Source organism: Acomys minous (assembly GCF_964271855.1).
Source record: "Acomys minous genome assembly, chromosome: 14".
NCBI lineage: Eukaryota > Metazoa > Chordata > Mammalia > Rodentia > Muridae > Acomys > Acomys minous.
In genome coordinates, this window is record NC_140496.1 from 15,948,239 (window position 1) to 16,020,327 (window position 72,089).

At 42.5% G+C, this 72,089-nt stretch overlaps 1 long non-coding RNA gene across 1 annotated transcript; it reads right to left on the reverse strand.

Moving 5' to 3' along the window:
* Positions 1-4,712: 4,712 nt before the first annotated feature.
* Positions 4,713-13,925, reverse strand: LOC311582844. The gene is made up of 3 exons (XR_014774270.1): positions 13,787-13,925; positions 11,191-11,285; positions 4,713-4,743 (listed from the first exon to the last, which is right to left on the reverse strand). It is a non-coding gene; the product is annotated as an uncharacterized lncRNA (long non-coding RNA).
* Positions 13,926-72,089: the final 58,164 nt, after the last annotated feature.

Genomic DNA, 72,089 nt, shown 5'->3' on the forward strand with positions numbered 1-72,089 from the left:
ACATGACCGGCGTTAATTACAAACTGAAGAATAATGGGGCAACGCTCCAATTCCGTGCCCAGGCAAAGGGTCACGCTGACTAAACCTGCACCCTGGAAAATTCTCTGCCTTAAGCTTAACTTTCCCTATCTACAAAGTGAATTCAAATCCCCTTTATTACACAGGGCACAGATTTCCCACTAAAACCCAATGAAGAAGCTGGAATGCACGCTCTCACCAAGTGATCCATGAAACTCATTACTATTATATAATATGCAAATGGATCTTATATAAATGAATGTACAAAAATAAATGACAATGAAAAGGCAACAGTCCAACTAATAAATATGGATGAAATATAGATCATTTCATTTTGGGTAATTACTATAAATTTTTCCTTTTTTTGGTATTTTCCAATTATTATTATGTAGATTATTATACCACCTTCATAATTTAAGAAAAGATTGTGTTAGAACTGTGACATTTGCCTTTTGAATCCTCACTGGAATTATTTCTATGCACAATAAATCTACTTCCTCTGAAACTTTTGTTCAATCTGGAACTTCCTTCCCTCTCCTCTCAAATGTGTATTGTCAAGAAGAACAAACACTCTCCCTATGTTCTGTGTAGACATAAGCATTAGCTCCCTTATAAAAATTATCTTTTATTGAGGAACTTGAAGGTCTGGAATAGATGGCCTTCTGTTCCGTGAACACGCACGACACCTAAGCTTCTGGAAAAAGCCTGTTTTCAAGTCATCTGGAAGTTGATAGAAGGACACGGTGGACTGCAGCTGAGGACCAGGCTCCTAAGCGAGACACTTGGCTCCTCTTGAAACCACAGATTTATGGGGCCCCCCAGACAGATTCCTGACACACGTGTGATGGATGATATTGCCCTAGATCTGGGGAGTTTGACTTTATTCAAATGTGTCCCTGCACTGCTGACAACGCCCAAATCTTGACTTGTTCCAAATGAAGGCCTGAGAAGCAATTTTCAGGTGAACTGAAGAAGAAAATCATTTGTTTGCACCCAGGGAGGCAGCGAATTTATGAAAACAATACGGGTGAGGTGATGGACGTGTACCATGATTGGGTCCATCTGCTGTGTGAACTCACACTCGGCGGGGACTGCAAGGACAAACCGGGAACAGAAAAGGAAAATCCTCGTTCTTACCCACGAACTCAAACTGCTGAAAAGAATTTGGCATTTGGAGTAAAGTTAAGGGTGTGTGTGTGTGTGTGTGTGTGTGTGTGTGCGCGCCCATGTGTTGTATGTTTTCATGTGTGTCCTCTCAAAAGAAATGGGGGAAGTAGTTTTTGTGTTGCATAAGTGTCGCTTAGCATGTATGAGTGCAGCACCACACACATCTCACTCAATAAAAATAAGCTCTGCATGATGACTATGAAAATACCCAAGAAATGTCACCAAATGGATGAATTGCTGGGGTTTTGTTTCTGCGAAGCCATTTCTTTTCAAATATGCTCTAAAATACAGGCAGTCTGCCTCTTGTTCTTATGCATGGACATTCAAAGTAGCGTGAGAAAACAGTCAAGCCATGCTATTTTTTTCCAACACTTGTGACAAATGAAAGCAGATGGACAGAGTCTCGTTTTTCAGCAAGAACTTTCTCTAGTCTCTGTACACACATTCCAGCCAGCAGAGCTAAAGTGCTGGAGAGTGTTACACCCCACACCAGTCTCCAGGAAGTCACAGGTCAGAGGGGTTGAGCTGCTGCATAAGGAAAAGTGTGCTGCCGTCATCTGGTCCAGCATTCTAATGGAGAATTAGTGGAAATTTTAAAAACAATCACTCTTGGGATGGGATATGTGCATCATAAAAGAAAAAAAAGGGAGGGGGGGAGTAACTACCCCTGGGAAGGAAGATTGCTGGGCAAAAGGGACCAATGGGGTGGGGACAGGAAGTGAGGGAGGGCGGGAAACAAAGCACAGGGATAACGTACATATGAAAGTGTCACAATGAAACCTGTCTCTTTGAACAACAAATTGATAAAACTTAGATGATAAATTAATAAAAGAAAAAGCAGTTATAATTAAAAGCAAAATATATGAAAGACAGTACTGAACTCATGGCCCATCTGAACTTGTGAGTCTAAAGTCCAGGTACACAAAAGCCCACTGACAAGCTTGACACACGGTAGAAAAGCAGACACGGTCAGCAGAGGGAAGCAGCGCAGACAGTCCTCACGGCCATCGCCTGGAAAGAAGGTAGCGTGCTATTATGTAATCATGATCATCCTGTAAAACATTATGCACATGAGGTAGGAAAGGTGGCTCAGCAGTGAAGAGAACTCAAAAGGGCCAGAGTTCTTCTCCCAGCATCTAACTTGGTGGCTCTCAACTATCTGTCACTCCAGTCCCAGAGGACCTTTTGGCCGCCACAGGCACCAGGCACACACACACACGGTACACAGACGTACATTCCGACAAAACACTCATACACGTGAAATAAAAATAAATCTTAAAAAGAAAAAAAAACACTATAAATGTGGGGAGGAAAACAGGCTCATGTGACTGGTATTAAAAGACGTACAAAATTTAAAATAAGCAATGTATTAAAATATCAACATTAGTAGGATTATACAGTATAAAAGTTCACTGTTCTGCCGTGATATAAATATGTCACATAACAGATCTCTAGAACTTAGCCACCTTGCATGACAAACTTTATGCTCTTTAGAAACTGCTTCCTGCCTCCCCCTCCTGCCAGCCTCTGGCAACCACAGCTTATCCTGTTCTCTGCCACTGAAGGTCTGGCTAGTTTCCAACAATTGGGGAATCATGGGTATTTATTTGCTCTTACAGCTAGCTCGTTTCACTAAGCACATTGTCCCTGGGCTGTCCAAAGTGGTCAAATGCTAACAAAGATTTATTTAAATTATTGGTGCACTGTTTTTTAATTATTGTTTTAAATTATTGTTACACTGTTATTGTTTTATTTCCTGATTTTATTCTTTCTTTGGTTTTAAAAAGCTCTCAGTTGACCCAGGGAGGCTTCAAACTCACTAACTAACCATGCTACCTGCTTTTATGTGGTACTGGGAATCAAACGCAGGGCTTCACGGATGCCAGACATTTTACCAACCGAGCTACACCCCCCCCCCCCCCACCCAGCTCCGGTTTGTTTTTTCCAGACAAGGTTTCATACAGCCCAAGAAAGTCTTGAACTCACTAAAGAGCCTAGGATGACCTTGGTCTCTTGGTGTCCCTGCTTCTGCTTCTCAAGTGCTGGGACTACAAGCATGCACAACCACACCTAGATGGCATTACTTGATTTTTTTTTAAGGATGAACAATATTCCACTGCTTATAATATCCCACTTTCTTAATCTACTCATCTACACAAGAGACATTTGCAGTGTTTCTACATCTTGGCTACAGTGAATGCTACAATAAACACGGCAGGGAGGCCTGTAGATGTCCCTTTTGATAACCTTTTAAAAACTTCTTCACTGTAAAATTATATGTATCTGTGTGTATGCACACGTGAATGCAGGTGCTCACGGAGACCAGAAGAGGGCATGAGATCCTATGATTGAAATTATGAGCAGTTATAAACTGCCCAAAATTAGGTGCTGGGAAACAAAGGAGAGAGCAGAGCTATCTCTCTGGCCCCTCCCACCCTTCGAGATCTTGATTTTAGTCCTTTTGGGACCTTAATGGATCATAATTCATTTCCAATTTTAATTTTACATAAGAGGGGAAATGAACAAAAATAATTCATCATATAGAACGAAGGTGTTCAAAGGTGGCTAAAATGTGGGTTCTCATAACGGCATAAGTGAGAAGTGCGCACTACACAGATAGTCATGTAATGTAAGAGATGCAACAGTAGAGACAGTAAAAGCAAAAATGTCAAAGAAAGCACCATGAGAGACTGACATGCACTATGTGAAGACATGCTTTTGTTTTCCTTAATGAATAAAAAAGATTAAAAGCCTTTGTAATGATAGCCTGTAATTAAAAAATCACTTCCTGTCAAATAATACTAGGCAAAAAAGGTCTCGCGAAGTGTTGGTTGTGACTATGCCTCGTTTTCTGTCTTTATCGGGCTGTCCACGGAGGAAAAAAAAAATCACAATTTAGGAAACCATTTTGTAATGTACCTGAATGACACTGACAAGTGTATAGATATGCTTTATAAAATTTAGAAAACCAGGAAATCTTTTTCTATACATTTTTTTTCACCCACAGCCAACTACCAAACTGTCCCAGACAAAACATTTTGGACTTCATCAGTGAGCCTCTTCAATCTTCAAAGAAAACATCCTCACATAAATCACCGACCCATCAGGTAGAGGAGACAGACAAAGGATGTAAGTGTGGACAAAAAGAACCAGTCAAGTGTCTGACCTGACATCTTTTACTGCATCATTCTTCCTTGGTCCTTAAAAAAATAAAAACTTGCAAAACAATGAAAGCACGGGCTACCTCTCTGAACTGTTATGTAGTGCCAAGTCTGCCTGTCACCAGGAGACAAAGAGAGGTGGACACAAAGGCTCTGCCAAGCGATGATGGGACATAAATTAAAGCACAGTCTATGAGGAGGGACGCTGAAGTGTGTACTAGCAATTTCGGAGAAACAATGCTTCGATTGTTCTTCTGTTTGAGACTAATCTTATTGAAGGTGAAGTTTTCCTTGTATCCGACAGCTCTTCACAAAAATGAAACATTTTTCTCTTCAAGTACATCCAAAGTAAGATGCTGAAGTTTAGGTGAGGGCTCCAAAAGTAACTATAATAGACCTCAAAGAGAAAGGTTCTATTACATAGCTTTCCTTCGTTCAAACTCTTTATTATCCCAAACATGTCTTGAATAATTTTTTTCCATGAGTCCGGCCAACAGCTTTAGCAATAACCGAACTTCTATTTGACCAAATAAGCTCAGCTCAAGCAGTCTTGTGAAATCCAAGGGAAAAAATTAATTATAATAAAGTTGCTACATTCTTGTTCCTGGGATCATGTTTTTTATTATAATGACCGGTTTAGCAACATGAATGTCACGGAAGTAACTAACCACTTTCTAATCAGACGTCAGGCCTATTCTACAAGTTGAAACTCATGACCATTATGGGCACCATTATGGTGGCTTGAATCTCAGACAGGCAGAGCACAGGCCCTAAAAGTAAAGACACTACCACTGGTGGGTATCACTCTGTGCTGTACATAGGTAACCTCTAACAGCGTGTCCTTACACCCGTAGATTACTATAGCCTCATCCTCTTGCTGTCCCATTGCTTACTGTCACATCCGTTACTGAGTGCAATTGCTGTCACTGTGCTCTTCCTTTTGGCTTTTAAACATTCTTGTCCTTAAAAGTATTTTCATTAAATAGGAAAATAAATTAAAGCCAACAAAATGAACTAAAACCACAGACACCTTAATCAATTCAGTGTTTGCCTTTCTTTTATTTATAAAAATAAGCATTTCTAAAGCTGTGATGGATCATTAAGTTAGTGGGACAGTCTTACTGTTACCAGGGCCTGGCCCCATTACGATACCAGTCACTCTAAGAGACCAGAGGAGATCTCACAGCCTGGGCGATCAGGCCACGCCCCTCTGCAGCTCACTCTCTCTGGGACATAAAGTTAAATGAGAATCTGAGTGGTTTTAAGCCGTTGTAGCCCCTAATTTCTAATCACACCTAATACCTCACTCCTCTGTGCTTCTTGTCACAAGGGCTATCACAGACTAACTCACTAGCTCCTGTGGAACTCTCAGGATATAAAAGTCAAATATTTTCCTTCATTCAGGAGATGTCTCTAAAGACTTTCCTCTGGGCTTTCTCCTGTAAAGTGTCCAGTGAGGTCCTCTCTTTGACCTTAATCATTCCATCTTCACAAACTCCTCTGGAGGACTTAAAGGGAAGTCCTTTAAGTCCTTTAAGGCCTTAAGTCCCCTTTAAGGCCCTATCCTGTTGTCTGTGACAGGATAGACTTCAGGAAGTGAAATGGAAACCATAAGAGAACCCGCTTACTGAACCACTCTCCAGCTCACGCATACAATCTTATTATCATTAATAAAAGAACTTGAGCCCAGCCAGGATGGTGCACGCCTTTCATCCCAGTACTTTGGAGACAGAGGCAGGCAGATCTCTGAGTTCAAGGCCAGCCTGGTCTACAAAGAGAGTCCAGGAAGTCAGGGCTATGTTACATAGAGAAACCCTGTCTCGAAAAAACAAAAAACAACAACAAAAAAAATCACATCGGCTGAGTTACTAATTTGGATCTATCACCAAATGCCCATGAATAGTTTTGTACATGTCCCTTAAAGGATATAGACATAAATTTCTCAGTCAGTGAGATGACTCAGCAGATAAAGGCAGTTGTCACCAAGTCTGATAACCTGGATCTAATTACTGCAACACACACACTAGAAGGAGAAAACCAACTCCTACAAATTGTCCCCTGACACACACACACAAACAAACATACACACACACAATTTTAAAATAAATCTTTAAAATATTCTCCTAATCTTGATTTTGAGAAATCTGATTACTTGTAACTCAATGTAGTTCTTTGAATGTCTTAGATACAAACTCTTATCATTTTCATTAGATTTCATAAGCATCCAGCTTGGTTCAGCCATTAAAGGTGAGGCTCACAAGCAAAAATAAATATCCAGCCATAATTACTTCATCACAGTAATACAAGGGACAGATTAATACCTTTCTTGTTGTCCTTAGAAATATGCAGGCATAAAATTTACACATCAGGCCATTTACAGTGCCTAGCATGAATAATACAGTGTAACGGTTATAATAATAAATGCATATTGTCTTAATTATGATCAATAATCAGAATTATCAAGTTATTAGGAAACCTTTAGGCTTTTATTAAAAATCCTAGGCAGTAATCACATGACTTTACTATATTAAGAAAAGTGAACCTTTATCCCATCTCAAAGGAATCACATTAGAAATCTCAAAATGAATCTTTGAAAAACAGTCTAGTCATTCTTAAAAATTATGAATTGATTTAGAGCTCCTGGTAGGCTTGAGGAAGCACAAAGTGAGACTCACCTTTAAATGCTTGTATCTGGGGTTTCGGGTGGGACTCAAAGTTTGCCTTCCTAACTATTTCCCAGGTAATCTGTTCCTGCTTCCCAAGGTCACACGCAAGAACACCGTATTAAATGGATGAACAGACCCACCTGAGGGTCAACCCGTTTCCAGCATCTGAGTGATTATTTTTCCCCACTCTGAATCAGTTTAACGCAAGTGATAATTTCCCACATGAGAAGCTTGCAAACACGTAATTGAATATTTCCTGTAAAATGTTTCTTAGTACTGATCCAGCATCCAGAAATCTACATTCTCCTTCGTGGCTGCTCGGGGATCTGCTGTGCTTAAATACAGTAGTGGTCCACAATCCTCCTTCAGCATTCGGCAGAGTCCCAGAAGGAGAATTTTATTGTAGCATTCGGCCTTTCAGAGCTGCTCGCATCGTTGCATTTTATGCTAGTCCCTATTCCCATGAACCCTGAGTCTCATTAAAGCAGGAAAACACTGCAATTGAAACCACCCAAACAAAGAAGCCAAGGGTATCCACAAGATGCTAATAGCTGTCTCCTTCTTCCCCCTGATGTTTAGTGTGTCAAACTTCCAACAGGGAATGGATGCAAACAAAAATCTTATTAAGGTCAACAATAAGTGGGAAGGAAAACCAAGTAGGACATAGGACATGGTACCTTGAGTTAGGCTAGCATCCTGTGCAGTAGAACAGAAAGAAACTGGTCCCTCCTGAGACGCATCTGATAGGACATATGCTGTGCAAGAAAATGTAGCAGACCAGATCAGGAGGCGACGAGAAGCATCAACAGGATGGCTTTCAGATCTCTAGCGCATTGAAATAATAAATCGGGGCAAACTAAGCAAGGTCTAGAGATTTGCTGTATCCCACCAGCCCTGTAACCAACAATGTCGTAGTACACACTTTCACACAATTTCTTAGAGAGTACGGGCTAGAGAGAGAGCTCGGTTTAACGTGCTTGCAATGGGAGCCTTAGGACATGAGTCTGGTTCCCAAGACCCAGTTAAAAGCCGAGCATGTTTGGGTGCACTTTAGTTCCAGTACTGAGGAGGCAGAGACGGGTATTACCCTAGGCTGATTGGCCAGTCACCCTCATCCAATCAGTCCCAGGTCCTACAGAAAGACAGGACAAAACAAAGCAAGGTGGATGGTTCCTGAGGAGCAACACTGGAGGCTGCCCTCTGCCCTCTGCCCTCTGCCCTCTGCCCTCTGCCCTCTGCCCTCTGCCCTCTGCCCTCTGCCCTCTGCCCTCTGCCCTCTGCCCTCTGCAGGATGATATACACAAAGGGCAGATCTCTGGTTCAGTGCTCTGACCAAAATAAAATAAAACTTAAAAATGCAAATGGAAAAAAGATAGACATCATATGAAATAGTGTCAACTTTTAGATCTGGGTCTCAGCAGGTGAAACACAACTGTCTCACTTGTCCCGTGTCCCCTACTTTAAGCCACAGAGGGCAAGACAACCAAGGCAGGTAAAGACAAGCCGGGAGCTGTGTGCATTGGACAGGGCAGTTTGAGAGGAGCCTGTGAGGTTGGCATGTCTGACTAAACGTTTGTGTTTAACGTGGCTCCTCTCAAGCATACAAAACATCATTATTATAGTCAGGTTGCTTTGCTACTCAACATATTCTAGGGTTTACAGATGCTTAAATATTATATTATCAATTGCCTCAGTTTCTCCAACTTCAATGAAACTTCTTTCCAGACACTTGACCAGTCCAACAACCTCTCATATGATTTTTTTAATGCACTTTATGCGGCTCCTTGAAAAAAACTACAGTGCTACTATTGCAAATCATGCATGTGCCTATATAACTGATATTCAAATTAGATATTAGAAAATGTTTTTAAAATAAATAGGTACAACAAAAACATCTTAATTGCCATTAGAAGACAACTTTAAAATAATTTATTTATGTAGAGAAGTTCTTGTTTTTTTTTCCCAGGGTCTAGGGATGTGACTCAACTGAACAAGCATGAGGAACTGAATTTGGATCCCTGGTACCCACTAAAAAGTCTAGGAATTAGACACATACACACACACAGAGAAAGAGAGAGAGAGAGAGAGAGAGAGAGAGAGAGAGAGAGAGAGAGAGAAGTGCTTGTTTTTCCACTCAAAGGCTCACAACTTATTTGTAAATGGATGGTAATTTCTTTAAACATTTTTAAATGTTTGTACTGTATTTGAAGAATACCTAAAATGTTAATAGCAGTTCAAAAAGAACATTTAGATTTAACCTGATGGTGCACTAGGTCTTGAGTCCTCAGATGGTGTAACTCTTTGGTCATCTGTATGTTCCTCCCGGTTATGCAGACTTTAACTGTAGCTGTAGCACACACTAGTCAACCTATGTTCATCAACAGATGGCCATTGTCCAGTATTGACCTGTGTCTTCTAGTCAGAATGTTCAAGAGCAAACTCTATACAGAATGTCATCTCAACTATAAACACTTTGTCTTCTGTGCATCATCTCAGAAGTCTGTGTTCACTAACCACATTCTTTCAAAGTCAATAATTTCTTCATAACATGAAAATATTTCATGTGCATTTCTTTGAATCAGAACTCTTCCTCCAAAGCCCATGCAACGCATTAAGACTCATTTATTTTTGTAATGGTTGTCCCCAATCTATTTACTCTATTAATATATACAAACAAGTACCACACATTGTGCACTTTAAATTAATTATTCCTACAGGTACATGTAAATTTTTCTTTATTCCCTGCATATGCCACAAACTGGCATGTTTCGAGGACTTTACATAAGTCTCAAATTGTTTTAAAGTTTATTGTTATTATATGCATAAATGTGTGTGTGTGTGTGTGATGTATGTGTGGGACACGCATGTGCCATGGTGCAGGTGAGGAGACCAGAGAACAACTTTGTGGAACAAGTTTCTCCTTCTATCTTTACATGAGTTCCGGGGATCGAACCCAGGCCATCGGAGTCTCACAGCAAGAACTTTTACCTGCTGAGCCAGCTTGCAGCCCCAGGCTATTCATAAATACAGCTTTCTGCATGCCCAGCTACTAGACATTATAGAGAGCCAGCATCACACTGCCTCATACTTAACGATGTGGCATCGCCAGCGGGTTCCGATGATGTTGGCCTGTCCCTCATCACTCTTTCCTCTGCTTGAAGATTCACTGGTGATGGCTACCTAGAACCACCATTTCACTTGGAGCTGCCAATGTGGTTGAGGAGTCTGTCTTCTTATCCTACATACTTGCTCATTGATCCACATGAAAAACTTCCCTTCCCAGTTCTTCCAACTAGCTATTATGTTCCATGTTGAGATCTTTTCGAGTCTTCTAATGAGAGATACTTTCCTACCTTCCGGAGTCTAAAATACACTTGCGCCTGTGTTTATATGTAAATCCATGCTCTAGGTGAGCGCCTGGGGAATGTTAAATAATGCTCATAACGAGTCTGATTGTCCTGATGCATAAATTATCCCCAGGCTCACATCCCTTGCTGTAGAAGCGTCATCCATTGCCTTAGCCACATTAACGTTTATAAGCCATCAGGGTCCCATTAAGTTACAGTTCTCCCATGTTCCCATCTGAGTTGCTTATCCCCAGGGAGCAGTTTGTGAGCTGAGAGAACTTGGGTGACAACGGAGAAAACGCATCACTTTTACTTACAAGTTAACTCAGAAATAAAAAGTTTGACAGGAATCACCATAAAAACTACTTATTCTAAAAGTTCATTAACTTTGACTGATGGAGTCAGGGGGGGGAGGGGGTGTTCATGTATGCAGGGGTACCTGCAGGTGTGTGGACACGTGTGTGTACATGGATGTGGAAGCCAGAGGTCGAAGTTCCTCAGGAGTTGTCCATCCTGTCTTCTGAGACAGGGTCTCTCACTGGCCTGGAGGTCACTGAGTCACCTGACTGATTCCAGCTCCCTGGGATTACAAGCACAGGCTACATAAATTCTGAGGTTCTGATGGGGTCCTTGTGGTTACATGGCAAGACTTGCCAGTTGATCCATCTCCCTAACCAATTACTGTACTTTTAATAGGCTAGTTACCTTTTTAATGGTCTTTTATTTTTTCAGTATAATGAAACACAAAGCTCTGGGACCTAGGCTTGCTGTCAGTGGAGACACTGACTAGTCAGTATTGTGACGACAACCAGAAAAAACTCATGAGCTTACCTTGATTCCTGGGGCTGCCTTGAGGAAGTCAGAAAGACACAATAGACAAAAGAAAGCATCTTCAGCAAATGGCGTTGGTCACATTGGATGTCTGCCTGTAGAAGAATGCAAATAGATCAGTATTTATCACTCTGTACAAAACTTAAGTCCAAGTGGATCAAAGACTCCAACATAAAACCAGACACACTGAACCTGATATAAGAGAAAGTGGGAAATAGCCTAGAATACAGTGACACAGGAGACAACTTTCTGAACAGAAAAACTGATAGTACAGGCACTTAGACCAACAATTAATAAGTGGGATCTCAAGAGATGTAAAAGCTTCTATAAGGTGAAGGATACCTTCAATCAGAAGGTGTCAATCAGAAGCAGCCTAAGGAATAGCAAAATATTTTTTTTTACCAAGTCCACATCTGATGGAAGTTTAATATCCAAAATATATAAAGAACTCAAGAAACTAAATATCAAACAACCAAATAATCAAAAAAATAATAATTCAATTAAAAATGGGTGCAGATCTAAACAGAGAATTTCCAATAGAGGGATCTCAAATGGCTGAGAAACACTTAAAGACATGTTCAACATCCTTACCCATTGGGGAAATGCAAATCAAAACTACTTTTAGGTTCCATCTGAAACACCTGTCAGAATGACTAAGATCAATAACACAAGTGACAGCTTGGGATGGCAAGGATGTGGAGCAAGGGGAACACTCCTTTGTTGCTGGTATGAGTGCAAACTTGCACAGCCACTATAGATATCAATATGGCGGTTCTTCAGAAAATCGGGAATCAATCCACCTCAAGACCCAGCTATACCACTCTTTGGCATATATACAAAGGATATCCTGCCACAAGGACACTTGCTCAACTATGTTTATTCATAATAGCCAGAAACTGGAAACAAGCTAGATGCACCTCAACTGAAGAATGGATAGAGAAAATGTGGTACATTTACACAATGGAATAATACTCAACTGCTTAAAAACAAAAAACAAAAACCCATCATGAAATTTCCAGGCATAAGGATGGAACTCGAAAAAAAAATCATCCTAAGTAACAGAGACCCAGGGAGACAAATATGGCACGTAGACACTTATAAGTGGATATTAACTGTTAAGTAAATGATAATCAAGCTACAACCCTCAGACCCAGAGAGATTAGGCAAAGAGGAGGGCTATAGGAGGAAAGCATGACTCTCCCTGAGAAAGGGAAATAGAATAAATCCTCTGGGTAGACTGGGAATAGAAAGGGACCAGAGTAGGAGTGATCAGGTGTCTCGAAGGGATGGAGGGAGAAAGTGGGAGGAGCAACAGCTGGAACTCGGGAGTGGGGGGGAGGGGCAGCATTTGGAGGGCAGTGTGGAAATCTTTGCATTCCATCAAACGTGAGACATAGAGAAAGATAGTGTATTACTTCTACTAAAATAACTGTTTGAAACAGATGTGACTTTCAGAGAAAAGACATGCACATGTTTGAACAATGATAGTAGCAAAGATCTGAGGGCATAAGACTAAGTAAAAGCCATTTACCGAGCAGAACACACCATGAGCGGCCATGAATCTTTACCTATGGCAAATTCTTGGTAGTTCTTCAAAATACATCTCCAGACATTGTCCCTCTTTTTGAAAAGTACACCTTCCAAATTCAGAACTTTTTTTTTTTAAACCTCCTACCTCCTCAAAGGGCAATTCTGCCTATCTTCTTTCATTTGTTAACCAAGCTTCTCAAAAGAATAATTGGGACCCTGCTTTGAAATGGCAGAGAGAAAAGGAGAGGAGAGGAGACAAAGAAAGATAAAAATCAAAGAGTATGAGCTGGGGTCTTAGGCTTAGCAAAACTAAGGCTCAGAGAAACAAATCATTAATTTTTTTTAAATTAATTCTTCTTAAATCAAAGGCACAAGGAAGTGGTGAGAGCATAGGAGAACGGGGCGCGGGAGGGGGCAGGGGGTGGCGAGGGAAAGACCCGAGGCCTGAAAAGCATCATAGAAAGAGATGTTGTTGGCTTTGCAAACCCCTGAGTGGTTGTGAAGAGGGAGATTCCCAAATGCGGAAGAGATACTGTTTGAATTCTATCCCCAGGAGTACCTGAACCCCCAAGATATTCTCCCTCATATGAACAGGGTAAGCCAGTGCTTACTTCCTCACTCCACAGCAGTCTGAGATAGGTATGTTCTCAGGGGAAAAAAAAAAAAAAGGAAAGCTGTGAGTTCCCACGGAATGGTAGGCCCTTCTGACGTGGACCACCACAGCAGTCCTCTGCCCTTGCTGAGCATCACAGCTGTGGTGGTTTCCGTGGGAATCATCTCTCAGAGGCCGATACAGTGAGCACGTGGTCCCCAGCTGGTGCTGCTGTTTGGTAATATTGTGCAGGTGGGGGAAGTGGATCACTAGGGGCGGCGGGCTTTAAAGTCGGATAGCCCTCTTGACGCTTGTTTTTAAAACTTGTTTAGTTGAGGTATTGATGCCTTTACCTCCGTTCCATGAACCCTTTAACCCTGGGTAAGAGAGAAAGAAGGTTAGGGAGAGAGGGGAGGCAGAACCCTTTACTTCTCCTGGCTGCTTAGGATCAATTGGATTATTTGGGGGAAGTACCAATCTCTGTCGACAGCAAACGCAGAAGCCGTCTCCTCAGAGCCTACGTGTTGAACCATTTCTCTCCGAGCCACCACACCTTCTGTCTGTGGTCTCTCCATACTGCTACATGCCACAAGCCACATGCCACCACCGCACGCTACACGGTCTGTCTCCAGGCTCTTGTATTTATGTCCCTTAGAGTCCTAAACCACGCCCCTCCCCGTGCAGCACGAACTAGCAAAGACCACGCCCCGCACAAGGCAATTTACAGCTGTGGGCAAACGAAAGCCCAAAGTAAAAAAAAAAAAAAAAAACACCACACGTTGGGATCAAAACAAAAACATATTTCCATAACAGAACCGAGTTTACAAAGAAACCAACGCTTCCATTACATAGCCGATCCCAACTACCTGTCCTCTCAGAGTTTCCAATGTAGCCAGACCCTTCACACTCCGGCCAGCGTATCCTCCCTGCCTTGGTGAGCTGAAACCCCTTAAACCAGGAATCAAAATAAACACTGTCCTTTAAGTTGCTTCGGTCACATGTTTGGTCACAGCAATAAGAGCACAAACGCTAGCTGACTCCAGTAGGGGACATGTGGCTAGTCCTACACCCAGGCAGATAAGAAAAAGTCCTTGACATGGAGTAAATAAAAGGTGAGCTAATTGTACCTATTTGAAAACCAACTGACCAGTTGGCTGCCTCTGTGTCCTTTTAAAATTTTAAACTGGTTTGGGGGCTTTACAAATAAAATAGAATTCTTTCCATCACAAGATTTTTAGTTCCAAATCGGAAGCCGTACTTTTCCTGCACCGTCTTTTTTATCCTATTATTAATTCTTCTACCTCAACCCGCTCTTTTTTTTTCCCCCAGACTGGCATAAAGGTTTCTTTGACAATTGTATCAAAAGGTATAAATAAAAAACTAACTTAAAAAACTAAATAGCAATGAGCTGTATCTACTACTAGGTAGCTACCATGTGCCAAGGTTCTTACTTTCAAAAAGAATGTTCTTTAGTCCTGTCACCAGAAGTCCCGAAGGCGGCACACTGAAGCCGACAGACAGCATGGGTCCTCACGCATGCAGCAAGCTCACGTTTCAGGAACTGTAGACGCTAACGGTGCTGCCCCATTAGCATGCAGTCAGAAGCCCATCTTCACTTTGCATGATGCAAAGAAACGTTAAAGCGAGTCAGCTCAAGCCCGGTACAGACACCGAGCACCTCCCATAATGAAGTAAAATTAGATATTAAACCAATATTTGAAAGCCGTCACTGCTAGTCAAAAATCCTCGAAATTCCAGCTCAAATATGAATTAGAAGAAAACAGCAGTTGTGCAAAGACTGCCTTCTAGTAACAACAGTCTGGCCTCAGGATACAAGCACTAGAAATCTCAGGGTCACCATCTACCCAAAATCTTAGTCTAAGTTCCAGACGATGGAACTGCGTGTTAGAAACCGTAGTTTCTTCTCTTTGGAAAGGCGGCGCCTTCCAGTGATCTGCAGCCTTGGATTCTTCTGGTGAGCTGGACTTTCTTACTGTGACTCAGATAACACAAGGGAGCTGACGCTGCACAACACTGTGGGTAATTAAAATCCTCATTATCGCCTTCCCAGAACACATACAGGGAAAGTCACGTGCAGACTCCGTCCTGCGCGTGAGTTGCCGGGTTTGCATTTTTCGGTTATTCTTTCTCTTAGGGAAGGAGGGGGTCCACTTGAAATTAAGGGACTTCTTGCCTTTCTGTAATTTTGTTTACAGAACTGATGGACTTTTAAAAATGTGTTGATTTTTATTTCGTGTATATGGTATATACAGGCATCACAGGCATGCAACCCCAGAGTAGGCCAGAAGAGGGCGTTGGATCCCCCGGCACTGGAGTTAGCAAGTGTCTGTGAGCCACCATGTGGGTGCTCAGAATTGAACCTAGGTCCTCTGGAAGAGCAGTCAATAACCTTAACCACTGAACCATTCCTCCAGCCCTACAAAGTCGATATTTTAATGAGAAATGAGATATTGTCGTTTTGGAAAGACTGTGCAGAATATTACGTTCTACAGCCCTCCACTTACACAGTTACCCTGACAGGCGTCTCAGCTCTCCACCTTGAACAACAGGGCTGGATCCCAGCTTCCAAGCAATGATCCTCTCCGCATTTGCCGCATCCAACCCCGAATTTCCTGCGTTCTAAAATTCCCCCCAAACCTCTTCGGGGGCCCACCAGAGTGGGTGTTTATGGATGAATGTACTTTTCCCACTGAGAGAACCTAAATTGTATCTGAATAATTCTAGGTTATTGTCACCTTGTCTTCCTGTCTTCTCAGGCTGGGAACAGTCCCCTCTATCTATCCGGTTACCTTGAATATATTTATAGAGTGAGGCTGGTTCCCAGGAGCCTCCTTCTTTGTAGCCTATGATTGCTTTGCTGGAGGGAAGCGAATGGGGAGGGATCGTGCATTCTTTCCCCCTTTAAAAAAAAAATAAAGCAACTCAGATTTAAGGTGTCACACTGTTTTATTGGGAAGTATAAAAAAGAACTGTTTTTACGGTGTCATTACAGTGGCAAAGAGGAAGGGCTCTGAAGAATACTCCTCCTGCCTTAGGAGACCAAATAGCTTAAGACAGGAGCTATCAAGCGATCTTATGCTAAACTGTTTATCAGGCAACAGAGAATACAGTTGTTTTCTCTAAAGAAGGGCCTGGCCCTGCATTTCCTGAATATTGAAATCACCACTGTGGAAATTAATACTGAAGGGAAGATTCATTTGATAATCCAGTTGAGGACACACGCTCCAGACTAAAGGAATTTTAATTTCAACCATCTGATAGACACACACAAACACGCACACACAAAATGTTACTGAAAGACTTTATCTCCATCTGTGGGGTTTAGCTGCATAAAATTAATAAACCATGTTTTGTTTATGTCTGTTTTTCTTAATAATTACTGTCTTGGACTAACCATTCCAAACTCTAAACAGATAAAAACTGTTGATTCTCGCTACTTCCTTTTCTAGATAGAAGACCTCTCCTTCACTAACACTATGTCACAGCTTGGCTTGTGTATACCATATACATAATAATTGTATAAAACAACAGGTTGTATTATAAGAGTTTCATGCACATATAAAATGTACTTTGTGGCCAGAATGTGATGGTGCACACCTTTAATCCTAATACTAAGGGAGCAGAGACAAGATCTCAGTCCCTGGTCTACATACTAAGTTCCAGGCTAGCCAAGACTGCATAACAACTCTGTCTCAGAAAAGAAAAAGAAAAAGGATTTTGATCATATTTAAACCCCACTACCCTCCCTTTCATCTCTCCCACTAACTCCCTCACAGAAGGAAATTTTAGCAATATTTATAGTCAAGGTGTCTTCACTGCCATCAACTCTTCAAGTGGTCGCTACTGCATTTAGAACCAAGTTCAGGAGTCTGGAGAGATGGCTCCAAGGTCAATAGCACTTGCTGATAGTCCAGTCACTGTTTTAGAGGCGGTAGGACCTGGGAGGACGGAGGAGATCAAGGAGGCCAACTAAGGTCTCAATGCAACAGCCGAGTTTATTCAGAGCTTAGACAACTTAAACTCTGCGACTCAAAACAGGTCACATGAGCAAAGTTCTCATGCATTCAAACTGTATGCAATCACAAGGACAAGCCACACATGGGGCGGGTGGCAGGGAGAAGCCAACCGTGTTTTTCCGCGGAAGAATATAGAGGATAGTGTAAGCATTTAATTGAAAAACAACCCGCAAGCAATAATGAGTAATCTGAAGTAAACTCACTCCTCTCTGCTACACCTAGGAGGAGCAGAAAAATGCTTGTCATGAACAATTCCATATTTGGGGAAACTGAGGTCACAGGACTCTCGTCTTGATTTCTTAGAAGCACTCAGAGTTCTCCTCACATGACTTCATTCCTGGACCATGTTCCTACACAAGATCTATTCCCCAGCGGCCACGCTGGGCAGCTCACAACTGCCTGTAACTCCAGCTCTGGGGGATCCAACGCCCTCTGCTGGTCTCCATGAGTACCTGCACACAGTTAGTATACACAGGGGTACACATAAATAAAAATAAAACAAAACGTAGCTTGAAAACGTTCTTTTCCCCCCTTGGATGACATGAGCCCATATCAAGTTCCCCACCCACCCTCCCTAGGGCATCTGCACACCCTGTCCCCTTTGTCTGAAATGCTTCTCTCCCCACTCTTCCCTGAGACTGGCATTTTTCTTTATCTCAGTTCTCCAGCTAAAGCCTTGATGAATTTATTCATAGCTTTTAAACTTCGCAATCATTTTATGTTACATTTACTTTCTATGTCAGTCTATGACCCAGAATTTAAGAGGCATTCAACATGCCCCCTCATTTCAGTATGACTCAGGACAATGCCTGTTTCTAAAATATGCTGGATGAATAAATAAGTGAGTGAGCAAATCTGCGGGTGTGGGGTGGGGTGGAGGCTTTTGAAGGTGTGCCTTATTCTTCTTCCCAGTGTGCAAAGTCTGTGCCTGTGTGTACAAGTCTGTTCAAATTAACTTTCAGTCCCTATCTGCAGGAATCAATGAGCATATATTCATTTTCACAAAATAAAAATGCAACTTTGCTCACTCCTTCTCCAGCCCTTTCCCCTTGTTTCCTCCCTTTGAGCATCATGAAAACTCTAAACCTTGTGCAGGGAAATGACTTCTTCATGAGCATATGGCTGGCATGTTCACATACACACTTCTCTCCCATAGAGAAGCCTTTTCATAGAGCATCCCATAATAGCAGGTTTTATCTAATGCCCGATTTGGACCATGATTCTGACAATGGGAGCTAGATAAGAATGGGAAGGGGTTGACCATATCAATCTTCTGTGTGGGCCTCACAAAGGGAGGTGATTCCTTAGTGCCTGGACAGAGAGCCAAGAATTATCCTAAGGCTTGTCAGATCTGTAATCAGAAAATTTATCCAGAAGGCAGCCATCCATTCTCCTAAACTTCAAGTGGCATTGTACCTCTGCAAGCCACCTCACGGGGAGCATTTTTGCTCAGAAGGAGTCATCCTACCTTCTCTCCCTAGCTCTGGACTAGACACTCCAATAGCATTTACTTGATGAATAAATGCTTAATTCCACCACTGATTTTTTTAAATAAATTGCACAATACTTAAATTAAAATACATAGTGATATATGGGAGGATCCTTAATATACTTACCATAAAGAAATAAGAGTTTGAGGTGATATGCTAATTACCCCAAGTTAGTGATTACACTCCCATGCATGAGCCAAAATTTCACATTTTTGCCTTGTAAGTACATACAAATATTATCTGACAATCAAGAAATCCTACTTTTTAAGAAGATTAGACAATAGGAGGGTGATTTATTTAGAAGAAGCCACTCACTGAGATAGGAAGAAGGGCAGGAGAGTTTGGGGCGTGACTATGCTCAAAATACTTTATGTACATGTGAGTGTGTGTGTAGTTGTGAAAGGACAATAAATCAGTTGAGTTCTTTCTCACCAACCCATACTTTCAGACCGAGCCTAGGGACCCACTGTTGTCCTGGATGTCCTTCCTAGTCACCCTGAGGCATTCAGAAATCTGTATGACACCCTATGCTAATACATTTTTATTTTAATGTAATGTTCTATATTTCAGCTTGCTCTTGGCACATCATAGTATGTCTTGCAAATTACTCTGTGACAGGGCATCATATCTGCAATTCTTCCAAAAATGACATAAAATTTCCGCTTACTTTCTCATTCTCCACTGCTGATCACAGAGGTTAACACCTTAAAGAAGGATGACAGAATCCATAAAGCACACATAACGAAAACTCATCACATACTACCAAATTCCCATCCATGGTACCAATGGCTTAACAGCCCCACTAGAACCCAGAGCGCATAGCTGTTACCCACACTTACTAACGGCAATCTCTGAACATAGCCATTCTGTTTAATAAAAGGCACTTAATAGAAAAGCATTCCACTGAGTTCTTAGTGTAAAAATTATCATGAAGGTTGGTCTTATTCACGAGTTTAGTGAAGTCATAGGGTGCTAGTCAAACATTATTTCAGGATGTGCCTCTAAAGATGTTTCTAGAAGAAACTGGAATCTGAATTGTTAGACGGTGCGATGGCTAATCTTGGTTGCCAATTTAGCTCCATCTTGGAATCAGATGAATCCCTAGCATCTGTGCACACCTGTGAGGGACACTCTTGATGGGATCATTTGAGCTGGGAAGACCCACCCTAAATTTGGGCCACACCTTCTGGTTGCAGCCCACACAAAAGGACGTGGAAAAGGGAGGCTTTTGCTTTGTGCCTGCTTGTCCTCGCTGTCATTGGCAAGTTCATCTACCCCGCTGCTGAAGCATTCGTTGCTTCGCCGGTGTTGGAACCTGCTTCTTCAGAATTCCAGCACAGACTGAAGCCCAGCAGCTCTCTAGGAATCCTCTGGGACTCCAGCATCAGATTAGGACTGCTGAGCCATCCAGTCTCGTGAGCTGAACCACTTCCAGATTCTTGGCTTTTATATCGGAGACAGCCACTGTTGGAGTAGCCAAGCCACAGCCTGTAAGTCACTATGATAAATTCCATTTTTTTAAAAAACATTATATATAATTTGTTCTGTTTCTTCAAAGAACTCTAGAGTAAATTTGATTGCCCTCTTCCCTCTCTCTTTCAGAACTATGTGACCTTAGCCTTATTTTGGCCAGACACTGGGACTTACATTATGGTCCTGGTTCAAGCCTTCAACTCAAACTAAAATCAGCACCACCAACTCTCCCAAGTGTCCAGAAGACTATTGATTCTCATCCTCAGCAACATGTGAATCAATTTCTTATAATAAATCAGGTGAATATCCATATATCTGTGTGTGTGTATATATATATATGAAGAGAGAGAGAGAGAGAGAGAGAGAGAGAGAGAGAGGAACAGAACCAATAAGAGGTCTCGTGTGTGTGTGTGTGTGTGTGTGTGTGTGTGTGTGTGTGTGTGTGTGTGTGCATGTGTGTGTCTGTCTGTCTGTCTGTCTGTCTGTCTGATTGATTGGTTCTCTTTCTCTGGAGAGCCCTGGCTAATGCAATATGCATCTGATGTTAGTATATACATTTATTGAACTTCAGTGTTTCACTTTTATGTGTATTGTCCTTTCTGATCCTTTCTCTGTTTTTATTGGATTATTAATACTCTTAAGTATTTCAAATGTTTCTCTTTGAAAATCCTAGGTTTTGCCCCTTTGCCTGGAAAACATAGTAAAAAAAATATTTTTCCTGTGTTGTCACTTATATTTAACTCTGTGGGACCACTTTCCACATATTGTTTATCTTAATGGAATCAAATTTAGCAGTGGCTCCTCTCCTGAAGAAACGGCGTGTCAGATGCTGTTTGAAATCCATTAGATTCTTTATTGGAACCACACGAAATGTATACATGAACTCGGAAATGAAATACATATTTAAAATATTGAGCTTTCTATCCAGGCAAATGGCATATATTTTATTTTCTTGGTATGTTTTTATGTCCTCAAAAAAAAAATTTAATCACAAAAGTATTTATGTGACTTTGTGAAACGCACACACAAAAGAGAGATGCAATATGTCAATATAGCTAAATGTGGGTTGGACAGATTTGTTTTCTTCAAGAGGTTGTGGTTCCTATTTGCATTAGAAACAGACAAGACCCTCACATACAGAAAAACAAGTTAGTCATTTGAGTTACAACATTGCCCCAAATGACCTGTAGCTGCACTTTTCTTTACTCTTTTATACAGTCCACAAGGCAACCTTCTATTTCTATCATAGAAGGCCAACACATGGAAAGAGAATCATCTGCTTACAGTGGTTACAACACATGGATTGTATGTTTTTAGAAATTCAAAATGATTAAAAAATACTATTAAAAATTGTAGGTGAAGTTTATGCTTATAATTTTTTTCTTTTAGAGCCAGGAGCAATAGTACATGCCAGCAATCCCCAGCACTCAGGGTGACAGAGGCAGGTGGATCTCTATGTTTTCAAGGCCAGCCTGGTCTATAAATCAAGTTCAGGACAGAAAAGGCTACAGAGAGAAACCCTGTCTCAAAAAAAAAAATATATATATATATATAATATATTCCTTTAGTAAAGAAATTATTTTAGTCAACTGAATTCTCCAAAACAGAAGCAGTGGCTTTGGACTAAATCATGTTACTGTAAGTACTACCTTAAGTGGACTATTTGAATCCCAATTATCCTATAGAATATCAGAGTACATAAAAGTAAGAAAATGTACCTTGAATCAAAATCCCCAATGGATTCTGTTTTGAAAAAAAAAAATCATGTACCTAGTCAAATATCAAAATACAAATATGAATGAAAATAAAATATAATTATGAACAAGCAAGGCTGTGCTGTAAAATGTGCATTGGCATTAAGTTTCAGGTGTGCACTTAGAGATTAAAAAGAAAGTGAATACAGGGAAGGTATGGAGAATTCCTCTTCACCGCTTTATAACAGTTACAAAATTAACGGTGCCTGAATCCCTGTAACCACAGTAAGAAGAGCAGTAATTATTCTTCTGGTCCTGCAAGTGTGTCCATCATCGTGGATACAATTGCTGCAAATTAGGAAAGCTGACCCTGCTGCCCATGACCGTACAATGGCATTTAATACATAATAATGATGGCTGATGATGGCCTCTCTGGCTTGCCATTTCTTATTTCTGGGGGTGTTAAATATTTCAGTTGCTACATCACATACACGATGCTCAACTTTCTCTCCCTTTCTTCCTGTCTCCTTCAGGCCACTTCATCATCCTCGAACTGATAGTGCGTGCTCCCCTTTCTCTGTAATAAACATCCAAATTCTTCTTCCTCTACTCTCCAGCACTGTTGGAGCTCGGCTTCAGAGTCCCGAATTCATTGTTTCTTCTTACAAACTGGCTTCATTTTCATACCCTTCACCCTCCTTTCTCACGCTCCTCTCTTCCTGCTCTTCTTTGACAGAGATTTTTTTTAAAAAAAAAAAACTCCTTCTTTGGTTGTTTTTTTTTTTTTTTTTAATCTCATTTCCATTTTATTTTACAAGTGTCAGCTCTCCTGGTCGTGTTCTTTCCTAATAACACCTTTCAAGTCCTCCTCGTGTGTGCTCATCAACAGGCGTTACAATTATAAAATCACACTGTGATTTTCAACTTCAGTGATACTTTGAAAACACAGTTATTCTACGGCAGTTGTTAAATTCATTATATATCAACCCTGTGCAAGAGGGCCGTGTCTTTACAACTATGAGATGAGGAGAAGACAACTGCCCATCGTGAGGAAGACCCTCACATATGCTGCTCCGCTGTTCTCAGCAGTTTCTTTGGGCTTGGGAGACTTCAGCACTTAAATTTGATAGGTTCAGGAGTAGAGCTCTTGTCTTAATAAGATTTAGCCATTTTTAAAAATAAATTACTTTTCAAGTGTGCAATGGAAACATTTATTAAAGCACACACACACACACACACACACACACACACACACACACACATACACACACACACACGAAATGTGAGGAGACTGACAGCAAGAAGACGGCAGCTCAGGAAACCCCAGACCATGCGCCTCACAAAAGCAGTGCCGTAACTACAACATGAGTACAAAGAGCCTTTAGTAAGATGCCTGGTGTGGTGGCAAAACACCTGTATTCCCAGCACTTGGGGAGGCAGAGGCAGGCTGATCGCTGAGTTCAAGGCCAGCCTGGTCTACAAACAGAGTCCAGGACAGCCAAGGCTACCCAGAGAAACCCTGTCTTGAAATGCGCCCTCCCCCCAAAAAAAATAGAGAGAAACTTCAGACACAACTAAGGCATCACACTTGACCCAGGGAACCTTAAAGCCGAACTACCCCGGAACAGATCATAAGACTAGTTTCCTTTCCCACACAAGTGTTCTTGCTGAGTTCCGTCCCAGCGCAGCATAATCAAAAGCAAGCAGCTGGCTTACAGTTCTGCCTGGAAGTGAAATGTGGAGTGCCCAGGGTTACATCTTCTCCGAGAGTTGTGTAAGAAACTGGTTCTGGCTCGCGTGACTTCCAAAATCCTACCAGACCCGGCGTGCTTCGGGTGTCAGAAGGGCACTGAGAATGAGAAAGAGGGAGGTGTTTCTTGCGACAGCAGGGAACACGGAAACCTTTCTAAATGGGGAACTAAACACACGAAACCATACACGAGTACATAGAAATGGCCCCTCAGAGACTCGTGTGTGCTTGAATGCTTGGCCATGGGGAGTGGCACTATTGGGAGGTGTGGCCTTGTTGGAGAAAGTCTGTCATTGTGGAGGCAGGCTTTGAGGGCTCCTTTATACGCTCAAGCTACGCCCAGTGTTGAGACAGTCTCCTCCTTGTCGCTTGCAGATCAAGATGTAGAACTCTCAGCTCCTCCTCCAGCACCGTGTCTGCCTGTATGCCGCCATGCTTCCCGCCATGATGCTAATGGACTAAACCTCTGAGTCTGTAAGCCAGCCCCACTTAAACGTTTTCTGTCTTGATCATGGTGTCTCTTTCACAGCAATGAAACCAGACTAAGGCACAAAATATCAGAAAAGACGCATGCCTACGAGAGGTTTGTGTGGCCTCCATAAGCAATAGCTGAGCTTGGTGGTGAAAGTTGGGACCTTCATGGAGCTGGTTGCTTCAACAAACTAAGTCTCTAGAAACCAATAATAATTAAAAAAAAAAAAAGAAATAAAGATGAATTGCCTGGCAAATACTTCAAAATAATGATCATGAAGACTCGCAGTGAGCCTCAGGCGGACAGAGATAAACTAAGTATGGAAATCAGCGCATGAACCAAGTGAGAACATTAACAAAGAGATGGAGACTGTTCCTGCGGCCAAGCAGAGGTCCTGGGGATGAAGGGCACAGTAACTGGACTGTAAAAGTCATCAGGGAGTAGGGGTATGAAGTTTACTGCACTTATTGTCCTTGGCTGGTGCCATAGTTTAAGCAGGACCCCTGGGCCCAGATCTGCCCATCATAATGTTCTTATGGGAGGTTTCTAGGACCCTCTGGATCCTTCTATTTCCACATTCTTCCATGCTTCTCTCCCCTAGAGTCCCAATAGGATGTCCTCCCCTCTGTCCCACTTTCCTGGTAAGTGAAGACTTTCATGGGGCATGCCCCTAGATGCAGCCAATGGACAGAACATTCTCCACAGTTGAGTGGAGAGTGAGGTCTGATTTTCACACGAACTCTGGTGCCCCATATTTGACCATGTCCCCTGGATGGGGAGACCTGGTGGCACTCAGAGGAAGGATAGCAGGCTACCAAGAAGAGACTTGATACCTTATGAGCATATACAGGGGGAAGAGGTCCCCCTCAGTCACAGTCATAGGGGAGGGGAGTAGGGGGAAAATGGGAGGGAGGGAGGAATGGGAAGATACAAGGGATGGGATAACCATTGAGATGTAATATGAATAAATTAATAAAATAAAATAAAAGTCATTAGGGAGTTGCGGCAGCAGACTTGCCCAAGCAAAAGAAAGAACTGGCAAAGCTGAAGGCAGGCCTTCAAATTCATAGAGCGAGACAAATAAAAAGAAAATAATAATGAGGAAAATAGGCTAAGGTGTTTATAAGAAGATGGCAAGTGAAGCAAAATATGACCTAAGAAGAAGAGAGCGAAGAGAAAGCAAGGAGTTTAAGAAAGCACGACTAAGCCAACATTCGAGCACGTGGGGAGGACGGAGTCGTGATCCCCCATGCATAGCTGCAGGGTTAGGGACAGTTTTGTGGCTTCAGTTGTCATTAAGGGTGTAGCGCCTACTATGATTGTGTTCCAACTGATGCCACCACATTCATGAGCATATGGGCAGCACAAATCAGGCTTTGTGAGGTACTCTTAAAAAGAGGATGTGAAGGGGAGAGTGGATGAGGGGCCCAGGCTCAGCCCTCAGCATCCACATGGAAGCTCAGCACCATCCAGTTCTTTATAGCCCCAGTTCCAAACGGCCTGCTGGTCTCCGCTAGCACCAGGCACACGGGTGGCATACATGCACTCAAATGCATAAAATAAAAATTAATATTTCATTTAAAAATAGAAAAATATCAGGAGTCCCGCTCAAACTAAGGCACCAGCCAAGGACAATACAGGCAGTAAACTTTAAACCCCTACCCAGATCTAGCCAATGGACAGAACACTCCCCACAGTAGAGTGGAGAGTGGGATATTACTTTCGCACATACTCTGGTGCCTCACCTTTGACCAAGTCCCCTGGAGGGGGAGACCTAGTGGCACTCAGAGGAAGGACAGCAGGTTACCAAGAAGAGACTTGATACCCTATGAACATATACAGGGGGAGGTAATCCCCCTCAGTCACAGTCATAGGGGAGGGGAATAAGGGGAAAATGGGAGGGAGGGAAGAATGGGAGGATACAAGGGATGGGATAACCATTGAGATGTAACAAGAATAAATTAATAAAGGAGAAAAAATAGAAAAATAGGGCTGAAGACATGGCTCAGCAGTTAAGAGCACTAGCTGCTCTTCCAGAGGACCAGGGTTCAATTCCCAGCACCCACACGGCAGCTCACAGCTGTATATATAACTCTAGTTCCAAGGGATCCAACACCCTGACACAGATATATATATGGGCAAAATACCAATGCATGCAAAATAAAATTAAAAAATAAGTTCTTTTAAAAAGTAGAAAAATCTTAAGTATAATGATAATATATCTGAAAATGAAATGATGGGAAAAGGTTTCCATGCAAAAGATGAACAGAGCAGAAAGGTACTATTTATATCAGGCTTATAAACCAAGTCAAAACTGCCAAATACATGAAGCACACGTTGATGGAACTGACAAAAGAAACAGACAGCAACATGGTAATCGTTAAATTCATATCCCATTTTCAATAATGCAAAAATCAACCAAACAAAAGACAAGCTGGGCTGGAAAGATGGTTCAACCAGTAAAGTGTCTACCATGTAAAATGGGGACTGGTATTAGAATTCCAGCACCCACATAGAAAATCTGGGCATGAAGGAGAGATAAACGTGTTTTTTGTTTAGATCACAAGTGGGGGATGAGAAAAGACTTGCGAGAGAACAGGTAATGTTTGTCCCCTTAGAAGTTGAACCACCACGTGGGGGAGACTGGTTATTAACCAGCCAAAAACAAGAGGCAGGGCCTTTGGAGACTTGGAATAGTTTTAGCTGTTCATTGCTCCACTTCGAGACGCTCCTAGAGAGAACCGCTCGAGGGAAGGCTTCGGGGCCCCGGGCTCCAGCTGAGGTTCTGGGTTCTGGATGCTCCAGGTTCCAGCAGATGAAATCCTGCTGACTATGCCAGGAGAATTGTTCCTCAGAACTGATATCCTTACGGTTTCATTATTGTGTTCTTTAATCTTCTTTTCCTATTGTTTAGGTTAGTCGGGTTATAAGTGAGGTACTCTTGGTTAATAAGTTCATAATAAAATATATTTGTTTTAAAAAAATTGAACCTATACGGGCATGTTTGTGTGTCTGTATCCCTAGCATAAGGGGAACATAGACAAATGGATCTCTGGAGCTCGCTGGCCAGTCTACCCAATCTGTAACTGAGAGTTCAATGCGAGACCATGTCTCAAAACACAGGGTGTAGAGATTGAGAAAGACACTCTTACTGTAGTTATATACTTTCTTCTTCTCTCTTTTTACCCTTTAGGTCCCTTGCATATATATTTCAGCTTCCGGTCTAGTACTTTAGCGGGGCCCCTGAGTGTGCACATGATGAAAGTTCTAGAGATGTGCTGCAAAGCACTAGGCACATAATAACACCACCGTCCATGTTAGTTAGCATCTCTTTAGGAATGAATACATTCCAGTGCATGCCACTTTGGACTATAGAGCCTCAGTATCTTATCACTTATCATCAGTGTTATAAAAGCCTTATTTAGGGGGCTGGAGAGATGGCTCAGTGGCTAAGAGCATACACTGTTTCTGCAGAACACTGGACCTCAGTTACCAGCACCCAGGTCAAGGGGCTCACAACCACCTGTAGCTCCACCTCCAGAAGAAGAGTCCCTCTTCCTGCACCCAAGAACTCCTGCACTTTCTTTGCATGTGCATAAACTCATGCACCGACCCACATATTCACATAATTAAAACTAAGTCTTTAAAAGCCATATTTGCTGTTTAATTATATAAATCCATTATAAATTCATAAATCCATTATAAAATCTAATCATTAAATATTAATTTTTTTTCTTTAACACGTGAAACCAGAAAAGCGCTTGTATGTTGGCTAGAGCAATAAAGGCACGGGTTCAGCCACACAAAGCAATCCATGTCCTGTCTTCCGCCCAGTACTACGTCTGCTGGCTGTTACTACTAAGCAGAAATATTGGCCACAAAGCAGCACCTTCCTGATCCACGGTGGCCTCCTGGACCACGGCTCTAACTAATGCCAAAGAGCTCAGGCTTAAACCTCACTATACATAATTTAATTTAGAATCCGTGTTTCAGGACTCTGTGAAATAGGATTCAAAACAGAAAAGGTGGAGGAGCAGGCTTTCACGTGACGGGTGACCTTCCCCATAGCCGGTAGGTCTTTACCCTGACTAATACTTTGATGAAATGGAGAAGGTGCTAAGAACATACACTGTAAAACATATCAAGTTATCAAACATTTACCATGAAGGTCTGGCATACTGTGAAAGAACAAAAAGTTGAAAACACGCTTTTCTTTTTTAAATTTTATTTCTTTATGTGTGTGTGCACTCTGTCTGCATGTGTGCTTGTGCACCACCTGAGTGCAGTGCCCATAAAGACAGGAGAGGACATCAGAACTGAAGTTACAGACAATCATGAGCTGGGAATTGAACCCATGTCCTCTAGAAGAGCATCCAGGGCCCTTAATCACTGAGCTGTCTGTCCAGCATCCTGAAAACATGTCTTTCTATTCTCAACCAGCAAAGGGGTCTGTGTTATATGAGCCTTCTTGTCATTATGCCATGAAAAACAAAATACGCACCAGCATGTGTTCCTAATGTTTACTAAATTCAACCATGTTGATAAATATAAGGTTATTCCTACAATACCTACTATCTTGTTTACTTTTACACACATTTAAGTCATTGCCATTAGAAATGTTTTATTTTGTCAAAATCACATTTTAAAAAAATTACAATACTCATTTTTTTTCTAACAACAGGTTCTTTCTCCCAATTCGTAGTAACTGAGGCATTCAGGATGGTTTTGCTCCAAGAAGAGAATTTACAGATTCACATACCCAGAACTTGATGGGAAGGGTAGGGAACAAGACTGGAGTGCTGTGATTCTATTTCTCCAGAGATCTCTTGGCCGACTTCTCCATGGCTTGGCTCTTTTCCAACTTTGATTTGCCTCCTGGTATCCTGTGCAACCTGTGTACCAAGCCAATCAGAAAAAAATAAAAAATGCCTCTGGGCAAGAGGTTCAAAATGAATTCTGAGAGTCATTGGGATTAGACCGCCTTGGGGTATATTTTTATTTCTTTATCAACTTCTCTGTCTAAAAGATAAAACAGATAGTGGAGTTCAGCTTCCCTACCCCCCACCCCCGCCAAAAAAAAAAAAAAGAGATAAAATATTTGGTATCCCTGGGGTAGGGGGAGTGTCCTTGAAGCGGTCCTCAGAGATACACACATTATGAGTTTAGGCGTAGCAAAACCACCAAACTGGACCACACCATGGATGGAAAAATGAAAGGCTTATTATAAATATAAAAGAGGATAGCCAGAGGCGTCTTCAGGAGTCCAAAGATGTCATGTCTACCACTCCCAGCCAGAGAGAGGAACAGGCTGGTAATGGCCAGGGTTATCTCTCTGGAGCAGAGAGAAGAGCAAGAGCTTAGGTCTGGGTGGGATTTGTTGGTGAGAAGGATCCAGTAGCTGCAGTGTGTGGGGAGGGGGGGGAGGAAACAGTAAGCTGGAACAGCCTGGAACAACCTGGAAACCAGCATAGTGGGGAAGGAGTTGGGGGTGGGGGTGGGGGGTGGAGAAGAAGCAGGAGGCTCCCACCTGGGCTTCGGTTAGGGCCACAGGTTCATGCTAATACGACAGAAGGAGCCTAAGGGTGACTGAGGGCTTTGGCATGTAACTATGGGTACATGGCAGTAGAGAGCCAGATGCCGCATTTACCCATGGTGGGTGGGAAGAGAAAGAAGCCCGTTGTACAGGTTTCTGAGGACCGCTGTGTGGAAGCTTTTCTCTATCCTCCACCAAACCTCCTATAGTCCAGCCTGAGCTGAGACTTTCCTTTCCAGACAATGTCAGCGCCACTGCCATTTTGGGGGCTTTGGCATTTGAGACCTAGCTATGAGATAGGAGAGGGGAGAAAGAATATTAAGAGACATGGAGCATCAGAGAGATGGCTCAGCACGTAAAGGTGCTTGCAGTGCAAGTCCGGCAACCTGAGTCTGATGCCTGGAAATCACTCATGGGAAGGTGGAAGAAGAGAGTTGAGCCCATGTTGTTGTCCTCTGGCCTTTATACGTGTGCTATGGCATGTGAGTTCCTTCACCCACATACACATCACATGCACACATCATACACACACACACACACACACACACACACACACACACACACACACACTTAAGATGATGATGATGATGATGACAGTGATAGGGAGCTGGAAAGATGGCTCAGAGGTTAAGAGCACTGGCTGCTCTTCCAACGGTCCTGAGTTCAATCCCCAGCAACCACATAGTGGCTCACAACCATTTATAATGAGATCTAGTGCCTCCTTCTGGCCTGCAGGTGTACATGCAAGCAAAACACTGTATACATAATAAATTTAAAAAATTAAATAATATTAATAATAATGATGATAATGTGAATGAGATGTATTAATAGAGACATGATCTGGAGATAAAGGATGAGTTCTTTTGGAAAAGAAGGGTTTCTATACAAAAATGCACGCAGTCACACCCAATGGCTCTTGAAGAAGCGGAGGTAAAGCTGAGCCTTGGCATCCAACAAGATCCTCTCACTGGAGCATTCACGACAGTAGCTCTTCACTACAGAGGCCAGGAGCTGTGTGCAGCATAATGGACGGATGGGAAGGACACTCACCTGGGTGGGGCCATCCCTTCCTGTCTGGAGACTTGACACCCACTTTTTAAACAATCTTCCTAAACCTCTATGCGGTTCCTAAACTTCATTCAAATCATTGCGGGCTGAGAAGCAAATTTTTGAGTACCAGATTAAGATCACATGATTTGCTGAGGACGATGCTAAGATTTAAACATAGGCCGTTTGGTACTTGGAGGATGCTGAGTTAAAAGATAAACAGAAAGAATATGTGCTAGACAGGTAGAAAAATGTCTCTTGTGCTGGGGCCGAGGAGAAGAAGGCGTGGTCCGTAAAGCGTTCGCTGCACAAGCATGAAGCCTCAGGTTCATATTCCCTGGTACGCGTGCACACAAAACTCAGGCGTGGTGACCCAAGCCTGTAATCCTGACAGTGGTGAGTTAGAGACAGCAGACAGCCGGGGGCCCCCTGACCAGCTGGTCTCGTGTCATTGGTGAGCTCCAACTTGAAGGAATAGAAACAGAGAGCACTGAGGAAAATATCCAACACCAACCTAGCACCTCCATAGTACTGTGAATGACACATAGCCTAAATAGTATTAAAGAAGACATTCTTAGATTGTTTTCACACCTGCAGTTGGGGGAGGCCCATCCTGAACTAGTGCTCCACAGAAACTGGGGATCAGACCAAGCCTCCATGGACACTCTTAACCTGTAGCTCTGTCTCCTTCTTAATGGCTACGGTTATTCCTAACACAGTCATGCAACCCACATCACCCTCTGCGATGCAAGGCTAGAAAGATGACCTGATACGCTGGCTGAGCTAGCACAGAGGCTGGAACCAGGAAGGGCCATTCCCTATGCAAGCTCCACTTAGTGGCTCAGTTTGCTCCCAAAACCTCTATAGCCGCATGCCCGTGTTTCCCATTCACACAGAGCCACTTGGGGGCGGGGAGGGGGATGGGGAAGGGAGAATAAATTGGTGAGAAAATTGGCTATTGGGTTTTTTTTTTCTCCTCCTGGGCCAAAACGGGAGAGAGTTAAACTTGCACAGGGCATTGGCCGCAGGAAACATTCAACAGATGTAAGCAGATGACTGACAGGATGAAAAGACTGTTCCTCTACCACCTGTAGGTCTGAGAGAGATGAAGGAGGACACTGACAGAAAAGAACCCGACATATCCATAGGCATTCTCAGATTCATACCCATAAGTCTGTGCCTTTCTCTCATTTGTACCCATCTATCTGTCTGTCTGTCTGTCTGTCTGTCTGTCTGTCTATCTCTTGTGACACTCTCTCCTTTTTGCTTTCTGAGTCCTGTCCCTGGCTTCCTTTTTGGTTTTCTCTCTGAAAATTACACGCCATTGGCATCATTTGTTGAAAATCAGAATTCCTGCAGCCAGAAGCACTGGACACAGGTGGATCTCAGCCCCGGAGGCTCAGCCTCCGCCCTAAGGAGCTCTATTGAAGTCATGCTACACGGGGGACCAACCCTCCTTCTGCGGGCACTCATTCAAGTTGGCAAGGACATAAAGCTATCTCCGCCATACTGTTCTCTAAAGAGAATTGTACACCCTCCCCCAACAAAATAAACAACCTTTAAAATTTTGAGTGGGAAAGAAGTATACAGCAATTGCAGAAAACCAATCCACTCTCCTAGACCTTAATAAAGACATAAAATAAAACTGAACATCTCAAACCCTGTGTGAGAAGGAAACGCTAAACCCGCCACAAAGGGGTTGTTAAAATCGGCTCATTATTTTGCCTGGGACAAGCTTTACTGTCTAAGCATCTCAGGAAAGAAAAAAAAAAAGCATTTCAGCTTCCCCCCCCCCACACTAGATTATTCCAAGCATCATTTATAGGGAACCTATTCAGTACAATGCCCTAGCATGTGAGTGGACCAACGCATCGCTGCTGTGTTCAGTTCAACAGTGAGTAGCACCCCACACTCGCTGAGGACTGCTCCATACCAGCAATGGAGGGCAGAAAACACTCCACCCACATCAGCCATGACTGCCACCCTCACCAGCACCATTCTTCTGATTGCTTTTGGCCCTCCCATCCCAGATTTAGTACTTCAGTAGTGTTGGACGCATGAGGCCATGAAATAATAATGTGTAAGAACTAAATACTAGGATCATTTCAAGTACAGAGTGTTTCTGGGATTTTTAGATCCCTCCATAAACACAGGGCAAACGTTCATATACTAGATACATGCTCCCTGTAGAAAAATATGAAATGTGTCCAGAAATGCGACCTAATCAAAGTTAGTAGAAGTTTTGGGGTGGCTTGCCTTCAACTCCGCTGCGGTTGGAATGTGAAGTGCCCTCCGTAGGCCCCTGGCTTTGATCACTTCCGCAGCTGGCGCTGTCTGAAGAGGCAGAGGTTCCCTGGAGGAAGTGAGTGACCGGGGACAGGCCTTGATGCTTGGTAGCCCACCCCTGACTTCCCATCCTCTCTGCTTGCAGCTAAGATGGAAGCAAGCAGCTACCGTGTGATCCTGCTACCATAGAACCCAGGGTCCTCCTTTCCCACCATGATGGGCTGTGTCCTCAATCCACAAGTCCAGGCAAACGTCCCTCCCTCAGGATGCTTCTTGTCAGGTATTTGGCTCAGCAATGAGAAAAGCAACAAGGACAAACTTCATCTGGTAAACATGCTTTTTCCAATATACCACAAAAATTACATCAGCAATTGCTTTCAATATTGTAGACACACCCTGTTTGCCATCCATCACCTCCTCACCCCCTTGCACCCCCCACCCTCCCCACACCCCCTTCACCTCATGCACCCCCCTGCACCCTCCACATCCCCCTGTATCCCTGCACCCCCTGTACACGCCTCTGAACCCCCTGCACCCCCTGCACTCCCTGCATTCCCCCTGCACCCTCCCTGCACCCCCCACCTGCTGACCCGGATCCTTGCTTTGCATTGTTCTCTGTAGCTCACAGACACTGAATTATTTTCCAAATTGCAGATTGTGACACGAAACCAACCCAGCGTATTAGAACCAGAATTCCATTTGTAATGGGAATAAAAAGAGCAGCACAGAAAATGTCAGAGAACAACACGTCAAATTATAGTGTGTGGCGTTTTGGTTGCAACTGCATACACGGTGTATCTCTCGGGGCAGAAGGTACAATGGACTGTTTCTTATGGTATAGCCAAAGCAAAATTTTAAACCCTGATATATATACAGTGATCTTTGTTTTTCCCTTTAAGGTTTCATTGGGGAAGCAGGGCTTTTTTTTCCCCTCTCATAACAGATGATAAGTGATATCTGATCTCACGCCACATGAACCATGCATGGCAGGAGCTCTGAATTAGGGCATGCATAGCTCACCTTGGCCACACCCCTCCAAGTCTCACTTCTCTAAAGAAGAAGAGCAATGCATGCTCCAGGCTGGTCAGGGTCAAGCTTAGCTACACACCCAAATGTGGGGTTTTCCATTCTTCTGGGGAAACTAGAGATCATGATTCACCCTCCAAACAAAGACGTCCTTTCTACTGAAAGACCTCAGGACAGCACTCTACCTGCACTAAAACTCCTGCACGAAAAGCTCCCTTGATAAAGGAAAACTCACTTTCTTTACCGCTTATGACAATTTAGATGAAATTATTTTTCTATTCTTCTATTCTTGTTTGAGTTACTGCAAAACTAACTGTCAATAATGACAGTTCATCAGATCATAATGTTAAATATGGTGACTATTTTCCCTGGAATACAAGATTTGTATTTTCTTTTTTTCCATTTGTGTGTGTGTGTGTGTGTGTGTGTGTGTGTGTGTGGTGCATGTGTGTCTGTGCATGTTTTTGTGTATGTGGGTGCAAATTCAAGCACAATTACATGTTTATGCGCTTGCATGTGGAGGCTGAGGTTGCTATTGGGAACCAGATTCTGTTACTTTCTCTCACATTATGCATCGAGCAAGGTCTCTCACCAAGAGCTCACCAACAGGGCTTAGTCTCACTAGCTAGCTTACTCTGCAGATCTCCTGATTCCAACCTTCCACAGCTGGAATTACAAACCCACATTTACATACATTCTAAGGATCCCAAATTACACACACACACACACACACACACACACACACACACACACACACACACACCCGAGCTTGTGCAGTAAGCATTTAGCCATCGCCACAAGTAAGAGTTTTCGAAGATGTGTGTGAAGGAGAGATAAACATGTTTTTTGTTTAGATCCCAAGTGTGGGATGAGGAATAGACTTGTGAGAGAGCAGGTGATGTTTATCCCCTTAGAAGTCGAACCACTTTGTAGGGGAGCTTGGCTGTTACCAGCTGAAAAACATCCTTGAATAATGCTGAGAGGAGATATTAAAAAAAAATGAGCCAAAAACAGGAGGCAGGGTCTTTGGAGACTTGGGATTGAGTGGCTGTTCATCACTCGCTTTCGAGATGCTCCTCAAGAGAACCGCTCCAGCGAAGGCTTCAGGGCTCCGGACTTCAGCTGCTGCTCCAGGCTCCGGCTGATGTTCCGGGTTCCAGTTGCTCCAGGTTCCAGCAGAAGAAATCCTGCTAATGGCACTAAGGGAGTCATTCCTGGGAACTGATACCCAGGTTTTATTTTCATGTTCTTTAATCTTCTTTTCTTTAGGTTTATGCTAGCCAGGTTATAAGGAAGGTATGCTCATTTGATAAGTTCATAATAAAATATAATTGTTAAGAAAATTGAGCCTACATGTACGAGATGAGAAAGTGTGGTCTCTAAGTCTACATCATAAGCATATTTTCAGGAATAGTGCTGGAGAAAAGATGAGCAAAAAAAAATGGTCAGAAGCTGAGAGAGAGATGAATTTGAGGGATTTAAAGTAGATGATGTTAAGATACTGTGTTAGTTAGGTTTTCTATTGCTGAGGAGAGACACCGTGACCATAGCAACTCTTATCAAGTAAAACATTTCATTGGAACTGGCTTACAATTCAGAGCTTTAGTCCATCATCACCACGGTTAGAAGCATGGCGGCATGCAGGCAGACATGGTGCTGCTAGGGATGGATCTGAGGGTTCTACATCTTGGTCTGCAGGGAACAGGAGGAGACTGAATACCACACTGGGCCTGGCTTGAACATAGGAGACCTCAAAGCCCACACTTCCAACAAGGCCATGCCTACTTCGACAAGGCCACACCTCCTAATAGTGCTACTCTGTTGTTGAATAGTTATTAAACTCTTATGGCTTTTTCAATGGCCCAGCTAGTTTCCCAATGACTGAGACAGAGGCCTAGCAATTTATTTAAACAGATTTAGCCCAGTAAAGAACTGGGTAGGTATGATTTAAACTAATTTCCTAAACTAGTCTATCTACCTCCCAGCTGCATCCCCCAGGTGGGCTGGACCTGCTCTATCAGGCCACATCTTCTTTCTCCAACTTTTTCCTTTCTCTCTCTATTCTCAGCTTCTTCCTCCCAGCCTTATGGTCCCTCCCTCAGAACCCCAGCCCAAGAACCAAATCTCTGCCTACCTCTATTCTGCCCAGCAACTTTATTAACCAATCAGTGATCATCGGGGAACAACGTTTACTTAACAGCACTCGGTGTAGGTGAGAATGTACTTGCCTGGACAGCCATCAAATCTTGGGGGCCAGACCAACCCCGGCACTACTCCCTATGGGCCAAGCATTCAAACACACGAGTCTATAGGGGCCATAACTATTCACACCACCACGGACACTTGCACTGACAAGAATAAAAGTGATGAAAAGAAGAAGAAAAAAAAAAAAACAAATGATGGGGAAAAGTAAAGAGATGGGCAAAGGAAGACGATCTTAGAGACGTGACAGGAGACGCAGTCCAAGCTCTAGAAAGGCTGAAGCAGGTGAAGCCAGCTAAACATCCCACGGATCTGTAAGTCTCCCTTCCTTAAGAGTTCTAAAAAAAATCAGTCCATGCTGAGGAACGACTCACAGGTCACACAGCTCATCAGCGGTGAAGAGATTCCAAAGCAAGTCTGATTGCAGAGTTCAGGTGCATAACCACTGTGCCGTGCGTATGGGAAGAGCATCACTTGTCTGACAATAACCTAGTCACCTGTGTGCTGAAGGCTTCCTTTTCAGACGTCGTTTTAGCGCTCATCTGTTTACGTGATTCATCTGTTTCATGTGTGTACTTCCTGTGGCAGGAAATGCGAAACAGGGGTGCGTTTATCTATTGTGTGAATGAATAGGAAAAGAGAGAGTGGCGGGGGGGAAAGGAGGGAGAGGAAAGGGAAACAGAAATGAATGAAATGAGCACACACATGAGCATCCAGTCTTGACTCTGCCATGGACGGCCTTACAGCCGTGGTACCTCCACTGAATACTGTCTTCCAGATCCACACTTTCGAATTCTGTTTCTCCTTAGAAATCTTGTATGACCGACATCTTACCCAGGCTGCAATGAGCAACTGAATTACTTACATGTGCCGCAGCTGATGAGGTGTGAGGGAAGGCTAGCCATCTTCCCTCTGGCCACAGAGGGAGCCTGAGGAGCTGCTGTGAGTGCCCTCAAATTCCAACCTGAAAATGGAGAACAGCACGGCATGAGGCGACTCCAAGAATGACCGTTGGCCAGATGTGAACTCCTCCAAGCCCAGAAGCACAGGAGGAAAGGTGGAGACCTGCTCCTGTAAACAGCTGGCTTTTCAGAAATCAGCACCACAAACCCTTATCTAAATAACAAACTATTTAGAACGGCGATAAAAAAGTGTTTGGTGTGACTTGAATTTTTTTTTCTATTTTGCATTAGTAAATACCAGCAGTTTCATTACAGTCATCCATAAATAAAATTCTACCTCTTCTCAGACATGCTCTTAAGGTACGGTTTGTACAATCATTGACATTTCAAGAATAAGCCTAGATAAATCGTTTACACTGCTTGTACAAAGCCCCTGAGACTAACCCAGGTGAGGCGACACACAGGGAATCCCAGCAGTGGGGAGGTGGAGCCAGGAGTAGTCAAGGTAATCTTCAGCTACATAGGGAGTTTAAGGCCAGTGTGGGATGCATGAAGATTATCTCAGTAAACAAACAAACAAACAAGCAAACAAATAAATAATGCCATAAGCCAAATGATTAACCTTTTCAGGGCACATGAAACTATACTGTGTGTGAATCTTATTGTCAATTTTTTTCTCTTTTGTTTATTTCCATATTCCTGTATGTATTGTATAGACCGATAACAACTATAGGAGTAGGTCAACCTTATCACTTTGTACTCTGTAAAATATGAGAAAATTAACAGCAATTGTTCATTATCTTTCCTTTTCTCTGTTATCGGTTTTCTGCTCTATTAAGGGTTTCCAGGATTACCTTCATGTTAAGCATCAAATCAAGTTAATTACTTGGAGACAGTTTAAAGTTCAAGATGAACAGAACAATTCCAAAGATAAAAAGCACAGGCGCATCCTCCTGAGGAACACCTGCTGATCAGCTCCACGCTGGCTGTTTGCCGCAACAAAACAGGGTCTCGAAATAACAGCGGAAGAGTGCAGATGAGAGCATGTCACTCATGGAAGAGGCTCCTCAGAGACGCCCCTAAATTCACCTGTTGGACGTTAGTCTGTGTATTTTGACACTAATTACTGCTTGCAGCCTCTGCCCTACCTGTACCTTGCCTAGACGTACCTATTTGACCAATAAAAGGCTGTCTCACCTGGGTAGGGCAAACAGGATAGGCGTGGCTAAGGTTCCCAGGCTTGGGGAGACAAGGGAAATCTTAGGAGGAAGAGAGCGGAGGAGAGGAGAGGAGAGAAGATTGGGTGGAGGAGAAGCACATGGCCGGCATGCATGGATATTTGGCCCAGATGAAGAATATTAGCAAATATTTGGGAAACAGATGGTATAGGATTGGGGCAGGTATCCCATACCTGCCCCATTATGGGAGGTAGTTTAGGGGAGTAATATCTGCCCTGCCCCAGGTTAACTAAGGCAATTTTAAAATATAACAGGTGTCTGTGTCTTGATTGATCGCTAGCAGGTTAGAAAAATACTGCCGTAATAATAATTATAGGCTTAATGATAAACGTTATTAGGCCGGACTGGTAAATTAACTGCTACATTTACCTCTGAGGTTCTGGGCAACACTAGCCGTCTCTCTCTCCTCCTTCGCTGTGGAGCGAGCTCCACCATGATAGAATGGTGTTTGGACTCTAAATTGTCTTCATTAGGCAGCTGTGACTCTGAGCTAGAACGTACTTCCTATAAGCTCAGTTCTCAGTTCTCTCTCCTGCAAGGTCTATCCCAGGCTCCAAGGGCCTTTCCTGGATTCATAGCTACATAGAGACACAGTCATAGACGGTTTCTCGGTTCATCCCCCTCAAGATTTAGATTGGGCTAAGTGGATAAAGTCCTTGCCTCACAAACCTGAGGACCTGAGTTCAGCTCCCCAGTACCCACATTAAAAGCTGTACCTGGAGATACGTACTTGGAATCTCAGTACCAGAGAATGAGGGACAGGAAGATCCTCGAGGTTCCCTAGCCTGTGGGGGATGGCCATTCTAAGACCCCTGAGCTCATAGTAAGAGCTACTCCTTTCTGGCTATAAACTACCTTTTCCAGTAAGACTACTGGTAAAATCAGATTAAAGGGCAGCTGTTCACGAGCAGCAGTTCCAGGAACTTTTTCCTGACTAACCAGATCTTTTACAACTTCTCTCTCTCTCTCTCTCTCTCTCTCTCTCTCTCTCTCTCTCTCTCTCTCTCTGGAATTTCTCCCCCTTCTGTGGTTATAGCGGCCATAAAGGTAGACACCTGCTAGAGCATTTCACAGTTAGGTATCCATAGCAACCCTCGCTTACACAAATACCCATGGCCCCATGCCTATAAAAACCCTGTGAAATTTTTCAATAAACGAGGCTTGATCAGAATCCAGACTTGCCCTCATTTCTTCGTGTCTCCTGCCCCCCCACCCCACTCGTCTGCCCCCTCCACAGGTACCAGCTGAAGACCCCGCAGACTGGGACACTAGCCAGCCTTCCTAGCTTGACTGGCAGCTCCCAGCCAGTGAAGGACTGCCAAAAACAAACAAACAAACAAAAAACAAGGAAAGGCTCCTTTTCATACGCGTACATGCACACACATGCGCACAGACATACACACGCCAACAAGAATACAATTTCAAGTTTAAACCATGCTAATCAATGTTTCGAGGTGAGCCACAAGACCATGGTGGATCCTAAAGCTGTACTGAACGCCGTGCTCTGAGCACAAGAGCATAGGGTACCCTCTATCCACCACTGCACTCCCAGCATAGCATCTGAAATGACTGAGGATCCCTGCTCATCATGGAAGGGGAGGCGGAAAGAGTGTAGCAGCCAGAACACAGGGAGAAAAGAGTCACGAAATCTGGTATTGTGGGCATGGCATGGCCGCTCAACTGTGACCTCACTCGGTCACTATTGCCTGCACGGATCCTGCACATAACTGGGCCTGCCACCAGTCAAGAGGGAGACACTCACCAGCCCATCCCTACCACACACACACACACACACACACACACACACACACACACACACACACTCACACTGCTGAACCATTGCCTACTGGCCGTTTTCATGGTCTTCACTCCTGTAGCCACGAGGGAGCCAACAGGATCTGAACAGACGGCCCTGGTTAAACTCAGTGGGTCCCAAGACAGAAAAGCCAAAACCATGAACGAACATGAGAAGGGACTGGTTTAAAGAGAGTGGGATGGACAGAGGTTGGAAATTATCAATGAAGGAAATTAATAACAATATATATTTTTTTAAAGTTATTGCTTCATTTGGAAGATGATCACTGAAAGAGAGAAATGAAACAAACATTTTCCAGCAGCTGTGTCTTTAGAGCATGTGGGGAAAATTCAGTAAATTCACACATATGTCTCAGGCCAGAAGCAAGAATGTGGAAACCAACCTTCTTTTAAATGCTTCGCTCCACTTTACACACGGATCTGATCATTTTTCCTTGCTTGACGTGGTGTTGGTACTAATTGCCTGTCTCGGGTTACATTAGAAAGTTACAAGGGTGGTAAAGAGTGGAAATTAAAATTTAATGAATATACTTAATTTTAGCTTTAACTTACTATCCCTATTCCATGTTTAAGTCACACAGTACAAACACAGGATGGTATGTGACCATAGCTACTGACTAAATAAAGTGCCATTAGAAATAAAGAAAGAAAAAAAAACCTTTTATTTTTTAGAAAATTAAAACTGAGCCTTCACTCTCTGTTCATTTCAAAAACAAAACAAAACAAAAATTTGAGTGCTTTGCTTCTCCAGAAGGAACAGAATTATAGTGTTGATTTAAACCGCAATGCCAATTTAAGCACTTAAATGCATTTTTTATGGCAAGTATAGCTCCATAGGCCGTCTTAGTTTGAGTTCTACAACAAGCACCGTAGAGGTGTTCCTCCCAACACCTCAGCTGTTTCTCATGCGGACATTGTCCCTTTTGCAGACTTCCACCTCGCTCCTCGGTCCTCCTATCTGAAAGAGAGAATGAGCCAACTATCTGGCCTCCTTTTAAAAGAGCACTAATCCATCCAGGAGGGCTCTGACCTCACATCTAAAGGGAATTTTCTTACGTCAGTCAGATTTAATAATGTTTACATGCTCAGAGCAAAATCAAATCAAATGCAATTCACACATCAAGTAGCTTCCAGAACCACAGCAGAGTTTGAGAGCTCCAGCCAACATGACCAGTATTTTCAGACGCATGGGAATAAAGTGTGGAAATAAGCTAAGCAGTTACCGCTGTAGTCAACCAGCCCATTGGTTACAGCTTAACTAGTTCATTGATTAGAAGCTCTCTGATAACCAGACAACGGTCATCTACTGCATTTAAGTTCCGTATTGGTTTCGTCTATTGGGGTCAGGGCAGGTGTCCAGTCTAAATCTATGGCCTCCTACAAATTGTATCTAATTCTTTTTACCTGATTGCCTCTGAACAGCCCACCTCCTAACACCACTACTCTGGAGGTCAAGGATATCAATATACGAACTTGATAGAGACACAGACACTTGGTGTCTGCAGCAACTCTCCCCGTCCTGTTATCCTCTGCAGTATCGATCCTGCTTGTGGCCCATGAATCCTTATGATGCCATCTGCCCCAGAGTTGATAAAAAAAAAAAAAAGATGTTCCAGACTGGAATGCCTTTCCAATTACAGAATCTAAAGCAATACGCAAGGCTGGAGACAGCTTTGTAAGTGTAAGTGAGTGTTTAGAGCCTCTTAGTGGATGTTCTTTTTTTTTTTTAATTAACTAAATATTTTTTATTTTTTACCTATGCATTTATATTATTACACACATAAACAATAAACTACCTACAGTAAGAAGAACCATGACACAATCAGGAATTACATAAATGTTACATTCTTAGTGTTTGGGCTATTTGTATTTGACAGCCTTGAAGAAAACATCTTTCTTATCTTGGTGAGTCTAAAATTCTGAATGTAAATCAATCTCCATCACATCTTGTCATTATCAACTTAAAACATCTATCTAGATCTAAACACCTAAACAACTAAGCTTCATTGTAAAACTAAGCTACCTGGTCTTCAACTTCATCAGAGACTTGGGAAGGAATAAACTTGATTACCTGAGTATACCAGGAGTACAGGTTAGTAGCTTTCCAAATGAAAAGATGGCAGAGACAGTTTTGCTACCTGAATAGTCACCCAAAACTCTCCATTATGTTGGAGCATCCTCTTCAGTCTTTTGGCCCAATATATCTGAAAGACTATTGAGGACTTGCTTACCCTGTCTCAGCAGAGTTTGGCCGTTGACTCTGCCTGCATCCAAGTTTGCCCTTTTTAGGCAGAATTCTGTCTGTGGTAGAAACAAGGACATTTTGCCCAGTGGCTTATTTGCCACATTTGAAATCATCTCCATGAGGAGGTTCTTTGATGCTCATCATCCTCTTTGAGGTAGGCTGGGTGTTGCCAGGAGTTAACCTGTCTCATTGTCAGTGATTCATTGAAATAATAAAAAAACATTTTAAAATGTCATATTCTTTAGGGCTTTGAAGTTTTTGAAGACTTTATCTAACTATCCTACCTCATCTTCTATAGAATCATATCTACCTGCTGCACCTAGGATGTATATTCTTGTGATAAAAGTAGACTAGTACTTGACATGACCATGATTTGATCAAATAACAATTAACTTGTATAACTTATTTATCCTAAACAGCCTGCAATAGCACTTTCAAAGTATTGAAAGTAAACCCTGTATTATAATTGAGGGTACAATACCTCATATTAGAGTAAAAATATATATAATATATATAATGTGTGTGAAGAATAATCTTACATTTGAATTCTATACAACTGTATCTAGAATGAAACTTATTTTACATCTATATACAAAATACTATACCAGTGAATTAAAAATAACCTTGTGAGTGACAATTGATGTAGTAAGTTGAGGAGTAGATTCATTAATCTTTTTGTTCTATCTTCCCTATATATTTCTATATCCCCTTCTTTCTTTTCAAGCCCTATCTTCAAGCCTAAGAATGTAAGATAAAGGAAAAGGGAGACATCCCTGTGTCCAACCTTATTTTCTCTCTAAATGAGACCAATAATAATTTGTAACCAATTCCCATTGATAATAACCCTCTGTACCCTAAGAAAGCAACCAGAAACCTACCTGACCCCCTTAAAGGATGATGGAGCATCATTCTCTTAAGGTTTCTTCCAGCTGATTTGGGATGAATAGTACCTTTGTAGGGGCCCAAATAAAATTGGGGAAATGGTGATCCAGCATTTGTGGTCCAGCTTCTAAATCTTGAGAAGTTCCAGGCTTAATTGGAGTCCTGTGTTAGACAGTCTGAAACGCTGGCCCAATTGGGATCAGAAGCTTTCTTTGAAAGTGTCCTGGGAGCTGTCTTGTTCTGATGAGGAACAGCAATTGAAGCTCTTGGTGCTGGAACAGGAAGGATGCAGGATGTCAGCGTCCAGCATGCTGAGAGCAATGCATCCTGTCAGATCTGATCCAATGTCAGCATCCAGTTCTTTTGTTCTTAAAGCATATAATTTCTTACAAGCATTATACAGTCCCAAGATTATAAGTGTATAAGGTGTGTGTGATGCACAGAACAATTAAGGCTGGTTTTTTGCTCTTTGTATAAGCAGGAAAAAAAAAAGACATCTGTAAATCTTCATTCATGCCATATGAAGAATGGCATCTAACAGTAATTCATAGGGGTTCTGTAGCCAACAAGAAGCATTGTCTATGCCTAGACATTCATGTCTCAGCCAGTCTCAGAGCTACTCCCATATATTAGCAATATAAGTTGCCTGATGGTCCTGTGGTTTAAATTCTTCACATCCTGATCGCATCCCCCCTCCCTCATTCCCTCCCGATCCCCCCTCCCTCCCCCCTTCATGCCCTCTCCCTCTCTCCTTTAGTCCTCAGAAAGTGGAGCCCTCCTCCCCTAAAATCAAGTCTCATCTGTACTACCTGCAACTTCTTCTTCTGCAGCCCGGCAAGGCCATCCTGCTAGGGGGAAGTGGGATGTTCATTCTTTACAGAAGTTATTGGTCTTGGTATTCGATGGCAGTTCTCCTAAGTATGTTTTCCAGGAATCTGGGGAAATAGATTTTTCAAGAGAATTATCAGAACATGGATTATTACTGCACACATTTACCTTCCCACTTCCTACAACGGAGCCACAGTCCAGTGTGGAGACCTGCACTTCCACTTGCTTACCTAGCACCTCGTTGAACTTGGTGCTTTCTTTGCAGCTAAGTGGACAAGGGCTGTGGAGAGCGAATGGGACCTACTGACCTTGCTACAGCTAAGCTTTTCCTGCCGAACTGCCCACGTGTGCACCCCTCCGCCTCTGTGATTCCTGAAATGTTTTCCTCACTTCCCCCCCTCCCCGACACCCGTCCCCTCCTGGGCCTTCTTTGCAGCACTCCCTACCAACAGCTGTTGTACATTCAGCACAGCTGCCTAGGGGATTTGCACATCCCCATGGCTGTCCCTGTCTTCTCCACTCCACATTCCTCTTTGCTCTGATTTCCAGGACTCATTCTTTCAGGCTAAAGACCCTTTCTATCTATCTATCATCTACCTAGCTAGCTAACTATCTCCACTCCCATCTCTCTTCCTTGCTAACTTCCCGGATAAACCTCATTAATTAAGCCCACAGAAGAAACCCAGGAAGTATGTCATCACACCAGCTCTCTGAGCATCCCTCAGCCCAGTCAAGTTGGCACATGCAATTAACCGTTGCAGCCATAAATACAGTCTGTGGAGGAGGGGTCTGACCACCACCAGGCTCTTCTCAAATATTCATGTTACGCATAAATTAGAGTTGAAGCATAAATGAAAATTAACGTCCTAAAGAAGTTGAGTTTCAAATTGAACCTGACAAGCAGCAAGCGCACTACCGGGAAGCTTCTCATGCCATAGTTGCCAGGTAAACCACCCGTAGTGGTCCTCCAAAGAATAACCATCCAAGGGAGCAAATTAGTAGTTTAACCAGCAGCAGAGAGGAGACAGAGAGGGCTCTGATCCTGTCAAGGAGGCAGGAGGACGCGAGTCTGTTGTGAGTGCCAATATAAGACCAGAGTGATAAAGAAGGAATGGAGTGGGCCAGAGACAAGCACTATTTTCAATAAGAACACTAAGCCAAGGGATAGCAGGATGACTCAGCAGGTAAAGTGGCTGCCACACCTAATAGTCTGAGTCTGACCCATGGGATGCACATGGTAGGAGGGGAGAACTAACTCTTTGGTGTTGTCCTTTGACCTCCACATGTCTACTATGGCATGTATACAACCCACCCCAACACATAGATACAATAGATAGATGATAGATCAATAGATAAACAGACATACAGATAGATAGATAAATAGATTGATTGATTGATTGATTGATAGATAGATAGATAGATACAGATAGATAGATAATTGATAGATTATTTTTAATTCATTCCATTGACTCATTCTATAGAATCCAGAGACACAATCAGACAAAGACATTGAAGGTTGTTTGCCCTCAATGACATTTTTTTTTTCTGTATTCACATTGTATATACATATATTTTTGACCTTTTAAAATAATAAAAATCTTTTGTCGATTCTTTGGTAACGATTACTTAACAAGTGGATGTGTCATATGCTACATTTATAGCAGTGTTTATTTTTCAAATGCGCACACAAATCAGGCCGTTGTAAGTACAGCTGAAAAAAATGAACGTTACTGCACCTGTGTGTATCTACATATAAATGGGATGTTGTAGGTAAATAAATACAGTTCTCTATACCGCTTTTAGGAATGCAGCCTTCTCTGCATTGGCACCATTCTGTTTCATGTCAAGCCCATCTGTTTCAATTATTCCAATGACTATTTTTATTATTCAATTTCCCAATAGCACATGTCTGCCTTCCTGGTATGGTACCTCTCTGCTCTTCTGTACACCTCCTATATCACAATCAGCTCTCCTCATCACATTCCACCACTAACACTTATTGTAGGGGAGCCCAGGGTGTAGATAGAGGACAGCCTGAGATAGCCACTGCTGCTTATCATAGTGTGAGATAAGCAACTATGCTTCATCCTTTAGGTAAGAGTTCCCACGAAGATTATCTTTTTATAGCTCTGTAAGACGGGAGAAAGTAAGCTTATCAAAAGTTATCACATCACCAGTGAGTTCCATCCCCAGGACCCACATGATGGAAGGAGAATTGAGCCTGCAAAGTGTGTGATGTTCAGGCGACAGCAGATCAGATATTTTGTGTGTGTTGTTTAAGCCAAGCATTGCCCATAAACAACACCCTTTATGCCTTAAAACCCACACCTATCAAGCTTCCTGTTCATTTTCTAATACATCAAAGCATAGTTTCCTCCTCCACAGCAATGTAGAACGTGGTTTGGGGGCCCTCTTAGCTTTTTCTTAAAACAACATGTTTTGTTTTGTTTTGTTTTGTTTTGTTTTCAAAGTTTACAGAGAAGATGCCATAATGTCCTTCCTTGGGGCCAGCTATCCTCAAGCTAAGAGCGGGACCCTTTTTTCCAGCAACGCAGACATGCTTGCACAGAAGAAGGCTTCTCTTAAAATAAACGGAGGAGTTCAGTGCTGGCTCGGGTTATGGGTGAAGAAATATTATTAAGCAGGCAGTACAAGGTCATGGAGTTCCTCTGGGTGACCATCACGTCCTTCCGAGGTCTGTTTCCAAGCCATCTGTTTAGTTCATTTTCTCGGCTCCAGCATCAAAGGTGATCTGATAACCTACAGAAATCACTATTCTATGATACACTTTGAATCTCAGGCCATCGCCTGCTCTTTCATCCTACAATGGTACAGCTGAGAAAAGAAACGTAAATGCTAGGTGACAAAGCAAATGTCTGGCTCCAGCCTATCAGTGTCACCCCTGGCTGCCCCCAAAATGTATTTTGATGTCACTCTCCCCAAATATTGGCATAATAACTGAGAAATACTAAAATAATCCTCTTCAATTAGCAGCCAAGTCTCCAAAACAAAATAGAAATCTCCTAGACTATGGTGACACAGAGACAGCACAGAGTGCATGGCTCTCGCTAGGGAGAGAACACTGGTGGTATTTGAAACAAATGTTTTTTCGAACACAAACAAGAATTATTGCAGGGAAAAATACAAAAAAAAATAACCTACAACTCATAGTGCAGGCATTTATATGTTTGTTACATAGATCTCCTTTTTTTTTTTCACTTATGTAGACTATTGCAAGGGTTGAAAATACCACGAATGCATTTTTCTATATGCTCCACAGTTGACGAACATGTGGGTTGAACCTACTTCTAGCTATTTGGGTAGAACATTCTGGTGTGGGAGTATTTATGTTCAACACATACAGAAACATTTTGGCTGAATTTCTAACTACAATGGAATGTTCGGGGAGTTGGGTATGGTTGAATTTAAAAAGAAAACAAAAGATGAAATGCTTTATATGTCTGTGTGTGTGTGTGTCTGTGCATCTGTGTGCAGGCACTCATGTCTGTTTGTGTTGAAGTCATATACTGGCTCCGGGTACCTTCCTAATCCCTTTCTACCACAGTTTTGGGGGAACAGTCTGTCTCTGAATCTGGGAGCTTACTGTTTTGTCTAGACTGCAGGCCAGCCAGCCCCCTGAGATCTGCCTGTCTCTGCCACCCTAGCTTGGGGCTTACAGTGACATACCACCATACCCAGCTTTTTTTTTTCTCTTCTTTTCTCTTCCTCTTCCTCTTTTCCTCCTCTTCCTTCTACTTTCCTCCTTCTTCTCCTTCTTTTGACATGGTTTAGAAATCCAAACTGAGACCTTCATATTTTCACATCACCCATTTTCCCCGCTGGACCATCTCCCCCCTGCCCCAAGTGCTTCTGCAAAGTCATAAAGCCCTGTGGGCCTCCATCAGAAGCCAAGTTTATGCACTTCATCTTAAATATCAAGCATTGCATCCCACCCCCCCACCCCACCCCCACCCCCCGTCAATTCCGTTTGAAGTTCCCTGGTCACTAACAAAAACTGAAATTTTTATCTTAATAGTCATTGAGATGCTTGTTCATTCAACACTCTTATCTGCATTTTTATTGTGACATCTGTCTTTATATTGCTTCATAAACCTTCACATATTCAAGTGTAAAACTTAGCAAAATTATATGTGTTACAAATACGTCCACCCACTCTGTGATTTGACTTCCATTATTTTATAGTCTCATTGGCTGTGTCACTTTCCTTGCCATGACAAAAGCAACGTAAGGAGAAAAGAGTTTATTTGGGTTTACGGCTGACTTAAAAAGAGTTACAGCTTATGATGGCTGCAAAGCCGTTGCGTAAGGAGCATGAGGCACAGGGTCACACTGCATCTGCAGCCAGGAAGCAGCGAGAGAGAACACTGGTGCTCAGCTCGCTTCTCCTTTTTTTTTTCTAGTCCAGCATCCCAGCCCATGGGATGGCACGCCTCCCTTCAGAACGATTCGTCCATCCTCATTTAAGCCTCGCTAGACACACACGTGCAGATGTGTGTTTCCTTCGTGATTCCAACTTCCATCGAGTTGAAAGTGAAGATTAACATCTTTTTTTTTTTTTTTTTTTTTTTTTTTGGTTTTTGGTTTTTGGTTTTTGGTTTTTGGTTTTAATTCAGTGGTCAGCAAAATATCAGTCGTGTCCTTGGTGGCTGGTGTTTTCATATTATCATAAAGAAAGTGTTTCCTATAAACATCCACAGGGATATCTTCCTGTAACCTATTGTACTGTTTTTATTGTTCATGTCTGTATAGTAATATTTGAGGTCCAGTAAATTAATTTAGACTATGATATAGAAGAGGCATCTATTTTTTTTCACTTGGGCATACAGTCTCTAAGGAGATTCCCCTTCACCAATATCAAATACAAACTTGATCATTAATCTTCTATGTGCAAGTTCATCTGGGATCTCTATGCAAGTGATGTAATTGCCTGTATTAGCATCAGGGCCACTCTGCAGCAGTTGGAGCTTGATCAATATTGGTCCCATTGGTGACAGTGATTCCTTCCACTTTTTCCTTATTCAAACCCTTTTGACTATTTATAATAGTTTATGGGGCTAACTGTATTTAGCATAAACCTATCCAACTCTACTACTAACCTTGATGAATTTGTTGAATTTGTATATCATTTTTAATGCCCCTTTACATCACTGAATCTTCTGATCTCTCAGTGTGATGCATCTCACCACTAAGTTGGGCTTTCTGCAATTGCCCAACTTTTAGATGCCAATGATATTTTCAATTTTCTCTTTGTTACTTTATTATTACTGCTATATATAAATGTATCTTAGTTGGCTTTGTACTCAGGAAAATTACCAAGTTTTCTTTAAAATTCTAGTAATCTATATATCATTCTTGTTTTTGCTTTTGTGAACTGTTTGGGGAAGTGATTTTTGTGGGTGGTGTTTTTTGTTTGTTTGTTTGGTTGGTTTGGTTTGGTTTGGTTTGGTTTGGTTGGTTGGTTGGTTGTTGGTTTGGTTTGCTTTGCTTTTTAAGGCAGAGTTTCTCTTGGCTGTCCTGGACTCACTTTGTAGACCAGTGTGGCCTTGAAGTCACAGCGATCTGCCTGCTTCTGCCTCCCCTGAGTGCTAGGATTAAAGGCAAAAGGCACCACACCCGGTGGGGAAGTATTTATAATATCTAAATGTCCATTACATTTTTAATGAAAGAATTTATTTTTTATCAGCTTATCAGCTTCCTAATGTATTTACATTTTATTTTTCTTGAACTGTGTTGTCAGGGATTTATCAATTTTATTTTATTTTATTTTTCTGTATCTTTTGAGGTAAGGCTTTGCTTGTTGGCCAAGCTGGCCTCAGATTTGCAGAACTCCTCTTGCCTCCATCTCTTACATGCTCAGACTACAGACCTGAGGCACCGTGACTGTTGTTTATTCTCTCCATATTCTGTTTGAATGGCTGTTGTGAAAGAAGTCTTAATTTGGGGTCACTGGCTTTCTCCCTTGTTTCTTTTGTGTCTGTGGTGGGGGGGGGGATTTGCTGTTTTGCATTAAGCCTCCTGGAATAGCTAGTAAAATCTCACCCAGTGGAAGGCAATCCTGGGCCAGACTCCCTTCTCAACCCTCGACTCCCAAGTTGACTGACTGGCTGAAGATGCTCAACCACGTTTTCATCTCCGCTCAACTCTGAAGCACTTCCCTTTCACAGAGATTTAATAGATTTTTATACTTTGAACCTAATACTCAATAAAATATTTTTAAAGGGGCATTGAAATTGGATTGGTTGTCTTTTTTATTTTTATTATTATTATTATTATTATTATTATTATTATTATTATTATTATTATTATTATAAAAGTTTAAAAAAAGGTGTTTTCCAATCCTCTAAGTCCACTCCAGAAGTAGCTCTCTTCTCATCAGCATTTTTTAAAAGCACCCCTCACTCACTCACTCCCTCCCTCTCTCTCTCTCTCTCTCCCCCCTCACTCCCTTTCTCTCCCTCCTCTCGTGTGTGTGTGTGAAAGAGAGAGACAGACAGAGACAGAGACAAACAGACAGGCAGACACAGAGAGACAGAGAGACAGAGACAGAAAATGGGTATGTGCACACAAGTGCAGATCCCACAGAAGCCAAAAGGGGGCATCAGATCCCCTGAAGCTGGAGTTACAAGCAGTTGTAAGCCAACCAATGAGAGTGATGGGACCTGAACACTGATGATCCTCTGCAAGGGCAGTACACACTTTTAACTGCTGAACCGTCTCTCCAGCCCCCACAACAACATTTTAAGGTAAAATTAACTTTCCTCTTTTTGCTGAAAGTGCAAGCTTGCTTATGTCATCTTGATGTTTACAGTTCTGTCCTTTACGTATTCAGAAAAGTGAGATGATAAGTGAGGATAATTAGTATCATTCTCTATGATTCACTGACGATAAATACGTCCCAGGACACCGTGCAACTGTCAAGTAATACATGAAAGTGAATAATTACGTCCAGTGATTGATAATATTTTTGCAATAAACAGCACTGTGCTAATGCACTCAGTCAGTTCCAACTGGCTCTGCTATGTAGCCATGACAAAGAATCTCCTGTTCTCATCTGGCCACACTTCACAAAATCACTGGGCTCTGATAGCCTTTGAGAGTTAGTTCACCCTGTCAGACGTCTACTTTCTATGGCATCTAAAAAGCCATCATTTTTCTTCCTGTATCTCTGGGTGTAGAACTTTTTCACTATCCCTAAGAAAAAAATTCAACTTAGTGATAAGGTTTTTCTTATTTATATATATATATATATATATATTTTTTTTTTCCTGGCCATACTGAGGACTGAACCTAGGGGCTTTTTGTATGCCACATAGGAGCTCCGACTGAGCTACAGACACATTCTTTAGTTATATATCACGAATAACTTGTTTTATATTTCATAATATAACTTCCACTTATAAGTCTGGATTTTATTTTGGCAAATGCAGTTGTCTATCTTATCTTATAGCCTAGTGGATGTAAACAAGTTAGCTACACCTCATGTTCGGGAGTTGTGATATATCTACACACATTTCTATTAAAATTCTATTTTAATTAATTTTAATTTAGCATACCAAGCATACAAAGTAATGGGTTTCATGATGACATTTTCATACACGTATCATTATATATTTTTTTCTTACTTTGTCCCCTTCAGCTCCTATATGCTGGTGTTACAAAGGTGGCTCAGTTATTAAGAGTACATGCTACTATTGCAGAGGACTTGGGTTTGGCCCTCAAAACCCAGAGAGGGGCTTAGAAGTCTTTATAACTCACATTCCAGCAGATCCAGTCTCCTCTTCTGGTCTCCTCAGGCACCAAGCACATATGTAGTGCGTTTACATTCACACGGGCAAAACATTCAGACACATTAAACTAAAAAGAAATGAACGAATTTTTTCTTAACTAACCAGTACAGCACACAGTAACCAAAAGTAATCAATTAAAATACCTATCACCACACTCAGTCCACTGACTTCCAGCTTGTTTTCACATAGCACTCTATCTTATAATACATTAGGGAGTCTCCTGCTGTTGTGTATAACAGTTTCCCCAGAGATAAAACCTTCCACCTGGGAGTGAAACTCAACAAGACACAGAATGTTAGAAATGAGGTTAAAAAAAAAAAAACCACAGGATGTTCTGATGGGGAGGTGAAGCATCCACCCCGCAGGGAAACTCCTTAAGCTTTGAAGTGTGTGGGGACATGTAAAGTGAAGCCTTTGAGTCTGGCTTTAAGTGAATTGTTTCAGCAAAGCCTTTGCTATGTTTTAGTTAATCAGTAGAGGCTGGGCAATTGTTTTGAGACTGTCTGAACCTTTTAAGAAATGTTGTGTCTCTGGAGGACCTGCACTTGGCGCTATGTGGAAGCTTGCAGCTGCACAAACCTTGATCCTTAGACACTCCTGGCAAACCTGGCTTGCCATAATCAAGAGGGACGGATATTTGTGTGGGTTGTGTCTCTTCTCAAGGGCAGCAAGAGCAAGATAACTTTGGTGGATGGGGAACCTTTCTTAGCTCCAAATAACCTTGTATATGCTTGGAAGAAAGTAGCTTAGGGAGCTAGCTGGTTATCAGTCTGAACTGATGAACCCCTCTGCTCCTTCAGAAAATGAAGGCTTAGTGTCTTGGTGAGCTCCTCTCTCTGCTGTGACACCTACAGCCAACATGAAAAATAGAAGTGAACAACTCAAAAAGCTTCAGGAAGTCCCTGAAACTGACGAGATTCACTAAGATACTCCTTCCTCAGGCATATATAAGAAGAAAAGACTGCTGAGAGACACTCTTAGACAAGCCCAGCTGCCAGAAAGAGACAGAGACAAAGTGAGCTGCCTGCAAGAAACTCAGACCCCCTCAGCTGCCTGAAAGAGACACATTTAACCTGTTGAGATGGCTGTAGTGTGCTCCAGATTTCCAACTTTTATCTGCTGTCATGCATGCTGGGATAGACTTTAATAATGAGTCTTTTTTTTTTTCCTCCTGTAAGTAATCCCTCACCCATATTAATGCAAGCAACCCCAATAATTATCATTGGTTCACCAAGTTGGACTTTGGTGATGTCATCAGTTTCATATCTGGGGTAAGTAGACATTTGTTCATATTTCCCTGAGAATAGTGTCACAAAACTTACATTGTGTGAAAATTCTAAGAAATATAAACAAAAATTCCTTCAGCCACTTTCCCTATTCTTAAATTTTAACTGTTTTTTATTGCCCTTTCTAAACTCAGAATTTTCCTTTACACTAGGTGGAAACCTATACTATGAACATGTGTGTGGACTGTTTCAAAGTTCCCTTTATCCATATAGACCTGATGTCAATCTTCATGTACATTTCTCCTCTAGAGCAATGGCTCTCAACCTTCCTAGCGCTGCAACCCCTTAATACAGTTCCTTGTGTTGTGGTGATACCAACCATAAAATTATTTCTCACTAGGTTATACCTGTAATCTTGCTACTGTTATAAATTATAATATAAGTATCTGACATATAGGATATTTAATATGGAACCCTTGTGAAAGAGGTTATGACCCTCAGGTTGAGAACCTCTATTCCAGAGGCTGACCTCTACAGTTTTCTGGCCAGAGCCCAGGGTCAACCACGCTACATGGCCAATGAACTAACTATACTTTCCCAGCACTAAAATCTTATTAGTCCAGAGCATTAAGTTGCAGCTGATTCCAAAAATTACTTTTAAATCTCACTTCCACAATTTCTGGATGTGAGTCTAGCTTTTAATAGCTAAGCCACCTCTCTAGTCTTCTTCTATAATATTTGGTGCTCATAAATTCTAAGACATTTTCATCCCATCCATTCTCTTTCTTGAGTTATACAATAGTTGACTCTGTTAATCATAAGATAATCAAGGAAAAAAATTCTGTGACATGACACCCCAATCTGAAGCTTTAGGGACTGAAGGACCCCACAGCTTTTCACCATAGCATCTTTCTTCATGGGTATCCACCCTCTTTTGAGCTCCTCTAATCTCCCACCTGCATCCCACCCACATCCTCCATTAGACCCCGTATTACATTTCCTTCCTACTTCACAGATGATCTGGCCTGTGGAGAGTCCTTTGGTGGTTTAGAACATTTGTGCCTGAGTGTGCTACTAAATCTAATTTGGGAGTTCAGTATTAAGAAACACGTGCTTATCAATGCAAGCTCCATAAGCAATATCAGTTTGTCAAAAATATAGAATTATAGCATCCCCTTGTAGTCATTTTTACTTATTTTTGAAACTATTCATAATTTGAGTAGGAAGTAGTTTCTTATAAGATTCCTTAAGATATTCCCCCTGTGTGTGTGTCTCTGTGTCTGTCTGTCTGTTTGTCTGTCTGTCTGTCTGTCTGTCTCTCTCTCTCTCTCTCTCTCTCTGTGTGTGTGTGTGTGTGTGTGTGTGTGTGTGTGTGTGTGGTGCCTGCTCCTGTGTACACCCGTGTGCAATGTGGTGGTTATTTCCAGTTCATAGAAGCCAGTAGTCAAAGTCAGATGTTCTCCTCAGTAGCTCCTCACCTTATTTTTGAGACAGCATTTCTCACTAGACATGGAACTCACCAACTAGGCTAAACTGGCTGACCAATGAACTTCAATGATCCACTTCTCTCTGCACCTGCCACCCAGTATTGCACTGCCACACCTAGGCTTTATGTGGGTGCTCATGTCCTCATGTTCAGTTCCCTACTGAGCTGTCTCCCTGGCCCCAGATCTCTTAAATCTCTAATGTCCTTATCTTGTTTGAAATCTACCTTTTCAGTGATAGCCTTTGGCTCTACAATTACCCACTGTAGGACTTGTTTTCTTTTTTTTTTTTTTCAATTTGTTCACTTTACATTGTGATTGTGGCCCCTCTCCCTCATCACCTCCCTGTCCCAACCTCCCTCCCTCATACCCTCTTCCCTCCCTTAGTCCTCAGAAAGGGGAAGCCCTTCTCCCTTAACATCTGACCTCAGCCTATCAAGTCTCATCTGGACTGCCTGTGTCCTCTTCCTCGGTGGCCTGGCAAGGCAGCCCCGCCAGGAGCTAATGACTAACATGTGGGGACCAGAGTCCATGTCAGAAGTAGACTCTACTCCCCATATTATGGGACCCACAAGGAGACTGATGCCACACCCGAAGCAGTTAAGAGAAGGAACAGAAAGGGACCTACCATAGAGGTCCTCTGAAAGATTCCACCCAGCAGGAAATCCAAGCAGATGCTGAGACACAGAGCCAAACTTTGGGGTGGAGAACAGGGAGTCTTATGGAGGAGGAGTTGGGGAACAGAAGGGCCTGGAGTGGTCAGGAGCTCCACAAGGAGACCAAGGGAACCAAAAGTTCTAGGCAGGGGGTGGGGGTAGTGGTGCTGCAGGAACCGATGCACCAACCAAGGACCATGTATAGTGAGGACCTAGACCCTCTGCTCAGAGGCAGTAGACAGGTAGCACAAGCTCATTTTCCTTCTTGTACTGAACATGTGAAGAAAGACTTCTGTGCTTTCCAGAATTTGAAAAAAAAAAAAAAGAAAGAAAAAGCACCCACCCAAATTGTTACAAAGAAGTCTTCTTAAACATGGCAATCATTTTTTTTTTCTGCAAGAGTTCTCTGATCATCCTTCCTAAACTGACCCTCTTTGTTGTTCTGTATGTCTGTGTCAAAACTGTCACCTCTAAGCCTCCTGACTTAGTTCGCACATGGCATCATGAAGCTAGGGCCCCTGGTTGCTCACTGCCAAGCTTTCAAGTAGATGTGTGATTCTTCCACCTTTTCTGTTTTGTTCTGTTTTGTTCAAAGATGTTCTTGGCTCTCTGGACTCCACGTTTCTGTAGGAATTTTAAGATTGCACAGAAGAAGTCAGCAGAAAGTTTGGTGGCCATTCTTCTAGATATGGACATTGGATAGGACTGGATCATCATTTTAATAATAGTAAATCTTCCTGGCAATAAACATGGATAAGCTTTTTATTTATTTGGATCCTCTTTAATTTCTTTTAGCAATGTCTTATACATTTTACTTGATGGATTTTTTTTTAATTACTTTGGGGCTTGCGAAGGAGTTGTTCTTTTCAAGGATAGTGTGTGAGTGTGTGTATGTGTGTGTGTGTGTGTGCATGTGTGTGTGTGTGTGCACATGCATTTGTGTTCCATACACTAGTAAACAGATGCAGAGCCTTACACATGCTAGACAAACTACCACTGACCTATATCCCCAGCCCTATAGTTCACAGCATGAACCTCTTATGCTTTGTTTTTCAATTTATTCTGAAGTGTTTGCTCTTTTGGCATGATTATATTGCATTTTATTATACAATATTCCTTCAATATCTACTTCACAGTGCTTCTCTTGCTCAAGTGTATAAATTTCTGCCTTTCCCGTTGATCTTACATTCTATGATGATCTTGTAGATGCCACCACATGCTTTACAATTTTACCACCACCCTTCACAAAACTGGGTCACAGCCAGCATTGCTCCAGCATTCTTGTAGATGATGCCAGAAATAGGAGAGAGGAATTCTGACATGTGTAGAAATCGAGAAAAAAACTTTATAAGCAGACAGGTTGTACGGTAGAAATAGTTAGCTACGGCCACGTATCATGTATTCTCCAGTGGCCTTTCTCTCCTCGCCCTTGGCGTATTATCCCTAGCATAACTATAAGTAACAGTTTTTACTGATTTGTGCATCACACGTCATATCTGTCTGCTTTAACTGTATCAGCCTGCAAATACCTATCATTCAAATAGTCCTAAGATTCCTAAGTGCTTAATAATCCCCTATACAAGTCACTTGTCTTTCTTTCTTGTTTCTGTTTGTTTGGTTGGTTGGTTTTCAAGGCAGGGTTTCTCTAAGAAGCTCTGGCTATCCTGGACTCACTTTGTACATCAAACTGGCCTCAAACTCAGAGATCTACCTGCCTCTGCCTCCCAAGTTCTGGGATTGAAGATGTGCACAACCACGCCCCACTGTAATTCATTTTTCAAAAGCAAAACTACAAGGTTAGGAATACGGCTTAATGGGTAAAGGGCTGCGGCACAGACACGAAGCCCTGAGTGTAGCTCTCCAATGGGCGAAAAAGAAGGCAGGATAACACATGCCTGTAATCTCAAGATGGCCAGGCTCCCTGGCAAGCCAGTCTAGCCAGTGATGTCTGGTTTCAACAATTAACATTGCTTCCAAAACTAAGGTAAAGAGAAATAGAGGAAGACACTGGATATAGACCTCGGGCCTGCATAGGCATGTGCAGAGATGTGCATACCTACACATGTACACACATATAAAAGTTAAAACTGCTACTTTTTATCATAAGGGAAAAAACACTATTTTTTTCTTTTAACTCTCTTTGAAAGGTCAGCTATAAATGGTGCCAAACTGAGGTGAAAAGGGAAGGAATTATGAAATATTTACATAGTTCTAACCTGCATTTAAAAAATAATAATGTGTCTGTGTGTAGAAATCGAGAAAAAACTTGATCAGCAGATAGGTTATGTACACGTGTACAGATGCCCTCAGAGGCCAGAAGGGGGCGTCAGATCCCCTGGAGCTGGAGTCACAGGCCCACCCTGCACCACACTCACTCAGCATCTCTTTAGCCCTTCATTTCCACTAGCTTCGGATTAAATGGACTTTTGCATACCGCGGCAGTTGACCCAACTGTGGGGCATGGCATAACAGGAAGGTTGGCAATTAATGAAAGGTTAAAAAGGGAATCCAGGGTGAGAATTAAATAACCTTCCCTTCTCTTGGGTTTTATTCCAGGAATCTAGTTAGTCTATCGATTTAAAACCCCACAGTAGGGGACTGTATACTATAGTGACATCAAACCCTGGCAGTACTGTACTGAGTTCCACAGCTCTTTCAGGAAGCTTTGCGCTGGAGCACACTGGGAAGGGTGGTGTGTCCCTACTGGGAATAACAAACAAACCCCTTGGCTAGATCCACTTCCACGTTGTGTGTTGACTTGATCCCCTTGGAAAAGGGAAACGTGCCACATTACAATTTCAAAAGTAGCCAGAGATTGGAAATTAATGCGTCAAAGAGCACGTTGTTTGGGCCTTTTGTCTAAAGGGCAAACGCAGATAAATGGGAATTTGGAACTGCTGTGCCATATATAGGGATTTGTTTCCTGCACAAAACTCCAAAGAAAACAGTGCATTCAGATGGTAATGAAGAGAAGGCCTGGGTGTAGATAATAGTGTGTTAAACTTGGATGGGCTAATTGTGCGTTTTCATGTGAATCAGCCTCCTGCTAAGACTCATTAGAAATGCACATTAAAGATATAGACAAGTGTGCCGCCTTTTAATCAAGTGTCTTATTCCTCACAACTATTAGTATTGTGAGCATTCTGGTAAGTGCAATTTTTGGCTGAAACCTAATTGTGCAGCCTGAAAATCTGATTCTATTTCAAAGCTGTAGGAATATCTCCACATGCAGGTGAAGGGGAGGAAACTGAGGACTGGGGGAGTGGAGTAGACTAGGAATTGGTCATTTTCTTTCTTTTCCCTTAACTAAATAAGCTGAATTCTTTCTTGGAATGCAAGCAAATCCCCCCACAAAATATCGGTCTACAGATGGTGCCAAGGGAATGACGGCAGCAACCACAGCAGCGATGCTTAGGAGCCTTGCAGGAGAATGAGGGAAAGTGTGGGGAGCCCAGTGCTCCAGCCAATGCCGCAAATGGAGTGAATTCATACACAGAGTAATTGGCATCTAGATCAGCAAAGAAATACTCATATAACTTTGATCAAAGATATAGCAGGGTAGCCACACATAATTAAGATGATTAAGGAATTAAAATTGAATTAGAAGAGCTGGTCCTGTGGCTCAGAGCACTTGCTGCTTTTGCAGAGGACCTTAGTGCAGTCCCCAACACCCATATCAAGGTCGCTCACACTACCCATAACTTCTGGCCTCTTCTGGCCTCTAGGAGTACCCACATTCACACACATATATCCATACAAAAACAAAATCCATCTTCAGACAACATAAAGTAAATCTATGTGGCTAAGCCTTTGAATTCTAAGCTTCCTTGCAAAAGAATAATCTCTTTCTTTTTCTTACTTTATACTATATACATTTCCAAGAGGCAGCTACTTAATATAAGACTGCCATAAATGAGCTATTTTAATACCTACATCTAAATACTTAAATCACATACATGATTGTACACGTGATGACTGTAGGATATTGGCACGGTTACTACATATATTCTCACCCAAGTCTCATTCCCAGGATCATGTCCAGAGTAGATGATGGACCATGAGGAAGATGCTCCTGGTGAAGTGATAGACTTTGTGGCTGAAGCACTGAAGGGATTTCAAGGAAAGAAATCAAGGCAGGCTTCCTTCACGAGGAACCTAGAGTAAGAGATAAGGATTGTCTCTGCCAACTGGAGCAAGGTTCATGAACAGAGCAGAGAGGCTGAAGCACTAGGGTCTTAAAAGGTTGGACCGCCATGTCCATCTAGTTAATATGGCCTTTAGAGTGGCTCTGCCCTCCCAAGACTCCCAAGTGTCACCCTAGACTTTATACTCTGTTAGCAGCTAATGAGGGAGTCGGCTAAATACAGGGTACTATATGAGAAAATGAGAAATAAGACAATTGAACCAACCCAGAAGGTTCCAGCTCAAAAGAAAAGGCCAGCAAACCCAACCATGTAAATGCAGTTAGCTACTGCCCACCATATTGGAGAACGCAGATTCCAGGTGTTTGAACCCAATTAAATCCCATAGTCCCATATGAGTTGTAGTTCTATAGATTTTAGTTTAGACTGTCTTAAAGAATGTATTATTCTTCAATGAGATGTACTAAGAAGAAGCTTAGCCCTTTTTCTCAGTCTGTGGATCTATCTTCATTTTATAACACTCAGAGCTATAAAATTGGGCTAGAGAGATGGCTCAGCAATTTAGAGCACGTACTGTTCTTCCAGAGGACCCAATTTCAGTTCCCAGCATCTACTTAGGACAGCTCACAACCAAGGGATCTGATGCCCTCTTCTGGCCTCTGTTGGTAACTGCACTCATGTACACACACACACACACACACACACACACACACACACACACACACACACACACACACACACATAAATTTTTAAAAAATTAAAAACTATAAAACTGAAAGTGACATCCCATTTCCCACATCCAGGTCCAAATTCCAGCTTCTTTTTCATGTCACCTTCCATGTTATTTTGGAACCAAAATCATATTTACTTTTTAATGGGACATCTGAACAACAAGAATAGTTGAATAGTAGGCAGTCATGGTTCTCAGGGAACCCTTTTCCCATGAAGTTTGTTCACACTTAGTTCTGCTCTGTAAAGACAAGGCAAGGCTGTAACCTTTGGTTGCTGCATCATTACCATTTAGAGCAGTGGGTCTCAACTTTCTTGATGCTGCGGCCCTTTAACACAGTTCCTTAAGTTGTGGTGACTTCCAACTATAAAATTACTTTCATTGCTACTTCATATCTGTAATGTTGCTATTGTTATGAATCATAATGTAAATATCTATGTTTTATGATGGCCTTAGTTGACCTCCATGGAGAGGTCTTTCAACGCTCAAAGGGTCGCGACCCACAGATTGGGAACCACGGATTTAGAGTATGGAGTGAAGACTCACATCACATACTAAGAGATGAGAGCTATGAATAATCTCAATGGTTTGTAGACTTAGAAATTCTGTTTTTGTTTTGATTTGGCTCTTGGTTTGTTTGTTTGTTGTTTATAAGGTTTTATTGAATAGTCATGACTAGTCTGAGATTCATTATGTAAAAAAGGCTAACCTCATACTCACAGCCATCCTCCTGCCTCAGCCTCTTTACGCTGAAATTAAAGGTGTGCACCATCCTGCCTGGCCTAGAGTTCTCTTATGTAAAGTAGAAAACAGAGTGGAGCATGCTGAAAACAGTCTGGTCAATAAAACAGAATTCTAATTCAAGAAACACAACTAATTATGCTTTATCATCAAAATTGTTTCCAAACTTCTCCGAAGTCAAGATATAAGTTTCCGTTTTAAAACCAAGAAACCACAGAAGCTCCCTAATGAGATTTTTTTTTTATCTTGTTAACAAAATTTTAGTGGAAGCACTCACATAAGAGCCAAACAGATTAGAGAATGACTAACCTTCCTGCCATTATAATCTTCAACAGCAGATTCATAGCAACTATTTCAACTTTTTAACAAATCACAACTTTCTCCTCTTGGCTTCTACTCACTTATTTATGTTTAATTTGACTTCCAGCTGTAGTGTTCCTCTTCCTCAAATGAGGAAAATTCACACAAGCATGCCCAAAGAGAATCTTTTCTACAGTGAACAAAAGGATGTAGGCAGAGTACATAAAATGTAGCAATTATGCACGCCAGACCTACCAGGAGGGAAAATCCTGTTTTTGTTTGGCTTTATTACAACTTTTATAAAAACATTATTTAGTAAGAAATTGGATAGAAGAACAAAGCAGTGGGTTTTAATAACTGCTGTACCTGGAGTACAGGATTATAATTTGTAAGAAATACCAGCATCGCTGAAATTAAGACCCGGTGGTGATGGGTGTGTGTGTGTGTGTGTGTGTGTGTGTGTGTGTGTGTGTGTAATGTAGCCTTAGCTCATCAAATTAAATAGCTGCTAGTCTGCTACTAATAATAAGAGAAGCCCTAATTTTGCCATATAGAAATGCAAGCATCAGCAAAACCTGGCTAGAAAAGAATTTGTGTCTGTTGTTTCGTTTAAGAGACTTGCATAGCCTTTATCGTTCAGGGAATCTACATGAATTTGTGCTTATTTGCTTAATGTCTGACTCCTCATTAGGAAGCCAATGGTTCATCAAAATAGCCATAGCAATGGACATCCAGTAGGTACCCAGTGTTTACCTTAAGTGAAGGAATGAGTGACAGAACAAATGAATGAAGGGCATGTAATCATTACCTTCTGTCACCTTTTTCCTTCCATCATTGCCTCTGATAAGATCTAATAAGCTTTCATTCACTTTCCTTAAGCTACCAATGAGCTCTTTCCTACAGCACAGTTGTATAAGTGTCACAGCATGAATGCTGGAGTAGAGGCTGGGGTCTGAAACATCAAGACTGAAGAAGCCACATGGCAGAAGACCAGAAAATCATCTCCTCCCAGACTTCATCTAAGAAACAGAGAAGGTGCAAGAAAAGCCAAGCTATGCAGTCATGAAAACAGCTGGTGCCAGGTTAAGGCCCTACAAAGAGCTACCCAGCTCATAGCCCAGTGCTTGAGAGGCTCGTCCTCAGCGCACTAGCCTGCTCCCATTTTGGGGAGTAGTTTTCCTTTCTGTAATTTTTGCACACTTATTTTATAGTTGGTGGTGGGGCACATGATACTATGGCTTGTGCAGGTGGAAATCTAAGGACAACCTGTAAGAGCCTTGATTTTTATCTTCAGTAGCAAATTCAAAATAATCACTCATACTTAAGAAACACACTTCTAAACCTGTTAAAAGAAAAAGTGGGGAAGAGCCTAGGACTCATTGGCACAGGAGACAATTTCCTGAACAGAACACCAATAGTTCAAGCTCTAAGATCAGCAATTAATAAATGGGACCTCATGAAACTGAAAAGCTTCTGTCACACTGTCAACAGAACAAAGCGACAGCCTACAGATTGGGAAAAGCTCTTCACCCACTCTACATCCAACAAAGGCCTAATATCTAAAATATATAAAGAACTCAAGAAATTAAACACCACCAAACCAAATAATAATCCAATAAAAAATGAGATACAGAGCTAAATAGAGAATTCTCAACAGGAATATCAAATGGCTGAGAAACAAAAAAAATATATTCAACATCCCTAGGTCAACAGGGAAATGCAAATCAAAACAACTCTGAGATTCCATCTTACACCCATCAGAATGGCTAAGATCAAAAACTCAAGTGACACCACATGCTGGTGAGGATGTGGAGCAAGGGGAACACTCCTCCATTGCTGGTGGGAGTGCAAACTAGTACAGCCATTTTGGAAATCAACGTGGCGCTTTCTCAGAAAATTGGGAATAGTGCTACCTCAAGACCTGAAAGATGCTCCACCATACAACAAGGACATTTGCTCAGCTATGTTCCTAACAGCGGTATTTGTAATAGCCAGAATCTGGAAACAACCTAGATGTCCCTCAACCAAAGAATGGATAAAGAAACTGTGGTAAATTTACACTATGGAATACTACTCAGCTATTAAAAACAAGGAAATCTTGAAATTTGCAGGCAAATGGATGGAACTAGAAATGATCATCCTGAGTGAGGTAACCCAGACCCAGAAAAACATGCATGGTATATACTCACTTATAAGTGGAGATTAGCCCAACAGAGATGTCCTCTGAGAGACTCTAGCCAGTGGGAGATTGGGACAGATATGGGCACTCGAAGCTGGAATCTGTGTGGAGTGCTAAGAGTTGTAGGAAAGAGTGGGGTGGGGGGGGTGGTCTGGGAGGGATCAAGGAGACCACCAAGGCCTTTGGATCTGGACACGGCAGGGGCGCGGGGCCTGCACAAACTGATGCACCAACTAAGAACAACGCATGTAGAGAACCTAGAACCCCTTGCTCAGATGTAGCCGATGGACAGCTACCTGGAGGCGGGGGTGGGGGGGGAGATGGAGGGGTGGGAGTGGGGGGGGGGACTGCTGCTGAACCTCTGACATGCACTCTGTTGCCTATGATTTAGTCACTGCCCCTTGGCAAGATGCCCTAGCAGGCACACAGAGAAAGGGGATGCAGGCTATCCTGATGAGACCTAATAGGCTGTCTCCAGACAGTTGGGGTAGGATGGCCGCCCCCCCCCCATCAGAGGTCTAAGGGAGGGGAATAGGCACAAGAGGGAGGGAGGGTGGGAACGGGAAGATAAAAGGGAGGGGATAACAATCAGGATGTAATGTGAATAAATTACAATAATAAAATTATACATTAAAAAATAAAAGAAAAGAAAACACACTTCTTTCCTCTGTTGGCTTAAGTTTGATCTGGCTTGAAGCTGAAGTGACCCTTCTTCCTCAAAGGAGCAAAGTTCACGCAGGTGTGCCCAAGATCCGTCTGTCAGGATCGAAATCGGTGGTCCTCAGCCTCCCTGATGCCGCAACCCTTTACTACAGTTTCTCATGTCATGATGACCCCAACCATAAAATTGTTTCATTGCTACTTCATAATTTTGCTACTGTTATGAACTGTGATATAAATATCTGATATGCAACCCCAAAGGGGTTGTGACCCACACGTTGAGAACCCCTGGTCTAGACAGCTTAGCTCAAATGAGGCAATTACATAGGTGTGGCCTTCCCCCTTATGCGTCCCAGGGACTGACGTAGGTTCTCAGGGTCAGGGAGGAAACCTTCATCCACTTTAATCTCCAAAGCACGCTTCCCTTTCTTGCTAAGCTGCCTATATTTCTATTTCTAACCCATGTGTCCGTGGTGCAATCCTTTGCCCTACGACATAAGATCCTGGAATCCGGTGTCCTCTGAACTCAAAGCCACAGCCCAGCAGTGAGTATGCTTTTCTTCCTCTTCTCTTTAGTTTTTTGTAGACACTGGCCTAAAGTCTAAGTATGCCTTCTCTGACACTCATGGCATTCCCATTGTTTCTTTGACCTCCATGCCGAAATTTAAAGGCAATGCTTTTTCCCCATCTCCACCTTCCTGGCAGCTACTGGAATTTTTAGCATGCCTGTCTTAGTGATTTGTTTGTTTGAATTTTGGTTTGATTTGGGTTTTTTGGAGGTTGTTTTGTTTTGTTTTGTTTTGTTGTGTTTTCCTCAAATTTCAAATGAAATTTTCCTCAGGCTTCCTTTTTGAGTCTGATTTTAAATTACTTTATTAATGAGACTAAGACAAATGGAGATCTCTAATTTCTGGAGAAACATCACTTCAACTCAAACCCTTTCTCCTCTTCCTCATCTCCTTGGGTATAGCCCTCCTTTTATCAGTTGGGGTCCCCAAAAGAGAACGGAGACAACCCTAAGGCAGTCACTGTACCTGGTAAACTTGCTCCTCTCCTGTGCATCTACACTGAGGATAGCTACATACCAACTTTGTGAGGGTTGGGAGAGTAATTACCCCATTTGCTTCACACAATGGTGAATTCTCTTTAGGGCACTCAACCTGGTGTGGTAGGGCACGCCTGTAATGCCAGCACATGGGAAGGAAGAGGCAGGCGGATTGCTGTGAGTTCGAAGCCAGCCCGGTCTACAAAACAAGTCCAGGACAGCCAAGGCTACACAGAGAAACCCTGTCTTGAAAAAACCAAGGAGAGAGGAGAGAGGGGGACAGGGAGAGGGAGAGGAGAAGGAGGGAGAGGGACAGGGACAGGGAGAGGGGACGAGGGAAAGGGAGATGGGGAGGGGAAGGGAGGGAGGGAGGAAACTCAGTGGAGAAGGACCAGCTCACTTCAGTTACCTGGAGCTGACTGCTCCATTCTCCCAGAATGCCTCTCTACAGTCTTGGCTACCATCCAAGTTGGGCTCTCTGCAGCTGCCCCATTAGTACTGCCATTTCTTGGCATATCTTTGTCCATCTCTTTACATAAAATCTTCCCTCAGTACTTGAGGTGAATCACAAATACTCCATGAAGATTTCTATTGCTGAGCCGGGAGAAATTTCATCTCTTCTTTGGGCTTCCTAGATGTGGTTACGCTTGATTACACTTAGCTTGCTGCTGCAGATATTTTTGTATGTCGCTTAACATCTCCTATGAGTCCCTTGAAGGCTGAACTTCTGTCCACAGAAAAGATCAATGTGTTTCTTGCAGCATGGGTGCAAGGTGCAGAAGCCAGACCATGATGTTACTGAGCGAAAGGTCCATGCAATGCTGTACAGCCAGGCAGAGATGCAGGAGGAGGTGCACTTGTCCTCTGATGCAGGTGGGTGTCTTTCTACCACTGCCTGGCTTAAAGGACTCAGATAGCAAGCAGTGCCATGGCACGAAGTTAGGTGGGAGAAAATGCCAGGGGAATGTTACTTGCTTTTTTTTTTGCAGATATGTGTTCTTAATTAAAATATAGGGGCATAAGAGAGATAGCTAAGGCGGTGAAGAAGTGATTACTGCTCTTCCAGAGGATCAGAGTTTGGTTCCTATCAGCTGTACTGGATGGCTCATGACTACCTGTAATTCCAGCTCCAGGGGATCCAATGTCCTCTTCTGCCTTCCATGGGTACACACAAACACACACAGATACACACACACACACATACACACACACACACACACACACACACACACACAAATAATAATAAACCTTTAAAATATAAGGATCCACACATGTTATAAACACACACACACACACATTTACTGTGTCATAGATCATCTCCCTCACTTACCCCGTCTATTCCAGAGAAAGTGATTGGCATAATTTTAAAAACAGTAGGACACTTTCTTCAAAGATTTGATTATAACGCTGTCCTTCACAATACAGAACGTTTCCTCTGACTTTGGGTGAGGCTCACATTGTTGAGTTCACTATTATACAACTAGATGAGGCCCATATGCTCTCTGTCTCTACATACAAATTCCTGTAAATGTGTGTTAGTGTGCATGTGCATGTATGTGCGGGTGCTCCTGCATGAGTTTATGTGTACCCCATGTGTTCATGAGCATGTGGAAGCCAGACAGAGGGCATTAAACCTCCTAGAGACGGAGTTACAAGTGTCTATGAGCCACCATGTAGATGCTGGGAACTGAAGGTTTCTCAAGATCAGGTCTTCTACAAAATCAATAAATGCTTTTAACCGCTGGACCAACTCTCCATGACACTCACTGTGACACACTTCTTGTGTCTAAAAAGCTGCTTGTGGTGCTGTTTTCTCTTTTATTGTTTCTTTTTTATTTATTTTATTTCTTTGTTTATTATTTTTATTATTTTATTTTATATTTATTTTATTGTTTCTTTTTTATTGTTTCTTTGAGCACCATCAGGCCTCCCCACCAAGGGGAGATGGTCAAATACGGAGCACCAGAGTTCATGTCAAAGTCAGTCCCCGCTCTCCACATAACTGTGGAGAATGATTAGGGCCTGGAGAGATGGCTCAGAGGGAAAGAGCACTGTCTGCTCTTCCAGAGGTCCTGAGTTCAATTCCCAGCAACCACATGGTGGCTCGCAACCATCTATAATGAGATGTGGTGCTGTTTTCTTATGCGATGCCCTCCTGGAACATCCCTGTACCTGATATTTAGTACGCCATCCACTACGGTGTTACATGTCCCCTGATGGCTACAAAGGAAGGGAAACATGCATTTCTAAGTACTTACAGGATCAGAGTGTAAATCAATCCATATGAGCATATAACAGCCCATGGTTTTACACAAAATTTTGCTCTTGGCTGGAGGCTGCTTATTAACCACGTTTAGAAAAGTGTTTACCACTTTTTAGGGTTTTTCCTTTACTCTTGAGAATTCATGCATTTATACAATAAAATATAATAATATACATACCAGTTTACCCATCAATCTCAACATAGCCTTAATTCCATGTCATATATATTATATATATAACATATATATCCCACTAAGTCCAGTTGGTGCTGCTTCTATGTGTATATGTGGAGCACCTACTGGAGCACCTACTGGAGCATGGAAAACCCATCAGTGGCCACATCCTCAAATAAGAGTGGCTCTCCTTCTCCCAGCAGCTATATCTGCCAGTTGCTCCTCAGCATAGGTTGGAGCCTGAGGACCATCTACTCCGCCTATACCGGGCTTTCGGATAACTTGACCTTGGGAGAGTAACCACAGCTACTGTGAATTCACGAGTGACACAGCCACATCATGCCCGAATGACACCGTTTCATAGCTCTCTTCCCTGTGCCCCAGCTCCTACATTCTTTCTGCCCCTTCTTCTGCGATGTTCCCTAAGCCCTGATGGTGGGTTAATATGGTGGAACAATTGGTCTCCCGTTCTCAGCACTCTGACCAACTCTGGGTCTCTCCACTGGCTCCCGTCCACTAGAAAAGAATCTTCTCAGGCTAAGGTTGAGGGTAGCCTGGGTCTGTGAGAACAGACATAAATACTAAGATGCCACATTACAAATCTGTTTAATATTTCAACGTTGTTATAACTGAAGATGCTTTACTTTTGAGATGGAGACTGATAAAAAAAATCGGTTTATTCAGGAAAAGTCTGTTCCAAGCTGGGACAGTAACTTGCCTTCTCTGTTGCCGTGATCAACACCATGACCAAAAGTGACTTGGTAGAGAAAAGGGTCATTCCGGTTCCCAGGTTACAGCCCAGCCAGGCGCTCAGAGCGGGAGCTTGAAGCAGAGAACATGAAAGCTCAAGTGCTGGGCTTGTTTTCACTGGCTTGCCCTGCTGTTGATCTCATACAGCCCATCTGCCTAGGGATTGCGCCACTCAAAGTGGGCTGGACCTTTCTACAAAAATTAAGAAATTGCCTCACTGGCCAATCTGATCTGGATGATTTATTTAGTTGAGGTTCCCTCTTCCCAGGTGACTCTAAGTGGGTGCCTATAATATCTGCATTTGGAAGACTGAGGCAAGAAGATCATAAGGTTGAGTCTATCCAGGGCTGCGTAGTAAGGGGAAAGGAAGGGAGAAACAGAAGCAGAGAGAGAGAGAGAGAGAGAGAGAGAGAGAGAGAGAGAGAGATTTTGCTGATACTCATTAGTGAATAGTCTAGCACACTAAAGCATGTTTACCTCTAAAACTGATAAACCACAAATTTCCACGTGATGTCTGCCAATATGTTCATTTAAAGCCAAATCAAGGATCAGTAAATAAATACACAGATAATAGGTAAAAGTTAACACTAAAAAACATTTTTTAAACACTTCAAGTTTTATGAACAAAGAAAACAAAAACAATGTAGAATAAGATATCAAACAGAGCTGGGCAGTGGTGGCACACACCTTTAATCTCAGCACTTGGGAGGCAGAGGCATGGCCTCATGGATCTCCATGAGTTCAAGGCCAGCCTGGACTACAGAGTGAGTTGCAGAACAACCAGAGCTGTTACACAGAGGAAACCCTATCAAACAGAAAATATTGAAACAAAAGTTATACAGAGTGTGCGCATGCATTCATATACATACATATGCCCGTATACATGCACACCAGCACATATATGTACCTGTACACCCATGAACATGCACTCACACCCACAGGAAATGGGACTAATAATGCAGAAATCAAATGAAAGAGTCCAAGCATCACCAAAGGAAGACCGCAGACCCAAATAGCATGTGAAAACAAAGCATGCTTATTCTGCTAAAACAGCTGGCATGCAAGGGGTCAACCATCCATACAAAATGGCGGCAACCCTGAGAAGGAGCTCACAGGCTCTTTTACAGGCTTCTAGGGGAATCCTACCTGTGGCTACAGCCTGACGCCAGCTGGGATTGGCTGGTACCTGTGGAGGCTACGTGGCTCCAGGCGTGGGCCTCTTAGCAATGCTGGAGCCTCTCCCGAGTGGCTATGCATAAAAACATTAAAAAGACATGATTTTGTGCCTTGAATATTTAGTAAAATATCTTAATAAATGGTTTTCACCGTTAATCACAGCTATTGGCTCCTAACGTCGTGGACAGCCATGTGAAATGCTGAAGGCAGGGCCTGCACCAGGCAAAGGGACAATAGGATGCCGTCACCTGTGTATGTGACTGGTGGAGATTCAAGGAGCTTGAAAGGATAAAAGAACAAGAATTATCTACTCTCTCCTCCTCTCAGCGAATACATTGTCACAAGGCAAGCAACATAAGCAACGGAATCCGCTGTCTGTTCAGCCAGTCATTCTGCGTCCGATCCAGGGACCGTCCTAGCTCACTGAGGATGAGTCTGGGGTTAAGTAGACACAGCATGGATCCAAAAGTGAGTGTAAAGGCAGGCAAGGGCTGGACTGGGGCAGCAGGGAAGCTAGTGTCTCTGTTGGTCACACGTCGTCGTGAGTGATCAGTGGGAGAACTCAGGAGGGTTGTTCTGCTGTTTCCTAGTTTTACCTCTCAGGCCAACTTTCAACAACTCCCTTGAATAGGACAGACCTCTATGTATCAACAAAAAAGGCAAGTGAATTCTCTGGAGATTATAATAATAATAATAATAATAATAATAATAATAATAATAATAATAATAATAATAATAATAAACAACAACAACAAGTCCCTGAAGATACCGCTAAGTGGAGGGATGGCAGTCTGATAAAAGTTTGCATGGTTCATTGTTTTAAGAGAAAAGAGCAGCCAGACCTTTAATCCCAGCACTCAGGGAGGCAGAGGCAAGTGGATCGCTGTGAGTTCGAGGCCAGCTTGGTCTAGAAAGCGAGTACAGGATAGTCAAGGTTACACAAAGAAACCCTGTCTCAAAAACCAAAACCAAAAAAACAAAAACAAAAACAAAAAAACAAAAAATGAAAAACAAAGAAGAATAAAGAGCAAAGATAAATCAAAGGCAAACTTGATCACTACTAACCAGGACATAGTTCAAGATTCTGGGAAGCTGTGGACTCGGTGCTGGGAAATGCAAAACGGTATTTCTTTGCAGGCTGGGATTAGAAAGAAGCGACGGCCTTTTCGTAGGCTAATCTTCCTTTTGCAAGGGGTAGGTGCCTATGTGTCCACCTTTGTGCACAAGAAAGACAGACAAAAACAGAGAGGTGGGGAGGGGCAGTGGGGAGACCTGAGAATGCTAGACCCTGCTACCACTGATGCTGCGCTAAGCGTTTGGGGCTTCCTTGAGGAGTGACTGCTGGCCTATGTAGTCCCCGGTGCTGATGTTGGTTAGGGATCGCGGGCTGATTCTTCAAACATTTAAGACCCATCAGTCTGTCAGAAATTGAAAAGCTGGAAAGGGAACAAACGCAGAGCCTCCCTCTCCAGTCATCTCATTGGAAAGCGTGCCTCGCTTTCGGTCACAGGCGTGACATTCAGGGCAATTTTCTAGCCAGCTGGCCATAAGACGGAACGACTACACAGCCCAAACGTCAGAAGCGTTACTTTACAGGAATCCATAAGGCCTGACAGCTCCGAGCCGGACCATTCTGTCAAATACTCTTTTCAAAATATTTACCTGCCTGACAGTCCCTTGGCGGCAGTGGGGTGGGGAACAGGGACTGGGAGGCATGATACTGAATCGCTGCTGTTCTTTTTATCTCCACTGTGAGGTTGAGGAACCGGGCAAAGAGGGAGAGGTTTTGATAAACATTCATTTGGTCTTTCAAAAAGGGTTTCAGACTTAGATCTGGAGGGGAGCGGTGGCAAAACGCACCAAATGAAACTGGCTACGTCTCCACCAAAAAAGGGAGGGTTGTGAATCGTTTTGGAATCGTGAGTGGGAGGTTCTGTTGTCTTCAGACCTTTAAAACACACGGGGAGCTAACACTGCCAGAGGCCCTGATGTTCCCGGAAAGGGCCAGTGATTATGTCAACACAAAAATGCATTGTCTAGCCTCAAGATTGTCCGCTTGCTATCCATTTCTGGGAGGGGAAAAAAAAAATAGCACCAAATACTCAGTAAGACAGAATTGCTAGGCAGCTGGCTAATCGTGGACTCTGCAATTATTGTATTTTCATTCTGGCTCTAAAAAAGGAAACACTTAAAAATGAATGAAATATGCAGCTACGCCTCTAGCGATGAAATTAAGCCACCTTATTAACTGTGCAATTTTTATAAAGGTTTTGAGAAATACTCGTTAGGCCTTTTGTTTGAATGCAACTTCGTCTCCAGCACTATCTTAATTCCTAGAGTATAAAATGATGCCCACTTAGACACCTTTACTGAGAAAATGCTTGGATATCTTGCAGCCAGAAAACATGTTTTTTTAGAAGGTCAATATTAGCTGTTTCATATTACACTTTGTTTATACCTTATAATATTTACCTTATTGTTGCTATCATCAGCATTATGCTAAGCAAATTACACACTATATCATT